Raw genomic sequence first — 72,089 nt, 5'->3', positions numbered from 1 at the left:
TCATGATGTCAGTTTGTGCACACGAGGAACATAATCAATTCTAGCCAATCTTGCAACTTTTTCTTGCAAGCAACTGACGGTTTTTTGAGCAGGTGAAAAAATGCTACTAATTGAAAATGGCTTTGAGTCATCAAAAACCAAGATAGGCCATTATAGAGGAGCCACACACGACCCCACATGATCAATCAAATCAACCATATGTGTCGTGGATTGGAAGAAATAGTCCATCAAATTTTGACAATTTTTTGGACTCAAGGCACTTGAGAGATCGCACCGGTAGGGTATGACTCTTGACGTTCTGGTACTTTGGGATGCATGATAGGGGCATTCCTAGCATAAACTTTCCCACCCAGACGTGCTCGCAATGTCATTTTGGGCACATGAGGAACAAAATTTGACCATTGCGAGTGTGAGGGTGCTCTCGCACCAAACACATTGTTGTTTAAATTCATATTGTCGATTTTTGTTGTTTATATTCATATTGTTAATTACATATGCAAATTCTCATTTAAATTTATAAAAGGGAAGCCACCAAATACAACAAATACACAATAATGAACTGAATACAAGGAGTTTTGTAAGGTTAATTCAACATTTTAGAAATTTTATCAAATCATATTCCACGATTGCAATGCTTTATATCATATATTTTTGTTGTTTATATTCATATTGTTGATTACATATGCAAATATTCATTTAAATTTATAAAAGGACAACCACAAAATACAACTAATACAAAATAATGAACTCATTACACAATTATTGGATCAAATATCGATATTTATATATATAAAAAAAGGCATGTCTGCCAAGTCAATACAAGTATTACAAAAATGTGGCATATGCCATGTCCAAATCGATATACAATAAAAATGTAGAATATATCTACATGTATTGGTCATTCTATGACCAAAACTAACACTATATGATCCTAAACTTCTGGTGGATCATCAAAATCAAGCCTCTTCGATGCAGTACGCAGCTCTATAGATGGCTGTAAAACCACAATTCAAAAGCCAAGTTATAATTCTTTTGTAGAAAATAGTTCACAATTAACATCATAACTATGCATTTAAATTTAATTCCTTTGCAATTGAAATGTAGATTACCTCATCGCCTAATCTAGGAGCTAATGTCTTCGCTCTCCTCTCCTTGTCACTCTTAGGAGTTTTCTTGAAGACATACTTAAATGGATCCACATTATGGCCATATCACAAACGAGTCTATTGTAGATTAAATGTACAATTAATATAATATACTAACATAAATATATCAAAAACACTTAAAAGCTATAATATAGAGAACAATGGTGTACCTATGCCTCAAATGCTTCTCCAATGGACTGAGGATGGCTCACCATCGATGTAGAAATGGTCACTATTACCTATACAAAAAATGTACAAACATTAAATACAATTAATATAACGATAAGTATTGAAGGTTGAAAACAATTAATTTTACATATCAAATGAAAGTGTACCAGATCCTGATATGCTTCTCTAGTGCAAGGAGGAGGGTTCGCCATTGACGAAATAGGTATGGATATTTCCTGTATGAAAAAAATATAAGATTATAATATATCACAAGTTCACATGTACGTGTGCATATAATCATGAAATCAATAAAATAAAGTAGAGATACATACCTCCGCCCTCTCTTGATTCGCGGGCAAATCAGGTGCATTCAACATATCCACAAAGCTCAATGGCCACTATACATGTAAAATAGACAAAAAACACTAATTAATCAACCAACCCCAACTAATACTTGATTTCAACATTTTCAAACAATTTTACAACTAAAAATGTGTTCAATTACCTTCTTCACACATTTTGGCGTCTTCGAGATATTCTTTTTCTTCGGACGAGCCCTAGACATGGAGGGGGTGCCCTAAAAATAGAAAATTAACATGAGATATTAGTACAGATAATAAATTAAACATAATTTTAAAAATCTAAAATGAAATGACTTGCATATTCCATCAAAACAATACATAAAAAGAGTTGTACAAAATATGATACCGTATAGCCTTGTAGGCCAAAATCGATCACCGACAGCATGATGTCATCAATCTGGGATATTTCGTCCCCTATCAACACCTACAAACCAGAAACTGGACCAAGCATTGAAGATAGTTAGTATATCTTGTATTTTTTTGAATTCAAAGTGTACTATTCTATTTTAACATGTTACAAAATTTATACCTCAAGCGTCGAAGTTGCAGCAGTGGTAACTAGGGGAGGTGTATGGGATACCGCTGCTACATCCTGAAATGCATATTATTTGTCTCATTTTAAATAGATGTATAAATGAAAATTCATTTATGTAATTACAAAATTAAAGTGTCTGATAAATAAAATGTTATGAATTCAAATCAACACATCTGTGTCTGTGGCTCATGGGCAAACACCATGTCCATCAACTCATCTGTCAGTGCGACATCCTCAGCCGTGTGAGCCTGACATCTACAACTGCAAATTGTGCATAGATGATATGAGTATCTATCTACACCAGCTACATCATCTATCCCCAAGCATATCCCTGAGCAACTGACACACATATGCTCGATGGGCTCTCTGTCGCCCTCTAATGGCTCATCATCCAATACAATAGGGTGTGCTAATGATGTCCCATGCTGGATGATGGCACCATTCAATGATGTGGCCGCCTGAAGAGTCTGTAGCTCCATCGACTCTTTTAGCTCTAATGGGATAGCCTGATGCACCTTGGGTTTGGGTGCTAGGGGGCGGCGACTCTCCGCGGCTAATCGCCTACGGGCTCCAGGTCTATCTTGGGCAGAGCCACCACCTCTACCATGAAACTCTCTCATGTCAAAATAATTTGGGCACACATTGAGCACAAACTCACAATATATTTTTCTCAAAAAATATAATGGCACCTCATAATTATTACAAGGTGGATCGTCAAAGACCATCCACCACCTCTGCCAAAAAAGATTCTTCATCTGCACATTGTAGGTCCTGGAGACAACTAAGAGGGGGGGGGGGGGGGTCAATCAGTTGTCTAATAAATTCAAACCAAAAACTTATTAACCAACTTAATGCTTAATACCGGTAAATCAGTTAAGTATGTCGGTAAATATGTTAACAAAAAATTGCTATACCGGTAAGAATTAATGCATGAAACATAAGCACAAAGTCATCCACAACACATGACACCAATATTTGTACATGGAAACCCTGTAAGAGGAAAAACCATGGTGGGAAACCTTACCCACAATCAGATGATACTACTGTAGATAGTAAGTGTACAAAAGGGGTCTGCACATGCAGAAAGGCCAACAGCCTAGAGCTCATTGCTCAATCACAAATGGGAGTCACACTGACTACAGATGGATGGTTAAATCCAATAAGAATGTACTGCACAAAATAGCATCTTCATATGCTGGATTCAGTACCGGTGTAATGCTGATATGCTTCTATAAAAACCTAACTTCACCTTCAAATGATGTCTTCATGTATTCCTCCGCTTAATCTCGCATATACCTTCACACAATTCTTTTTCGCATTCCACACTTGATCTTACATTTATACCATACCCTAAGACCAATTTTAGTAGATCGGCTCTACAAGATATTACAATAAAAATATTTTACAAATAATACAATATCGATGCAATAACTGATTGAACATGTTGGCTTAATGCATTTACAACAATAATAAATCATCTCCATAGCGTGCCATGTTGATCTGGAAAAGATAAACTTGCCGGTGAAACCCTAGATAACCTGGACCTATTTGCCGGTAAAAGCAAATATGCAAATAAGAATATACCAATGATTATTACTTCAAAATAAAGTGTCCACATGATGTCTTCGACATTACCAAGTGTCTTCCATGTCATTTCAGGTACCGGTGAACATTATATCCTGCCGGTGAATATTATATCCTGTCGGTGAACCATATACCGGTAACTGTTGCACAGTTTACTGTTTACCAGTGAATGTTGCTGGATCTCCAAAGTAGGTGTATTTAGTAGGTGTTGACATCAATGACAAAACCATACCAAAATACCAACAATCTCCCTCTTTGGCATTGATGGCAACACAAGATGGAAAAACCATCAAAGTGCCAAAACAAAAATGCGAAGTGTAAAACCAACAATCTCCATTTCTCCCCCTAGGAGTAACATGTGTTTATCCAAAGATTTATTTTCAATACCAATCTCTCAAACCAATCTCTCCTTAAATGTGTTTTTCAAAATCTCTTCCCAAAAAGATAATGTGTTTTTCCATAGATTTCTCTCCCCCTTTGACATCAAATGCCAAAGTCACAAAAAGTCAAGTTCATACAAAATACCAACCAATTCAATATACCAACTACTCCCCCTGAGAAGTAGCTTCCTCATTAAATACTGGAATAAAAGATTTGTCCATTTAATTCTGTCGGTTGATGACAATCATCAACTGTCTAAGTCTCTACCAGTGGAGGTATGACTCCGAGCTGATCTCTGAGATACTCAAAAGTTTCCTTAGGCAAAGGTTTTGTGAAAATATCTGCAAGCTGTTCTTTAGTATTCACATAAACCAGTTTTATCTCCTTTTCTTCAACTTTTTCCCTTAGAAAATTTAGTTTGATAGAAACATGTTTTGTTTTAGAATGTAATAATGTATTCTTAGATATATCAATTGCTGCAGTGTTATCACAATATATAGTAATAGGTTCCTTGCATTTTACCTTTATGTCTTTCAACATTTGCTTAAGCCAAAGTACCTGTGTACAGTTTGTTGCTGCTGCAACATATTTTGATTCTGCTGTTGATAAAGATGTACAACTCTATTTCTTATTTAACCAAGAGACTAATCTCTTTCCAAGAAAGAATGCTCCTCCATTGGTGCTTTTTCTATCATCCACATCTCCTGCCCAATTTGCATCTGTGTATGCATATAGATCAAAATCTTCATCTTTAGGATACCATAATCCAAGATTTGTTGTACCTTGTAAGTACCGGAAAATCCTTTTTACTGCTGATTCATGATTTTCCCTAGGATTACTCTGAAATCTAGAAACTATACATACTGCATTCATAATATCAGGTCTAGTTTGAGTCAAATATAGTAAACCTCCTATCATAGATTTGTATCTAGTTGGATTAACAGGTGTAGATTCATCCCTTTGAGATAATTTGTCATTTGTTGTCATAGGTGTGCTTACCGGTTTAGAGTTCTCCGTCCCAAATTTCTTAAGTAGTTCTTTCAAGTACTTAGATTGACTCAAAAATATGCCTTTATTAGTTTGTAAAATCTGCAATCCTAAAAGGAATTTTATTGCTCCTATCATAGACATTTCAAATTCATGCTGCATTCCAAGAGAAAATTCTTTGCATAATTCATCTTCTCCTCCAAAGATTATATCATCAACAAATACTTCCATAATCAAGATGTCATCATTAGTTACTTTGTAATATAAATTGCTATCTGCATTTCCTTTAGTAAAACCAATCTTTAAAAGATACTTATCCAATCTTGCGTACCAAGCTCTTAGAGCTTGTTTTAATCCATAGAGAGCTTTTCTTACTCTGCAAACCATATCATTGTCATCCATCAAGGAAAATCCATCAGGTTGTTCAATATAGACTTCCTCTTCAAGATCTCCATTCAAAAATGCACATTTGATATCTATTTGATAGACTTTGTAATCCTTGTGAGCTGCAAAGGCCAAGAAGAATCTAACTACCTCAATTATAGCTACCGGTGCAAAGGTTTCATTGTAATCAACTCCTTCTTTCTGAGAATATCCCTTACACACTAGTCTTGCTTTATTTTTGACAACCTTACCGTCTTCATTGAGTTTGTTTCTAAATACCCATTTGGTTCCAATTACATTTTTATTTTTAGGCTGGGGAACTAATGTCCAAGTATTATTTTTCTCAATTTGTCCTAATTCTTCTTCCATAGCTTTAATCCAAAATTTATCTTCACATGCCTCATTGACATATAATGGTTCAATTTGAGAAATAAGACATACCTCTTCATTTGCCAATCTTCCTCTTGTCATGACTCCTTTAAATTTGCTTCCAATTATCTGATCTTTAGAATGATTCAGTCTTACATACCGGGGTGTCTTAGTTTGTTGTTGTTCTTCATTTATTGCGGAATCTTCTGATGATACTGGAGTAACTGGATCATCATTCTGTACCGGTGGATTTATTGTAGGTTCATTTGTCATAATTTTTGTTACCGGTTCAGAGTCTATATACCTTGAAGTTCCTCTGAATTGTTCATCAATCTTTACATTTGTACTCTCAACAATTTTCTGTAATCTTTTATTAAAACATCTATATGCTTTACTCTTAGATGAATAACCAAGAAATATTCCTTCATCACTTCTAGGATCAAACTTGCTAATATACTCATCTCTTCTAATATAACATTTACTTCCAAAAATTTTGAAATACTTAAGAGTGGGAGTATTACCAAACCATAGTTCATGAGGGGTCTTACCAGTTTCACCTTTGATGTGAACTTTGTTGAATGTATAGACAACAATGCTTACTGCCTCTCTCTAGTACACATGTGGTAGATTTTCTTCTGATAACATACTTCTTGCTGCATCCAAAATAGTTCTATTTTTTCTTTCAACAACTCCATTCTATTGTGGTGTTCGAGGTGCTGATAACTATCTTTTGATTGCATTTACTTCACAGAATGTATTAAAATCTTTAGATGTGAATTCTCCCCCTTGATCTAAATCTTAAACATTTAATTTTCTTATTGCTTTCATTTTCAACCATTGCTTTGAATAGCTTGAATTTCCCAAGTGCTTCTGATTTTTCTTTGAGAAAAGTAACCCAACACATTCTAGAATAATCATCAATAATTAGCATGAAATATCTATCACCTTGTAAGCTTTTAGTTCTAGCTAGACCACATATATCAGTGTAAATTAAATCAAGGGCATTATTGGATTTTTCTGGAATACTTTTGAAACTAGCTCTAACTTGTTTTCTAAATTGACATTCCTTGCAAATTGTATTATGAGGTTTCATAGTTTTAGGTAGATCTCTAACTGCCTTAGAAGTACTAATTTTTACCATGCAATCAAAATTTACATGACATAGTCTTTTATGCCATAGCTAACTTTCATCTATATGTGCAATTAAGCATGCCTTTTCACTGTTATTCAAATAAAAGATATTACCTCTAGTCTGATTACCGATTGCAATTTCCAAACCAGTTCTATTCATGATTTTGCATTTTCCATTTTTAAATTGTAATTGAAAACCTTTCTCAACTAATTGACCAACACTTAAAAGATTATGTTTTAATCCTTCAACATAGTAGACATTTTTAGTGTTATGTTTACCATCAAGAGATATTGAACCCTTACCTTTGATTGAATAGGCTTTGTCATCTCCGAATCTTACTAAACCTCTATTGTATTCTTGAAAGTTCAAGAATTTACCTTTGTCTCCAGTCATGTGATGTGAGCATCCTAAGTCAATAATCTATCCATCCTTTGATTCAACTTTAGCTGCTAGGGCTTGTTCTACCGGTTGAGCAATAGGTACTGGTTGATCTTTTGTTATAGCAACAAACACCCATTCGTTGTCTGTTGGATCCTCATTAGAATCATCAGTCACACCTTCATCAACAATGTAACAAGATTTATCTTTATTTATTCTTAAATCTGTATCTCTGATATTCAGGATTAGGTTTGTATGTTCTTCTAGCTTCTTCTCTTAGTCTAGCATGTCTATCAGGGCATCTTGAACCCATATGACCAATCTTATTGCAGTTAAAACATTTAAAGGGTGCTTTACCTTCATACTTACTTCCAATTGGGCCTTTTGGCATTTTTCTTGCAAATAGTGCTTCAAGTTCTTCAAGCTCTTCATTCTCCTTCCTAGTTTCTTCAAGTTCTCTTGCATAAAAGGCTCTCCAATTTGATTTGTCAAAGGATGGAGCAGATGATGTTGATGCTTTGAAAGCCAAATCAGTTTTTATAGTAGCAATAGGACCAAATTCCTCAATTTCAAAAGCTAAAAGTTTTCCAATCAATGTATCCCTAGTTACTAATGTATTAGGCATTGTTCTCAACTCATTTATAGCAGTAACCTTCATTTTATATGCCGGTGGAAAACCTCTTAAGATTTTTGAAACAATCTCATCTTCACTCAAGGTTCCTCCACAACATTTGATACCCAAAACAATTTCATTTACTCTTTCCATAAAAGCAGAAATCCTTTCATCTTCTTCCATTTTCAAATGTTCATACCTGACTTGGAAGCTTTCAAGTTTTGCAATTTTGACTGTGGAATCCCCTTCATTCAGTGTTTCCAAATGATCCCAAATAGCTTTTGCAGTGGACCTATCTGATAATCCCATGATTTGTTGATCTGATAAAGCGCTCAAGAGTGCTTCTCTTGCTTTGCAATCATTTTCTTCATCTTTAGCTAAAGTAGTAGGAGCAGTCTGACCAGCTACAGCAACAGTATAACCATTCTTAGTAACTTCCAAAATGTCTTTACCAATGCAATTCAGATGTGTCTCCATTCTGATTTTCCATATCCCATAGTTGGTTCCATCAAGTTTAGGACTGTCCTTTCTAAAATAATTAGTAGACATTGGATCTCCTCAAGTTGTTAAACTTCTGCAAAAAAAGAGGACTAAGCTCTGATACCAATTGTAGGTCCCGGAGACAACTGAGAGGGTGGGGGTGAATCAGTTGTCTAATAAATTCAAACCAAAAAATTATTAACCAACTTAATGCTTAATACTGGTAAATCAGTTAAGTATGCCGGTAAACAGTGTTAACAGAAAATTGTTATACTGGTAAGAATTAATGCATGAAACATAAGCACAAAGTCATCCACAACACATGACACCAATATTTGTACATGGAAACCTTGTAAGGGGAAAAACCACAGTGGGAAACCTTACCCACAATCAGATGATACTAGTGTAGGTAGTAAGTGTACAAAAGGGGTCTGCACATACAGAAAGGCCAATAGCCTAGAGCTCACTGCTCAATCACAAATGGGAGTCACACTGACTACAGATGGATGGTTAAATCCAATAAGAATGTACTACACAAAATAGCATGTTCATATGTTGGATTCAATACCAGTGTAATGCTGATATACTTCTACAAAAACGTAACTTCACCTTCAAATGATGTCTTCGGGTATTCCTCTACTTAATCTCACATATACCTTCACACAATTCTTTTTCGCATTCCACACTTGATCTTACAAATAAGATCTTACATTTATACCATATCCTAAAACCAATTTTAGTAGGTCGGCTCTACAAGATATTACAATAATTTTTTTTTACAAATAATACAATATCGATGCAATAACTGATTGAACATGTCGGCTTAATGCATTTACAACAATAATAAATCATCTCCATAGTGTGCCATGCAAGATAAACCTGCCGGTGAAACCCTAGATAACCTGGACCTATTTGCCAGTAAAAGCAAATATGCAAATAAGAATATACCAATGATTATTACTTCAAAATAAAGTGTCCACATGATGTCTTCGACATTACCAAGTGTCTTCCATGTCATTTCAGGTACCGGTGAACATTATATCCTACCGGTGAACCATATACCGGTAATTGTTGCACAGTTTACTATTTACCAGTGAATGTTGCTGGATCTCCAAAGTAGGTGTATTTAGTAGGTGTTGAAATCAATGACAAAGCCATACCAAAATACCAACACACATTGGTACACCAATGTATGGGAAACCTCTTTGCATTAGGAGGTAATGACTGACCAGTTTTGGGGTCAACAAAAAGGGCACATATTTGTTGTTTAGAAATATTTTTGTTTTTAACTCCATTGTATGATAGCCCATTGGCATAGAATTGATGACACCTATCCCTAAAGCTTCCCCATTTGGTAATTTCTATGGAAACAACTATGGCACCACTAGCTAATGTTTCTAGGCTAGTGGCGAGGGATTGATGATGGTCAAGTTTAGAAGTTTTCAATTTTACAATTAGTCTATTGATTTTGGATGTATTTTGCCCTAATTGATTAATTAATTCTTCCCGTGTTTCGGCTATGCGGTCAAAAGGAGGAATTGGGGGTTGTTCTTGTGTGTTTTCAGGAGGTGCATTTGGTTGTTCTTGTGGGTTTTTAGGAGGTGCATTTGGTTGTTCTTGTTTTGGATTAGAAGAATCTAGTTTTTGAAATAAAAAATGAAAAAACCTAATCAAAATTAATGAAATTAAATTCAAAATGTAAAACAAATTGCATAAACCAGAAAGAAAGACAAAAATAAACAAAAAATAACCTTGACCCATAGCCTGGAGGACAAATTTCGCACCCCGTTCACGGTTTAGGTTAGAAAATGGGAAAAAAACATAGTAAAAAATGCGCTTTGCGGGTAAATGAGGACCCAGTTTTTTTTAAAAACTTTTTTCATCAGGCACCACGTACGCGGTTTTACTAGGATTATTAGCGCGTACGCGCTCATTTTCCTATAAGCAACGCATACACGCTAATTTTCCTAGGTGTAGCGCGTACGCGCTCAGTTTTCTAAACTCAACACGTACTCGCTACCTTTTCTAGGCTCGGGAAGAACAAACCTAAGTGCATATGCAGGAATTTTAAATTTTAAAACCGCGTACGCGCTGCCTATTTTTCCAAGTTTTTTTTGGGTGGTGTCCACTTTTCTAACCACCATCTTTGTGCACACGCCCATTAGAGTTTAAAAATGGTATGTGCAAAATCTATGGCAATAAAGGTGAATTGATTGCAATCGAGAAACAAACTAAAGGTAACTTGTTTCACCTTAATCCTAAAGTCAACAACTTTTTAATTGCAAAGATAGATGATAGCTGGTTTTGGCATAGGAGATTTTGTCATATAAACTTTGATAATATTGTTAAAGAGAGTAAGTCACAGAAAGTGAGAGGTTTTCCTTAGTTAGACAAACCAATTAATAATCTATGCAAAGAATGTCAGTTGGGAAAGATGACATCCTCAAATTTCAAGAGAAAATATTTTTTAGCGGAACATTTGTTAGATTTGGTTGATACAAATCTTTGTGGACCAATAAAAACAAAAAGTATTCAAGGTGATAGATATTTTATGATCTTCTCTGATGATTGCTCAAGGATGATGTGGGTCACATTCTTGAAAGATAAGATTGAAGCTTTTGGTAAGTTCAAGGCATTCAGGGCCTTAGCTGAGAAAGAGAGCGGTAAGAAGATAAAGTGTCTGAGGACAGATCAGGGCGGTGAATTTGCTTATGAGGAATTCACTAGATATTGTGAAGAAAATGGTATCAAATGATAGCTTCTGCACCAAGGACACCACAATAGAATGGTATCACATAGAGAAACAATTGGTTAGTTGTTGAAGTTGCTAGAACAATATTGATACAAGGAGGTGTACTGAAAACTCTCTGGAGAGAAGTTGTCAGCACAATTGTCTACACTATGAACCGAATTCTGGTAAAGAGAGGTAAGGACAAGACTCCTTATGAATATTAGTATGGTAGATCACCTGATGTTAGTTATTTTAGAATATTTGGAAGCAAATGTTTTATTAAGAGAGGTGATTATATTAGCAAATTTGGGGCTAAAAGTGATGAAGGTATATTTCTTGGCTATTCCACCAAGAGTAAGGCCTACAAGTGTTTTAACAACCAAACATAGAGAATTATTGAGAGTGCAGATGTTCAAGTGGATGAAGATCCTAAAGTCTCAGAGGAAACTAGTTTAGAGAAAAAGGATGAAGATCCTTGCATTTTGTTTTTGGAACCAAAAACTGTGAAATTTGAACCCGATAAAGAAAATATTAATGTACCAGTTCAACCAGAACAAATAAATTCATAAGATGATGATAATGAGGAAGCTAAACCTGAAGATAATGATCATGTTATTCCAAGATATGTGAGACTAAATCACAATCCTAAATAGATTATTGGGGATAAGGATGCTAGAGTACTAACCAGAAGAAGAATCAGAGAGAATTCTTGCATGATCTCCAGTATTGAACCAAGAACTTCTAAGGAAGAATTTGGTGATGATCATTGGGTTAAAGCTATGGAGGAGGAATTAGATCAAATTGAGAAGAACAACACATGGACCCTAGTACTCCGACCAGTAAATAAAAATGTGATAGGTACTAAGTGGGTATTTAGAAACAAGTTGAATGAAGATGGTGTTGTATTTCGCAACAAAGCTAGGTTGGTTTGCAAAGGTTATGTGCAAGAGGAAGGAGAAGACTACGGTGAGACTTTTGCACCAGTGGCAAGACTAGAAGGTGTGAGAAATTTACTTGCATTTGTAGCACACAAGAAATTCAACGTATAGCAGATGGATGTTAAGTTTGCATTTTTGAATGGGATACTAGAAAAAGTATACGTTGAGCAACCAAATGGTTATGATCTGACTGATAAGAAAGTCATGGTATGTAGATTTCATAAAGCTTTATATGGATTAAAGTAGGAAACAAGAGCATGGTATGAAAGGCTTCATACATATCTGATGAAGATAGTCTTTCTGAGAACCAGTGATGATAGTAACATTTATCTCAAATCTGAAGGAGATAAAATACTAGTCAATGAAGTATTTGTTGATGATATCATATTTGGAGGTAATAATGACATGAGCAACAATTTTGTAGATGAAATGAAAAATGAGTTTGAAATTCTTTAGTGGGAGAAATAAAAAAATTCATAGGCTTGCAAATATAGCAAATGAAGAATGGTATTTTCATCACATAGTCTAAGTATGTGAAAGAGGTCTTGAAGATATTTGGCATGAGTGACTATAAACCAATTGGGACACCTATGGTTACAAGTTGTAAGTTGTCTAAGGAAGATGAGTCCAAATCTATTGATGAGAAGGAATACAGGTCAATGATTGGGAATTTGCACTATGTTGTTAATAGAAGACCAGACATAGCTCGTGCAATTGGCATAGTTGCTAGATTCTAGAAGAATCCTAAGGAAACACATCTGATAGCAACCAAAAGAATTTTTAGATATCTAAAAGGTAATGTTGATTATGGGTTATGGTATCCATATGGAGGAAATTTTTACTTGAAGGTGTACACAGATGTAGATTGGGCAGGAAATGTTGATGACCAGAAAAGCACAACCGATGGAGCATTTTTTTTTGGAGGAAGACTTGTTTCATAGAGTAGTAAGAACCAAAGTTGTACTTCACAATCGATTGCTGAAGTTGAGTATGTTGCAACTTACATGAATTGTACATGGGCTATATGGATGAGGCACATTTTGGAAGGTTTTAAGATGAAGATTTCAGAACCTATAAAGATTTTATGTGATAATACAAGTGCCATAAATATTTCTAAGAACCTTGTTTTGCGCACAAACCAAGAATATTGAATTTAAGTATCATTTCTTGAGGGAAAAAGTACAGAGTAAAGATACGATCTTAGAGAATGTTTCTACCAAGGAGCAACCTACAGATATTTTTACTAAACATCTTCCTAAGACTACTTTTGAGTATCTTAGAAGTAAGTTAGGGGTTGTCCCTCTTCATGAAGTCAGTTAAGTATGATGTAGATTACACCAGTCTTGGATCTACTTGCAAAATTTTATAGAAGAATTGGTGTAGAAGTGGATTTATTCCATAGGGGGAGCATCAAGTTGCAGAATATTGATGATGCACAATGAAATTTAACATTACATGTTTTACTTTCAATTTGGCATTGTTGTCAAAGGGGGAGAAAAATTATGTGATTATGGGAAGGAGAACCATCGATAAACTGAAGACATGATGAGCATGGTGAATACTTGGTAACATAAACCATTGCATGAAGTATCCGGTACTGCTGATCATGCACTCCAACTATAATTAAGTCATTTTTTATTTTATTTTGATTGCATTTTGACATGACAATTTAAGACTTTGTGAAACTAGATCCTAATTTAAACAAGACAATACAACTTAACTTTTAAACTAACACAAAATGTTTCTATATTACTTTTGACACATTAAATAATAACCACTATAAAATAATTATATATTAAATTTAAAGCTATAACCTAACTTGCCCTTTACCACATTTCCTAGCACATCATCATCTCAAAACTAAGATATTATTCATATTCCTTTTAATTGGAACTCACCTGTCAGGAAAGAATACTCTGTTAACATACATGAGACCACATATCCAGCCACTGTGTAACTAATTAGTTTCCTCCGTGTGCTCTAATTTGTAAGGCAATGACAAGCATCATGAGCTTTCAGATATTTTTGTTCTGCTAAAGCAGATTCTAAAGCCTCTCTCATCTGTGAAATTTTGACATTGATAGGATCAAGGTTCTCATTTTAAGTAAGATCATCTTCACTATGAATGTGACCAATATGTATGTAAAAGAAATTATCTCTAAAATAGAATAGCTGTTATGAAAATGAAACTTGTATAGTCCACTCCTCGGGGCCCTAAATCAAATTTATCTCCAATTGATCCTTTCAACTGTTACACAAGATTCCCTAAAACTGTTGTTACCTTGAAATCTATATCTAGGCTTTCGTATCTCTAGAAGGTGTCATAATCAACCACTACAAAATTGTTGGATATCGTGTCTCCTTCATACTTTGCCTTTCCATACATGAACTCCTCTTCAAATAATGTATGTAAAATATCAATGAGCCTCTGAGCAATAAATCATTGTTTGAGAGATACTAAATCGCACCAACCCATGTAGGTTTGATCACACAATGCACTCACAAATCTCACTAAAATACTCTAGGCCCACTAATACAATCAATCCATGCAATATGAAGTACAATGTAGCATTGAGATCAATAGAATATATGAGTAGGTAAAATAAAGGCCGAGAAATGTGGTTCCTGCTGACTATAAAATTTTGTAGCTAATCCTGCAAAATAGATAAAAGATCTAAAGCAAAACTTGCTAAGAAAATCAGAACAAAGAACTCATCAATCATTATATTGATTATAATATGCTAAAGCATTATTTTATACAAATAATAAACCAATAGATCATGCAAAAATCGTTGGAGTGGATTGAATAGGTAGAGTGAGTTAAACTTGTAGTTCTTTGTTGTTAGCTTAAATGTAAAACATGCAATGTCTATTTGATTGAAGTGCAAACTATGATCTCACCCTAAATTATGGAGCAAACAGAAGTTATGTGCTAACACCCCCTCTTAAGTCTAACTAAGGAAAGATATGAGAGATATGGGTCCTGACAACATTGCCTGATTAGGAACCCAATTACAAAGAAGATAGGAGAAAACCCAATTGAAAAAAACTCCTAACCATTTATTGAAACTATAAAAGAAAGCTACAACAATCGACGAAGAACTACAAATGAATCCACATTGCAGCAGGATTGTATCAATGTCGTAGAAACCACTACATGAGTACCTCTGGAATACTGTGAAAAAGAAGTTGTACATATTTCACATTGCTCAAATGGATGAATGGATAGATACACGGTCTCTGAATATGGAAACTAATCATCTGAAGAAGATATGAATCTGCAGAAATGCGCTCCAAGTTGAAGAACTGCAAAGATGACCTCCAGTTGGAATGATGTCATTGTATATCCATTGCTCAATAATGTCCCACTAGAAAGAAACTCTAGAAGCACTTAGGGATGCGACTCTGGAATCTCATGTAGTCAAGAACCCTGCTAGAAAGATTCTCTAGGAGAAAATAAAGTTGCAGCATTGGAATCTCATGTAGACAAGAATTTAGAACAAAAGAACATATTTAGCTATCAATTGGAGGAAGAGTGCATAGAAACTTTAATCTTCTATTCATTCAGGAAACTTTTTCAAAGAAACCTATACTAAATGCATTAAGAAAAACCCACATAGAAACTTTCTAAAAGTTTTTTATTTTTTACAAAGCCCCAAATTTTCTAGATCTTTGTCATGCAATGCTTGCAAAGCACATACACGTTTTAAAAAATCAATATAGGAAAAAAAAAAAAAAAAGAACATGGAAAAATTAGGGAATGAATATGCATGCATCTAGAAACAGAGGTCTATGTCGGCTTCCATGATGATGGTAATCTTCATAATTTTGTCTGATGCTTCTTCTTTCTCGCAATCTAGCTCTGATACCATGTAAATTTTGTAGCTAATCCTGCAAAGTAGATAAAAGATCTAGGTCGAAAATAAAAGAAAAACTTGTTGAGAAAATCATAACAAAGAACTCATCAACCATTGTATTGATTATAATATGCCAAAGCATTATTTTATACAAAGAATAAACCAACGCATGAACATAGATCATGCAGAAATTGTTGGATGGAATAAGAAGAGTGAGTTAAACTCGTAGTTCTCCGTTGTTAGCTTATTTTTGCAATGTCTATTTGATTGCGGTGCAAATTGTGATCTCGCTATAAATTATGGAGCTGTAGACACCTAAAATTGTCATGTTTAATTAAATAAATATTTTATTTATTTAATTATCTAAGCCTAATTCTTCTATTAATTAAATAAATTTTTATTTATTTAATTAATTCATTTATCCTCTTCTAGCCTTGTTTCTCATTTAAATAAATACATTTATTTATTTAAATTATCCCTTTCCTAAATTAAATAAATATTTTATTTATTTAATTGTCCTACTTCTTCTATTAATTAAATAAATCTTTATTTATTTAATTAATTCATTATCTTTTTCTACACATGACACATGTCATTCATCTCTTAATTCCTACACTACCTACCTCTTTCATTATTTTACTATTTCTTTTACCTACCCTCTAATCCTAGCCGACCTCTCTTTTTACACCTCTCAATCTTAACCCTCCATTTCATATTGTGTCTTCTATTTAAGGAGACGCTTTCTTCATTGTCAAACCCTAACTACTTGATCAATTGACTACACTACAATTCCACTTGCAACCACATTCCGTTCTTTGTTGAGCTCTTGTGCATATAAAAATCCGAGAGCAAATATATCAAGCAAGATCAATGGAGATAGAAAGAATGGAGATCAAAACCCTATTGGACATGTGATGGTATAATCTTTGTGATTTTGAGTTATTTGCATTGTCTTAGGTTATCTTCATATGTTATGGTGGATCTTTGTTCATTGTTAGGCTAGGGTTTTGTGGTTGAATTCATTTAGCCTTTCAATATTGTTATCATTGTTATCCATTTTCACCATATACATTTTGGCACGCCCAGTGGGACTCTTGTCCCTTTGCATTTAATATTTTTGTTGCAGATTTTGCATTCTTGAAGTTGCAGATCAGACGATTTCGACGATATTTTAGGTTTTTTCCACGTCTGCGAGTGTTCGGATCGCGTTTTTGTATTTCAGAGGCGTCTTTGATATCTTGGATCGCGTCTGTGTTTCTGTCATTTTCTATTTTTGCAGGTTTCCGAAAGTCGCGTCTGTGATTCCGAATCGCGTCTGTGCATCATCTTATCGCGTCTGTAGCCAAAAGAAGCGTCTGTGTTCTGTGGCCGCGTCTGTGAATCACAGAACCGCGTCTGTGTCGGACAGACGCGTCTGTGTCTGGTATAACAGCGTCTGTGCTTTCTGATTTGCAAATTTTTCAAGTTTTTCGATTCGGGTTTTCGGATTTTGTACTTAGGGTTTCAGATCTGGTTTATTTTCGGCTAACCTTTGCAAATCTAGCTAACCTGGTTTGTGCAGCTTGCTTTGGAGACAAATACGTTTTTGTTGAAGGCCCCTTTTCACAAAGTCTTTTTGGGTTTTCTAAAAATTTACCTAACTTGTGTGCTTGCAGGAAGGGGTTATCATTTGAAACAATCCAAACTACTAACAATTTTGTTGCAGGGCCTTAGCTAGGGTTTTGTAATTTTTATTGTGTGCCTTGTTTTCATAGCTTAGCAAACACTTCAATTGGTGCACTAAAATTGAATCATTGTCTTTTGTGTCTTGAGCAATAGGCTCTTTTTGTTTACTCTTTAGAGGGCCTGTCTTCCCGTGTGGTCATTAGGACTACTAGTGAGAAGAGAACGACCCAAGTGGTAGCGAGGAAAACCCACCTCATCCAAACCACTATAATCAAATGTATTCATGGTGAAAACTATGAATAACGTGTGCTGATTAGTTCATACCGACACTATGTCTCCCCATAAACCCGTTTGATCAAATTTATTTGATCATTTGTAGGGTGTAACCCCTACCGGCTGGGAGCCTTCTGTATTTACAGAGCTGAAAGTGCCGCATGTATGGCCACACGAGTGGATGCCCTTACTAGCACCATTTTGTTTTAGAGGCCCAAATCCTTCTAGTTGTTGGGGCAGGAGGTCGGACCTCTGGTAGCGGCCCACACACATACGGTTCTTAGTAGAGATACAAAGTTCGCCATGGGGAGTTTTCATGGGGACTGATGCTTGGCTGACCCGAGAAGTGAGTGCCGAGGGTGGAGCCAGTGAGGTCAAGCATCTAAGTATCCGCTCTGAATAGCGTAGCCTCGGGGGTAAAACCCCATGTGGGATCAACAACTATTGTCTTGGCCAGCCATAAGAATTGTGCTTGACTTATGATAAACATTCAAACAATCAAGACCAAACAGCAAAACATTGTGTCTTTTGTGTCTTCAAGTGTATGCAAAAACTTTTTACATCAAACAACACACTTTCTTGGAGTCATTTTGGAGTCTAAACACTAGCAAACATTGAGTCATCAACACTGTGTCCTCTTGTCACGAAAAACAGTCGAACAATCAGATTTGGTCACAACAAAACAACTTCATAGATAGGAAAGATTGCACGAAGGTTACAGAAACGCGTCTGTGTCGGATAAACGTGTCTGTGAAGTACAGAATAGCGTTTGTGTTTTTATCAGCGTCTGTGTCGAACAGAGACACGTCTGTGTCTGGGAATCGCGTCCGTGAAGTATACAGGCGCGTCTGTGTCCACAATTGCAAAAACTGTTACAGTCCCAGCAAACATCAACAGGAAAATCTCAGAACCACGTCTGCATTAAACAGAGTAGCGTCTGTGTCTTAAAACTGCATCTGTGAAGTATACAGAGGCGTCTGTGTCAGGATTTGAAAATTTTAACAGTCAAACAAACAAAAGAAATCAGTTTCGGCATACTTGAGCTTCCTAGGTTGTTTCTTCAGGTTTCATCTAGCATTCAACCTGTCCTTGGGCCTCACATAGTCCATCATTGCTTCACATCTCATTTTACATTCACAATTGTCTAAACTTGAGTCAAAAGGTCACTTGCTTGTCCTCATCATACTTTGTCAACACACTACATACAACTACACTTTGCTAAGTGGTCCCTCATCAAGGTTTCTTACCTTTGGGTCTCATTTGGTCTTACTTAGAGTCAAGGTCAGCTTACCTCATCAAGAGAAACTATCCTCTCTTTGGAAGTCACACCTACTCTACTACTTACATACTTGGTCTTACGCTTTGGACATTGCAAGTACACCTCAGATTCATTTACACTCCATACAACTCTTGGTCTTCCATACTCTTTTCATTTTTCGTCTAGTCTCTCACATATTGCCAAACACCTAGTTCATGGTTGAAACCCGTCTTCAAAAATCTAGGAGAATAGCTAAAGAAGCTCAAGAATCCGCAAACATGAGTTCTTATGAGTATGACAATGATGTCTTCTACAATCCTGAGCACACTACATTACCAGACATGAATGTTTATAGACACAATCCAAATGTGGAAAGCGCAAACGCTATAAACAACAATACTACACACAATGACAATGTTGACAATTCTTCAATACTATCAGCAGACATACAAGAATCCATAATGGATCCTCAATTCAATAGATTGGTTGAAGAGATAATGAGGAGAGATCGTCAATACTTTTTAAACATGATGGCACAAAGTGGAGCTAAAATACCGCATGATTTTGACTTATCTCAACTTATGGAAAGTTGACCTTCACAACAAGCTCAACCCAACATGGATCAAAGGAGACCAAATAGTGGAGGAAATAGAGGACCAAATAATATGATGCCGGAGTCATCATCAGTTTTTCTTCAAAAACCAGCAATCCCACATACACAAGCTCAAATGTATGATACTTACACTCAAAGACCATCATGGAGGCCCTATGCTCAAACACATGCTCAAGATATGGGTCAACCAAGACAAATGGATACTCAAGGACTTCCTCAAAATTTTGACACAAGGAGACCTCATGCCAAAATTGGGGGCAACACAATGGAAAATGAAAGGCCTATTGAATATGGTTTATATACACCAAACAGATATGGGGTCCCTCAGCAAGAAATTATGCCAAGTGCTCCATACATGTCGCAACAATATAGACCTCCATATGGACATGTTTACGATCAGTATCATCCATACATGCAACAAGCTCCTCCTCAAATGGGTGTTTCAAACATGGGATATGCTACAAGAAATCCATCTCCTCCCAAAAATAATTTGGAGCAACAAATTAGAGATCTACAAAAGAAAGTGGAAGACATGGGCACATCAAAACCCACATATACTATGAGAGATATATGCCCTTATCCCTTTGATAAGAGCATTCCAATGCCTCCATTTCCTCCGCACTTTGTAACACCAAAATTTGACAAATATAGAGGGAGAGGAGACCCCAAGGCACATATAAGACAATTCTTCACAGCTTGCATTGAGGTAGCGGCAGAAGAAACATACTTGATGAGGTTGTTCCCACAGAGCTTAGGAGATCAAGCGATGGAATGGTTTTCTCAATTACCTCCCGGTATTAAGTCATGGGGCGACTTAGCAGAGGCATTCATTCAGCATTTCTCTTACAACATTGAAACAGATGTCTCAGTTACTACCTTGTGCAATACTAAACAAAAAGAAGGAGAATCTTTCGCGTCATTTTTACAAAGATGGAGAAACTTAGCTAGCAGATGCTCTTGTGAGATCCCGCAAAAACAAATGGTGGAGATGTTCACACAAAACGTTAACAAGGCTATTGGCTATGATCTCAGAAAAGCTTGTTTGTCTACATTCAAGGATGTCATTGAAAAGGGCCTAGCAATAGAAAAGGTCTTAATTGAACAAGGAGTTATCAAGCTATTCAAAGAAAACAAAGAGGACTTCAAAGGAAAGGACAAACCAAAATTTTGGAACAAGAACAAGAACACAGTTAATGATGGTGTTGTTGATGCCAACACAGTAAGACCAAAGTTCATCTTTTCTGGTTCAAGTTCTACCAACAATCAAGTGAACAATCAAACGGCTGCTAAACCACGAAGGAAGTACACTCCATTGGGAGAACCACTTGAATCAGTATTCAAAAAGCTTGTAGCAAACAAAGTGATCACGGTCCCAGATTTTCCTCCATATGAACCAAAGGTAAAACCGAATTGGTGGAATGATGATGAGTTTTGTGAGTTTCATAAGAGCAAGGGTCACAAGACAAGTAATTGCCATCGATTGAAAAACATTGTGCAAGATCTCATTGACAGAGGAGATATTGAGATTGAGGGACATTCATCTAATCAAGAACATGAGGTGTTTAAGGAACCATTCCCAAAACATGACAAAGGAAAAGGAAAAGTCACAGATGATCAAGCCAATTACACCAGAGCACCTTACAATTATGATTCTACCATCAATCACATCTCAATGGACAATCATATCTCTACCATTACTATCAAAAATAAAAATCCTGAGAATCCTCCTCAGCGACCTAAAATTGTCCTAAAGGGTGTGGGATCTTCATCCGAAGCTACCTCCGAATGTCATGTTACAACCCGTCGAGGTAAGATCACATTGCCAGGATGCTCCACTAAGAATACCAATTCTTTATCAACCAAGCCTGAGTACGACCTTGTAGAACAACTAGGGAAGACACCCGCACTCATCTCTATTCTTGAGCTCTTACGTATATCTCCTGCACATAAAGCTGTCCTTGACAAAACCTTGAGAGATACTGCTGTCCCTACTGATCTAAATGTGGACCAGTTTCAAGCCATGGTGGGATATTTATCCGTTCCACACTCCCTCACATTCACAGAAGCCGATGACGCCTCCATAAGTCAGCCTCATAATGCACCTCTACATATTGAAGCCTTCATACATAAACACCGAATAAAACGAGTCCTGATAGATGGAGGAGCAGGTCTTAATATTTGTACATTGAGCACCATCAGACAATTGGGATATTCTGACAAAGCTGTAAATTCTACAAACCAAATCACTATTAAGGCTTATGATGATGAAGAGCGTTCGTCCAAGGGCACGGTCATCTTACCACTAAGAATAGGGCCAGTCACAAAGGATGTGGTTTGTCAAGTCCTGGATCTAGACCTCACGTATAACATATTGCTAGGACGTCCGTGGATTCATGAAATGAGGGCAGTCCCATCAACATACCACCAATGCATTAAGTTTCCTCATAATGGAGTCGAGGTAACGGTCAATGGTGATCCAAATCCATTCATATATTGCAATAACTTGAGATCACATACTGAGACTATCATTCCCAGCAATCGTGAGGCTACTCCTTCTTCAGCATATATTGATCCTGAGTCATTAAAGCCCTCGACATCCAAACAAGGTGAACTTAGAGCCAAGTTTCAAGACAAAGGCATGGGAGAATACACTCTGAATCAAACAATGTTCTTACGACAAGTCATGACCTCTCCCAAGGAATATGGGAGGCCACATCCTAATAAGCAAATCTCCATCATGCTACTCAAATGGGATCCTACCATCTTTCAAAAATGGGGTGAACTAGAGGAAGAAAATTTATATAAAATGCTATATAAGGACGCTGAAGAGGATACACATGATCAAATTATAATACCCTGTGAGAACTATGGCAAAGGTTTCAAAATTCTACAAATATTTGGGTATGATGGAAAAAGCCCTCTCGGACTACACAAAGAAGGTGTCATGGAGCCTTTACAACCTGAGCTAACTACACGAAGGGAACGCTCCAAGGGGCTTGGTTTTCTAAATCCCAAGATTCACAATAAAAGAACAAAACAGATATGGTGAGTCAAAGTGGCTGAAGTTCAACAAGAAGATGACTATTCTACAGATTCCAACGAATGGGAATGGGGTTCAGACAAATCCTCCAGTGACTATGAGCTCAACGAGACATTTAGAGAGCCCGAGGAACCTACAGAGGAGGAGGAGTTTTACAAGAAATTCAGAGTTGGTCAAGAACCGACCCATAAGGATCCCGCACAAGCTTCGTTTCAAGGCCTTAGGTCAAGATCACATAGGATGAGGACACCTGTCCCTGAGGGTGCTACTAGTGATGATAATTTGGACTCACTCACGATCGAAACTGATGAGGAGAGTGCCATTGACAACCTCGATTACTATCTTGATATACCTGAATATAACCACATCTTCACTATTAGCCTTGCAAACTCTGAAAACACTAAAGACCTTCCCCTCGTTCACCCCCAACTCATTGACTGGGATCAGGATGGACCAGCACAGCTTGATACATTTCAAAATGACGAAGCTATTGTCGATTATCTTGGCATTCGCGATGATCTTCCTCTTGGAGACCATAAAGCAGGATACGCCATAGAGCTTAATAACATGGCATACTTTGGTGAGGGTGTCGAGCCTTCTAGTCGCAAAAATGTGAAAATAAAAACAAAACAAGGGTCTTATGGCGAAAACCACACTGTGGCGCTATCTGACTCTAAAAAAGTAAAAAGAAAGGACGTATCTGAGGGTGAAAACCTCTCTGAGGCGCCCGAAGATGGAAGGCTTGACATTCTCCCAGCATCATACGAGGAAAAATCATCCATGTTGGTAGAGGAGACTATAAAGACAAACATTGGTACAACAGAGGTTCCACATAACATATTTTTGGCTCAATCATTGACAGAGGCCGAGAAAGCAAGGTTCATAAGCTTCTTTAAGGAACGACAAGTCAACTTTGCATGGTCTTATGCTGATATGCCTGGACTAGACCCCGATTTAGTAATGCATCATTTAACAGTCAAACCGGGGGCAAAACCAGTAAAACAGAAATTGAGGAAAATGCATCCACAAGTGGCATTATTAGTCAAGGCAGAGCTGGAGAAATTATTGGATGTCGGATTCATACGCCCAATTGATTATCCTGAATGGATTTCCAACTTAGTACCTATTAGCAAACCAGATCGTAGCATCCGAATATGTACAGACTTCAGGGATATCAACAAGGGTTGTCCGAAGGACGATTTCCCATTACCAAACATTGATTTAATTGTTGATCTCACAGCAGGCCATGAGATGTTATCTTTAATGGACGGATTCTCTGGATATAATCAGATCAGGATTGCACCTGAAGATCAACATAAAACATCATTTACTTGTCCATGGGGAACCTTCTGCTGGAATGTCATGCCCTTTGGGCTGAAAAATGCAGGTGCCACGTATCAACGAGCTATGACTACTATCTTCCATGATCTCATGCATGTAACGGTGGAAGATTATGTTGACGACCTTTTGGTTAAATCAATAGACAGAAATACACACTTGGACATACTTTCAGTTGCTTTTGATAGGCTGGAAAAATACAAGGTAAGATTAAACTCAAAGAAATGTGTCTTTGAAGTAACCTCCGGGAAGCTCCTAGGATTCATTGTGTCTAAAAGAGGAATAGAAGCTGATCCAGCAAAATTCAAGGCTATCTTGGACATGCCGCCACCCAAAAATATCAGTCAACTTCGGTCTTTACAAGGGAGACTCCAGTCCATACGAAGATTCATAGCACAACTTGCAGATAAGTGCAATCCTTTCCAGCACCTGCTACACAAAAACATCAAGTTCAAATGGGATGAGAACTGTCAACAGGATTTTCAGGCACTCAAAGACTATCTTTTGAACCCGCCAGTTTTGATGCCACCAATTCCAGATCAACCATTGCTACTTTACATATCAGCTACTCCGACAGCACTGGGGGCACTCCTAGCACGGCAAATACCTGACGGCAAGGAAAAAGCAGTCTACTATATCAGTCGCACATTGGTGGGATATGAGATGAACTACACACCAATTGAGCGTGCATGTCTCGCTGTGGTCTTTGCTTCACAAAAATTACGACATTATATGCTCACTCACAAGACTAAGTTGATTGCCAGAATTGATCCACTAAAATATCTTCTCAACAAAGCTACACTTACTGGGCGACTGGCCAAGTGGGTAATGATTTTGAGTGAATTCGACATTGAATACGTGGACAGAAAGGCCATAAAAAGACAAGCCATCGCAGATCAACTGGCAGATGCTCCCATGATAGATGATGTTCCTCTACAGTCAGAATTTCCAGATGAGTCCATTCTAACAATATCACCTGCAAAGCCATGGCAACTATACTTTGATGGCTCATACACACAGCATGGAGCAGGAGCGGGTATACTCTTTATAACTCCCCAAGGCGATTCTATACCAAAGTCATACCGCTTATCATTTCCTTGCACCAACAATATAGCGGAATACGAGGCATTAACAACTGGGCTAAGAATTGCAGTTCAGTGGAAGATCCAAGAACTTCGTGTTTTTGGGGATTCTCAACTTGTCATCCGTCAAGCAACTGATGATTATCAAACAAAAGATGAAAAGCTAATGCCTTACAAACAACTGGTAGATGATCTGAAACAGCACTTTGCAAAGATAGAGTTTGAGCAGATACCAAGAGAACAGAATTGCGTTGCTGATGCCATGGCTACAATTGCTTCGCTCATTGATCTGCTGCAAAATGAGACTCGCTATGAGTTCCTGGTTGACAACCTGCTGATTCCGTCATATGAGATCACTCCTACGGAAATGATATGTGTTGTTGGTCCTGAATCCCAGTTATATGGTTCCATATTCACATACCTTCGCGACAATATCTTACCTCTCGATCTATCGAACAACCAACGCCACACTTTCATTCGCCAATCCTCCCGATACGTTATCCTAGCTAATATCCTATACCGACGAGGTCTAGATGGCACCCTTCTTAGATGTTTAGAGAGTGACGAAGCTCAGATTGCATTACGAGAAGTGCACGAAGGGATATGTGGTCCGCATACTAGTGGTCCTACCTTGGCCAAGAAACTCATCAGGACTGGATACTACTGGCCTACTATGGAAAAAGATGCATATCAGTTTGTCAAGAAGTGTAAGCAGTTTCAAATTCATGGAGACCTTATACATGCACCAGCACAAGAACTACAGCCACTTGCATCTCCTTGGCCTTTTTGTCAGTGGGGACTCGATCTCATAGGCAAGATTCACCCTCCTTCTTCCAATGGACATAAATTCATTATCACAGCCACAGAGTATTTCACAAAGTGGATTGAAGCCGTGCCTCTCACACAAGTTACTGGGAAACAAATCGCTACTTTCATCCTGAACTACATCATTTGCCGATACGGGATTCCTACTTCCATTATCACCGATAACGGGCGTCCTTTCAAGAACCAGGATGTTCGTGAACTCTGTGAGCGCTTCCATATCTCTCACCATTTCTCCACACCATACTACCCCCAAGGTAATGGCCAAGCTGAGGCGTCTAACAAAACAATTCTCAAAATCCTTAAAAAGACAGTCGACGACGCTAGCCGTAACTGGCATGTCCAACTCAATCCCGCACTTTGGGCCTATCGTACCAGTGTCCGCACAGCTACAGGAGCTACACCCTACTCACTTGTCTACGGCGCTGAAGCCATCTTGCCTATTGAGGTCGAGCTACCTTCTTTACGGGTCTCCTTGAGAAACATAATCAACGATGAAGACTATAGGGTCTCCCGCTTACAAGAACTAGAACTGCTGGAGGAACGACGACACACTGCTTTTAATCATCTCAAGGCTTACCAACAACGAATGAGTCGCAGTTACAATCACAAGGTCAAGCCTCGCACATTTGAGGTAGGTGACTTAGTCCTCAGAGAGAACCCCAAAAATCAGCAAGACAGAGATAAGAAGGGCAAGTTCGAACCAAACTGGCTTGGTCCTTACATCATCACAACAACATATGGATCTGGGGCATATCAGCTCTCTACTACAGAAGGTGAACCTTTGGAGGATCCTATCAACAACATGCACCTTCGCAGGTTCTACACATAAGCTCTTCGGAACATCCTAATTCAAAAATACAAAAAAATCAAAAAAATTCAAAAATACAAAAAAAAATTATAAAACAAAAAAAATCGTCACTTGGTGAAAACCTGGCAAACAGGCGCCTTGTGACACAAAAAAAAAAAAAAATTGAAAAATCGAAAAAAGTAAAGAGAAATAATTTCGTCCAACAGTGAAAACCACTTCGGTGGCGCCCTGGGCAAGTACCATGGTGAAAACTGGGTCACCAGCGCCATGCGTAGAGACTTTGCTCCTCCCTCCTTCAGGATTCTCTTTCATCTTTCACTTTGCACACACTCATGACCTATTCACTCACAATAAACTTACCCATTCCCATCATGGCTTGTTATTGATCTACCTAAGATTGGTTAGCCATTCATAATAACCCTCCCTTTTCACTCCCTTTTCCATCCATAATAAATCGGATCCTATCTGTGACTACGGCCAATTCCTACGTCTAGTAATGGGTGTGGAACTGAGAATATCACATGTTTCGAGGAGTACAGTTTCTTCCAGCTTCCTTCAAGTCTATCTACGCACAATCCGCAATAAAGCAGCATCTGCATCGAAGATCCACAATAAAGGTCCGTCTTCTCCGCAATAAAGTATCAGTTTCATGGATTCAGTCAGTTTCAGATGAGCCGCAGCAGCAACAATGAGCTTCAACAAAATCAAATCTTTCAACAGACTCAGACAACATATGGTTCAGTGTTAATCTATCCTTTTTGTGAAAGGGAACATTGTGACCACAATCAAAATTCGACTTATACAAGTGACAAGAGACACTAAACTTGAGGACTACAGTGGATGTTGGTGTCGAGTCTTGGTTTTCTTTTGATTTTATCTTTTTGGTGACATGTCTTTTAGCTTTTCCAGGATGTCTTTGACTAGAGATTCTATCTCCGGGATGTCTTTGACTAGAAAGGCGAGGATGGGGTATTGTCACCTATTTGCATTTGCTGTTTGTGGATTGTCTTTTAGTAATGCTATGACTTGTCCAAGGATATGAGGACACTGTGAGTCTAGTATGAACTGGGGAATTCCTTGTTTGTGACTGTCTTATCTCCATGCAAATGGGTACAATGACTTTCTGGGCCGAACAAATGCCTCGATTGTCATAACCTACTTGCCATAATAAAGCTCAATGATGATAATGCACAAGAAGCTCTTTCACGTTCATATCTTCTATCTTCCATCCCCCTTTCTTGATTGACTTCCATCGTCCTTCTCAAGTCCGTGTAGCCCACTATCACATGACTGAGTATAATGACACACCAAAAACATGTGCATTTCATATAGTTACACCTGCATCACCACATATAAGCATTCCATACATACATATAGATATCACAATTGCATCACATCCTGCATACAACACATGTTAGCACATCTCACATTTTTATTATGTAAATAATCATTTGCATTATCATATTCATTTGTATTACATACATTCACATTTGCATCATGCATTACATATACAACATAAAAGAACAAAAATATATTGCATTGCATCATATAAGCATCCATATCATAAAACATATATCACATAAGAACATTTCATCACATAAGGTACACATGCATATAGCTGCCGCAAAAAATGGATCATCTCTCATATATAATCAAAAAGTGTCATGATACAATGATGTCAAAAGAATCATATGGCTACAAAAGAATCACCCACAGGTGTCTACAATACAACAATGATACATATACTGATACAATGGGAGCCCACTATAGCTATGAGGAACTCCCTCCCTCAGAGCCGCCTCGCCTCGACGGAGTCTGAGCTATAGATGGACCCGCCCCGGGATCCCCCTGTCTCTCTGGTGGTGGTGGAGGCCCCATGACCCCACCGCTGGATGCCTGTCTCCTGCGGCTCCCTCCCGTAGCCATCGCTGTGCGCGACGATCTATGGAAGCTCCTCACCCACTGATCTGCTAGCACGGCTGCATAGTATAGATCCCTCCAGTAGGCGATCTCCTCTCCGGCTCGCAAAACATATGCGTAGCCTGCCCCTGCATCCTCTGCTACCCGCCTACCTGCCCTCAGAGCTGTCTCGGCCTCTGTGTATCTCTGGATGGCCTGATCCCTCTCCCGCTCTGTGTCTCGGACCCTGATCCTGAGGTGGTTCCTCTCCCGCACCAAATCCTCAATCTCATCTGTCTGGCCCTGGCAGATCTCCCGCAGCCTCAACACCTCATCCTCCTCAGAGTCTCCGCTCTCTGCCTCCACCTGTGGCTCCTCCCCTATAGGTGCCTGTCCCTCAACCTCTGCCTGCACCTGTCCCTGTGCCTGTATAAGTACCTGTGGCTGCACCTGTCTCTGTCCCTCTGCCTGTACCTGTCTCGGTCCCTGTCTAGGACCCTGTGCTGCTGGCACCTGTAGGGGTAGTCCACCCCGTCCTCTCACCACCGGAGCTACTCTCTCCTGTCCTCCCTCCCTCCGAGGTGCCACCCGCCTCTCTCCCACCACTCCCCTCCACCTCCGCCGGCCCCTACCTCCATCCCCTCCTCCATCATCATCATCTCCTCCACCCTCTCCATCTAGTGGCTCTGCTGGATCTGTCAATCTAGGAAATGGATGCTCTGCCCAATACGCAGAGTACTCTGCATCCATCCCTGCATCATCTACCTCGGGCCACATGTCCCATGGCATCGGCATCATCTCCGCTAGCTGTGTCACTGCCTGATCATATGATAGCAGTGGGCCAAACTGCACCTGATCTCTGACCGTACGGGCATACATGCCCGAGCCCCGTGGCATCCGCTGGATCCGCCCAAACTGCCTGCACACCCTATCAACAAGCTGCCTCTCTAGAATATAGGGCATCCGCCCAATCAGATACCTACTCCTGAACACATAGGGTAGCTCCAGCGCGTCATCCTCCCACTCCTCTCACCCCAGGTACGGCCTCCAGATGACCATGTCTATATCATCAATGACTCGCCTCCAATGCTCCAATCTCCCAATCCGAGGCTGGGATGTGATCATGTCATACAGGTGCACGAAACTCTGTCCCTGTCCTCTGCCTCTTAAATGAATGGGCCGTGTGATGGGAAGGTGCTCATAGGCCCACACCTGCAAGAGAGTCACGCCGCAGCCCAAACCCACTGATCCGTGGTACACAAACTGATGCAGCTCATAATACAAATGTGCCATGACACATGGCCCCCATGCATACCTAGTGTGCTCTGCCATCAGCGTCTCCAATGCCCCTCCCCAGCCCACTGCCAATCCTCGTGTGGCCCTGTCTGGACACAAATACCCACTGATGACTCCCCCAATAACTGCCGGCAATGCTAATCCTATGGCAGTCATGGTATCCCAGGCTACATGACCTGCTCGCATCTCCAAATCGGGATCCTGAAAAACCCGTCTCAATGCCTCCCTGTCACCGTCACGGTCATAGGGAATCAACTCTCCATCAATAGGGACATGTAGTATCCTGTATACATCCTCTAATGTCACTGTCATCTCACCCATCGGCAGGTGAAACGTGCACGTCTCCGAGTGCCATCTCTCAGCCAACGCAGTCAACAACCCCATGTTTGCCCGAAACTCGGGCACATAGAGCATATGTGTGAGACCCATCTCCTCAATGGAAATCATGTCCTGAATCAACAACTCTGGTCGCAGTCTCTGAGTCGACGGGAATCTCTCCCGTGACTCTAACATCGGTAAATACTCCTGCAGTCACACAATCAATCTTGTCAGTTATCGTGGCATTCACTGTTTATCACAAAATGCTACTTGCTACCTAAATGCATCTGGTTATCTATCCTAGTGACACTCACTGTTCATCACAAAGTGTTGCTATCTATCCTAGTAGTGCTCCCTGTTCATCACAAAGTACTACGTGTATGACATTCCCTGTTCATCACAAAGTGTCACTCACATTCGCACTCCCTGTTCATCACAAAGTGCTGCCTATCTTGGTGCTCCCTGTTCATCACAAAGTGCCTGGATCTATCCTAATCTTTCTAGAGGACCTGCTTGAGTGTATCCTCTCAGCAGCTTATCCAATCAACAGCATATGTTCATCACAGAACTGCCGATTTGACCTAAAAGACTAAAACCATGCATTTAAACACACAAACGCACTTTACAACACACATGCGCTTTTAACTCATAAACGCACTTATAGACTACACAAATGCGCTTCTGCAACACAGACGCATTTTATGAACACAAACGTGCCTATGCCAGACACAAACGCGACCAGGGAACACAGACGTCCCTACATTACATAAACGCTTTTATAAAGCACAGATGCTGCTACATTTCACAAACGCGTCCGCATTCAACACAAACACGGTTCCAGGCACAGACGCGCCTGGACCCGACACAGACGCGCCTGTTGGACACAGACGCGCCTGGCGCTGACACAGACGCGGTTGCGCGTTTTTGCATTTTTCAACTATCCTATTCCTAGTGCATTTATTGCTCCTAAACATGCATTTATGACAAACTCAAAATGCGTGAAAGTACGAGGAGGTTTTTGGGTACTTACCGGCTCTCCTGCATCTGCTGGCCTCTGGAATCGGCGGACACGGTCAAATCTATGAATGAATGCCATCGCTGCTGACTGCTGCTGCTCTTTTCTCGCTCTGCACTGTGATCTTCTAAGGGTGTGGATGACAATGAGGATGTCTTTTCCCCCGTGGTCTATCTTATAGCCTACCCTAGCCCTCGTCTTCATTTCCCGAGTCAGTCTTTCTCATCCCGTGACTTTGTCACTTCATTCGCTCAATCCATTCTAGCCTTTCTTTCTTATCGAGAGATTGTTTGCACTCTTTCCAGACTTTTTCATCCAATCTCTCGAGGGGGCATATTATTCCCATACTGGGGCAACTCTGTATCAGTTCATCTTATTTTCTTTGAAACAACGCGACAAGCCGCATTGTCTCAAAGAGGGGCAAAATGTAGACACCTAAAATTGTCATGTTTAATTAAATAAATATTTTATTTATTTAATTATCTAAGCCTAATTCTTCTATTAATTAAATAAATTTTTATTTATTTAATTAATTCATTTATCCTCTTCTAGCCTTGTTTCTCATTTAAATAAATACATTTATTTATTTAAATTATCCCTTTCCTAAATTAAATAAATATTTTATTTATTTAATTGTCCTACTTCTTCTATTAATTAAATAAATCTTTATTTATTTAATTAATTCATTATCTTTTTCTACACATGACACATGTCATTCATCTCTTAATTCCTACACTACCTACCTCTTTCATTATTTTACTATTTCTTTTACCTACCCTCTAATCCTAGCCGACCTCTCTTTTTACACCTCTCAATCTTAACCCTCCATTTCATATTGTGTCTTCTATTTAAGGAGATGCTTTCTTCATTGTCAAACCCTAACTACTTGATCAATTGACTACACTACAATTCCACTTGCAACCACATTCTGTTCTTTGTTGAGCTCTTGTGCATATAAAAATCTGAGAGCAAATATATCAAGCAAGATCAATGGAGATAGGAAGAATGGAGATCAAAACCCTATTGGACATGTGATGGTATAATCTTTGTGATTTTGAGTTATTTGCATTGTCTTAGGTTATCTTCATATGTTATGGTGGATCTTTGTTCATTGTTAGGCTAGGGTTTTGTGGTTGAATTCATTTAGCCTTTCAATATTGTTATCATTGTTATCCATTTTCACCATATACAGGAGCAAACAGAAGTTATGCGCTAACACTGACCAATGAGATTAGAGAGAAATGCCACCTCCAATTGTTGGTGTCAATAATTATTCATCATGGATATTATTACCCTTTACTTAAGTTAAGTTAGGATAATGCATCTCTTTGTGGTTTGGATATGAGACACTTAGGGAAGTGTTCACATAGGGATATAGCTTGTAGGAGAAATTCCACCTTTTGTGGTCTTATTTTGCTGTTACACTCCACATTCGGTGGGTCATCCACCTCTTGTGAAATATTATATTATTTCTCCTACCTACCCCTAGTATTTCTTACCTACCCTTGTTTCTCATTGAGCCATGTGTCATGATTGTGTGCTCGTATATCCATATGGCTTTCCCTATATAAGCAGGGTCATATTCATTGTATTGATGAATCCAGTTGATCATTTGCATATTGATGAGAATACGGTTTGTTCTTTTCATTCTTTTGTCTCTCTTTTATGCTTTTCATTGTGCCCTTGATCTTGGCAAAATCTCACATGGTATCAGAGCTATTGGGGCTTTATTGATTGGTTTTGCGTACTATGCATTTTGGAGGCATCCTAGATCGTTTTTGACCTCACCATTGCGTCCCGGAGGTCAACTCCATAAAAATCAAGTATAAACTCGACCTATTTTGGCGAAAGTCAAATTTTGGGTGTTGGAGAAATTTTTTGCCCAATTTGGGCGGTACGGTACGGAATTTTCGGATTTTTTCAAAAAAATATAAAAAAATTAAAAACTTTCTAAAAAATAATTTTCCAGTTGAAAATCTTTTGTTTTTTTTTTTGAAATTTTCTTTTCTTGGGTCCATACCTTCTCCCCAATCAGCAGCGCCCAGTCAACTTGGTCCAAAAGTGTGACAACCATTTTGACGGTCAAACGACCATCAAATTTAGCACATTTTTTTGCCAATGTCAGCATTTTTTGAAAATTTTAGACCACTCTTTGTTGAGCAGTTTGAATTTTTGTGTCAACTTTGGAGGCTCATAACTTGCTCAATTTTTCTCCTTTTTGGGTGCAATTTTTTTTATTTGGGATAAGTTTTTGTGCTCTTCGTAGTGGTGTGGTTATTTTCTGATTTTGGTGCACACTATGTATGTAATTTTTAGATTGTCTCAGTTGTACCTATCCAATCCTCAATTTTTCAAATTCAAAGGCTTCGTTTGAGCTCATACGACCTCCTTTTCAGGTGCCTCTTTTTTTGAAAGTGCATATTTTTTCGTCTACTTTCATAATCTATGATCAGTTTTTGGATATTTTGAATGGATATTGTACTTTCATATATTGGTCTTTTTTGGCCTACTTGGTACTTGTAATTTTCTTAGATCTTAGTTTAGATCTCTTGCATTATCAGTTTGAGTCTCATTTGGCCTCATTGAGGCAGTTGTAAATTTGAAATCAGAAGTCCACTTTGCCATTTTTTGCAGGTGGTCCATTGTACGTGCACTAAGTATAAAGTGCCAAATCATTCTTTTGGGGAGGGTTCTTTGATTGAGTGAATTTGGGGGGGTGTCTTGTGTGATTGTTCCTATCTTTCCTTGTGCTCTTTTATTTTTTGTTGCAATGAGTCCTCATAAATTTCCACCTTTAACTCCACATAATTATGCATCATAGAAAATTAAAGTATGGAGCAAATTAATGGAAAAAGGTCTCACGCATTACATAGATGGAACAATAGCAGCACCACCTAATCCTAAGGCTAATCCTAATGCTCAGTTAGAATTGCTCACTAAGAATTGCACGGCTCTTGGAACTTTACATAAGTATGTATCAGATGACCTCATTTTTCACATTGAGAAGTGTACTACAATCAAAGAGGCTTGGGATATGTTTCAGAAATTATATGGTCAAGTTGATGAAATCAGAGGTTACAAGATTGACAATGAGCTCACCAACTTGGATCCCAAGAATTTTGATACAATCCAAGATTATGTCACCAAAGAAAATGAGCTAAGAGAAAAGCTTAAAGATTGTGGAATTGACAAAAAGAATTCTCAGTTGATATTCAACTTGTTGGACAAGCTTGCACCAGAATATGCAACATTTGTTTCAAGCTTCCAAACTCATCGTTTGATAGTGGGGAGTTCCTACACTATGCCTTCATTTGATGCTTTCACAGAATTGTTGATATTGGAACAATCTAGGTTATTGAACATGGGGCTTCTCAAGTCTTCAAAGTCCAAGGCTTTGGTGGCTAATGAAAGGAGTCAAGGGAGTCAAGGCAAAGATTCCAACAATAAGAAGAAGCAAACTTAGTCAAAGCCACAACAGGAGAAAGGGCAATCATCCTCTCCATCACAAGGTGATTTTTCATCCTCTTCTAAGAAGGATAAACCAACTTGTGCTTATTGCAAGAAGTATGGTCATGATGAGCATCGATGCCACACCAAGCAAGTTGATGAGTTGATAAATCTTCTTAAGAAAAACAACATCAAATTGTCATCCGCCTACACAAAGAAGGATTCATCTCCTTCCTCTTCCTCATAGTCTAAGGGAAAAGGGCAAGCATTTTGACAACAATAGGTTCTTCATAGTAGTGGATACTTGACTTGGGTACCTCTTATCACATGGGTTCTACAAAGGAGCAGTTTTCTTCAATGGAGCCATCAAAGGTACCTCACATTTAAATAGGTGATGATACACAAGTTGAGGTGGAAGGGAAAGGTTCAGTTGACATGGAAGATGGAACATTTGAGAATATTCTTTATCTTCCTAACTTTTCTACCAACCTTCTCTCTATCTACCAAATCACTCACTATGGGAATGGGAAAAAGGTTGAGTTTACACTTGGTTCAGTTGTGGTAAAGGAACTTGATGATGATGCCTTGGTAGAAGTGGGACAAGTCAATGACAACTCAAGGCTTTATTCATTCTCCCACTTTGTGCCAAGTTCTCCTTCTAGGGCCTTGCTTACTCATTTAAATTCAGAGAGTAAGCTATGGCATGAGAGTTTTGGTCACCTCAACTACTGCTATCTTCAGCAGCTCAACACTAAAGACATGGTCACAGGTCTACCTTGAATAATTTTTTCAGAGGGTGTATGTTCAGGTTGTTCCATGGGCAAGCATCCTGAGGAGAAGTTTGATAAGGGGAAATCTTGGAGAGCTTTGGAAGTTCTTCAACTTGTTCACAATGATGTAGCAGGTCCATTTCCAGCACCTTCATTTAGTAAGGCCCACTATGTTCTCACCTTCATTGATGACTACTCTCGCTTCACTTGGGTCTACTTTCTTATTCATAAGAGTGAAGTATTTGACAGATTTTAGGACTGCAAGACTCATGTGGAGAAGCAATCCAGGAAAGTGGTCAAGATTCTTCGTACAGACAAAAGAAAGGGAATATGTGAATAAAAGACTTGAGGATTTTGATACATTTGAGGGGATTGATCTTCGACATTCTATTGCATACACTCCACAACAGAATGGAGTTGCAGAGAGCAAGAATAGAGCTCTCAAAGAAATAGCTAGTTGTATGATACTTGCACATTCTCTTTATCTTGCCTTTTGGACAGAGGCTATCAGTTGTGCCACACACATCCAAAATTGGGTTTCTCACAAAGCTTTGATAGGTATTACTACTTTTGTGGCTTGGGCTGGTAGGAAACCGATTGTGAGATATTTCAAAGTCTTTGGGTGTCTAGCATGGGCTCGTATACCTCCATAGAAACGCAAGGCATTGGAACCTCAGAGTAGGCCATGTATTTTTGTTGGATATCCTAAGGGTATTAAGGCATATGGATTGATGGATCCTGAGACACATGAGGTGTTCATTGAGAGGAGTGTTTATTTTGAGGAGAGCTCTCCTAGATTAGCTTCTCTACCTCCTCCACCTTTCTCCATTGTGGATAGTGATGCTAGTGATTCAGATGATGAGACTCCTTCAACTCTGACTCACAGGGTTACACCTCCATCGGGTCCACTTTCCATTGAGGAGACTCATTCTCCACCTCCACCAAGATGTTATTGGGCTCAAAAAACACCTGAGTCAGTGGGTTCTCTTGTTGGGGATCCTTAAGATACATAGAGGACTCGATCATAGCATCAGGATCTTCCACGTGCATTCATTGCTACCGCTTCCAATCCATAGACATTTCCGGAAGCATCAGGGGTTCCTGAGTGGGACCAAGCTATGGAGGAGGAGTATAGTTCCTTGATGAGGAAAAACGTGTGGGATTTAGTCACTCTCCCTAAGGGGAGAAAGATGGTTTGATGTAAGTGGATCTATCGGACCAAGTTTGTAGTGGATGGTAGTGTGGATAAGTATAAGGCTCGGCTTGTTGCGAAAGGTTTCTCTTAGGTTCCAAGTGTTGACTATACTGAAACCTTTGCACCCGCAACCAAGATGAACTCCATTTGCTTGACACTTACTATTGTTGTAACTCATGATTGGGTTGTACATCAAATAGATGTGAAGAGTGTTTTTCTTCATGGGGATCTTGATGAGGAGATTTATATGGAGAAGCCATAGGGTTTCATCCAGGATACTTCCTTGGCTTACAAACTAAAGAAATCTCTCTATGGCCTTAAGCAGGCCCCCAGGGCTTGAAATGCCAAGATGGATTCCTTTATTCTCTCAGCAAGGTTCACCAGGTGTCATTCTAATTCAAATATCTACATTTTGTGACAGAATGACTCTCACTGGATACTTGTGCTCAATGTTGATGATTTGATCATTACAGGGAGCACTGCATCCATCATTAGTAGGGTCAAATCTAATTTGCATGACAGATTTGCTATGACTATCTTGGGTCTTTTGCACTACTTTCTTTGGATAGAGATTTTATTGTCACCTTCCAGGATTACACTATCGTAGTCCAAGTATGCTCTTGATCTTCTTGCATGCTTTCATATGGTTGATTGTAAGCCCGCCTCGACTCCCTTTCTTTAGGAGTCAAGCTTGAGGCTCAGTGCTCTTCTCCACCAGTTGATGCTACATTGTATCGTCAACTTGTGGGTAGTCTCATCTACTTGACTCACATACACCCTGATATTTTATTTGCATTTGGCATGGTTTCCTGCTTCATGTAGGAACCACATGAGCTTCATTGGAAAGCCAGAAAATGCATCCTTCATTACATCTAGGGTACACATCATTATGGGATTCACTATGTAGCAAGCACATGACTTCGCTTGGTTGGTTACACAGACTCTGATTGGGCTGTCGATCTTGATGATCGTAAGTCTACTCTAGGTTACAGTTTTCACCTTGGTTCGGGCCCCATTTGTTGGCAGAGTAAGAAGCAACATACTATTTCTCTTTCTTCGATTGAGGCTGAGTATCGAGGAGTTGTTAACGCAATGACTGAGACCATTTGGCTTAACAGATTCTCATAGAGTTTGGGTTCACCACTCCATGGGTGACAATTCTACATTGTGACAATCAGAGTGCTATTACAATCTTGAAGAACCTGGTCTAAGATCAGTGGACCAAACACATCGAGATCCATATGCACTATATCTAAGAGCTGATTTAGGAGCAAGTCATTGATTCACAGTATTGTCCTACAGTGGAGCAGATTGCTGACATCTTTACCAAACCTTTCACCGAGAGTAAGTTCCAGCAGTTGCGAGCTCTCTTGGGGGTGCGAGATATCTCATTGGGGGGGGTCGGATGACTTCTCCTTCCTCTCTTATGGGGGGGACTTTTTCCTCTTTGAGGTTTTTTCCTTCTTCTTTGAGAGTCTTTTGTACATTCATCTCTCTTTTGGGGGGGAGTTTTTTCCCACAAGTTTTTCTCCCTTTCTCCATTTGTGAGAGATTGCATTGCATAATTTTGCTTGCATTTGCATATTGTACATGGGTACCTATCATGGCCTCGTAGCTGGGACCCATCTTTCATTGTTGACTTGAGTCTTCATTCCTCTAAGTTGCACTTAAGGGGGGGTGTTGGTGTAAATAATTATTCATCATGGATATTATTACACACTACTTAAGTTAACTTAGGATAATGCATCTCTTCGTAGTTTGGATATGAGACACTTAGGGAAGTGTGCACATAGGGATATAGGTTGTAGGATAAATTCCACCTTTTGTGGTCTTATTTTGCTGCTACACTCCACATTTTGTGGGTTATCCACCTCTTGTGTAATATTATATTATTTCTCCTACCTACCCCTAGTATTTCTTACCTACCTTTGTTTCTCATTGAGTCACATGTCATGATTGTGTGCTCGTATATCCATATGGCCTTGCCTATATAAGCAAGTTCATATTCATTGTATTGATGAATCTAGTTGATCATTTGCATATTGATGAGAATACAGTTTGTTCTTGTCATTCTTTTATCTCTCTTTTATGATTTTAATTGTACCCTTGATCTTGGCAAAATCTCACACCAATCAATTACAATAAATTAATCAATGGAATAGATCATTAATGGAGAACTGCACCAAAGAAAAACTATTTAGTATGCATAACTAGGCCTGGTAAAAGAATTGGTCACCCAAAGTATAAATCTCACGATCAAAGGAGAGTATAGTTGATTCGCAATGATGAATACCACTAAACACAAATCAAACTGCTGCCAAAAATGGATTTGTTGCTTGGTAATTTATGCCTTAATAGAATGAAATATGGACCAACACCACAAAGGTTGACATAGCCACCAAATTGCGGATCCTCCACACCAACTTTGTGGAGCACAAGATAAACCCTTATCATAATTTATAAGATAAACCCAATGATCATTGGTCTACTACTATCACACAAAAGCATCAAAAAAGAATATGTAGGCTTGCCAACACTTGATATGCTAATTCTTCTTGATGCAGGCTCACCACCAAAATGTTGTTTTTACCACATCGATGTAGGTAGTGTGAGGAAGGTGGACCTCATTTTGGGGCTCCCCACAACCACCAAAACGGAGTGCCTGGAGGTTCTATAATTCTTTGACTTAGAACCGTATTGTTTACAATTGATTGAGCATTGCTACATGCTTGCTTGGCCTATTTTGTGCTACCATTGATGAGTGGTGCTCTGTCCACACATCCTACACATACTCAAGATTATTTCCTAATATAGTGGCACATTATATGGCCTTTCATATCAATTATTACCAAAGACTAGGCATAGAATCGAATTCTCTCTAATACCATATAATAAATATGGGTGAGACAAAGAAGCTACAAATAATAAAAATAAAATAGTAGTTAGCTTCTTATTTTCTATTCAATACATATTACATATATATAGGATTCTCATGTTGTATTTTGTAGGAAACTCCATAAATAACTTTCCTAAATACATTGAGTTGTTTTAACAACTCAACATATTTGTACTACTAATCTAATAACCTATATAATAAAGTATGTCACTATTTCTTTTAGGGCAAAGCATGAACACATAATTTATATTTGTAATAAGAAATAAAACATACATAATAGAATATATTATCAAAAAAAGAGTTAGTTCATCTCGTAGCTTAGATTGGAGACTTCAACATAAACAACAAAGAAACTAACTTAGAGAGCATTGCTCAATTTGAGAAACTATTTGTAGACCCAAAACTGCAAAAGAATAGCTCAAATAGAATTTCTCAATTTGATAAACTATTTGCAGACCTAGAATATTCTAATTATAGACCTTGTACAAGCTACATTTCCGAAGCATATAACTAAAGGGAAAGCTATAGATAACAGAAAAAATATTTATCTTAGCAAGAAAAAGACAAAAATAAATTGCTCCATATAACAAATAGAGATAACATGGAGCACACTAAGTATCTAGCGAGTTCTCTCTCATTGCCTCATGCCCTACATTGTCTACCTAATGGGCATTATCTCCAAACTTGAAGCCCACAAAGTACCCTTTTGTTATCCCCACTACCCTTTCCAGAGGAGCCTTCTCAACCATCAATTGATGAGGTTGGTGAATAAGAAAATGGTTAACTAAGTAAAAAAGGTCTCAAAACTGATTTGCCTTTACCAAAGAAATTAGCTCGAAGAATAGCCCTTGCTCATTCTCTAAAATCTTACAATTATTATATTCAAGTCCTATTTTCATAGCATTATATATGCTCACATAATGGGGCATCTTCTTTAAAAATTCTTGGGAAAATCCTGGCCACCCATCCTTTGCCATTGAGCAGGTCATATTTTTCACTATCCTTTCAGTATCATCCACAAAAATGAAATGCTCTTTGACATAACTTGAACACAAATGCAAAAAAGACCCATAATTCTCAAATAAATCAAAAGAAATGGATAAGAACATGGATACAACCTACAAAGGATAGAGCCTATGAGATTCTTTAGGGATAAGCATCTCTTCTCCTACTACCGTGATAACTGCTCGTTGAATCTTCACACAATCCCACTTGAAATTTTTCTTTAGGTGATGAATAAATGATGAACAGTTAGTACCAAATCGGTACTGAGAGGGGGGGTGAATCAGTACACACAAAAAACACTTTCCTTGAACCGGTTTGATTGCAAACACTACACTTGACTAACAAGTAATAGCACCAGTCTAAATGAGATTACTACCAATAAAACATAGTGAGAATGTGAACGACATAAACCAGTAACCCTTATCTTTTCACACAATCTAATACCTCATTTCCACTTCACTCTTATGCATAAACAAGTAATCTATCATCAAAAATATAATGATTGCTAGTTCAACATGTTTTACCACTTTGACATAAAACAATAAACTATCACATGAAAGACATCACACATGACACACTGATATTTCACATGGAAACCCAACTGGGAAAAACCACAGTGGGGATGAATACCCACAAGCTGTTCTTGAACTCTTTTGAAGTCCGCTTTGTTACAAGCCTAGTCCGATTAGAGACTTTTACAATAGGTTCTGCTAGGAACTGATCCTGCTAGGGATCACCCGGTTAAGGGATGGCTAAATACCCGGTTAAAGGTTTAAAACCCTATTAAAGGTTACCTTGCAAGAGGATTTCAAGAACTCATTGAATTGAGTCACCCTATTAAAGGATTTACACAAATGCCTGTTAAAGCTACCCGGTTAAGGGATTTTCCAATTGCTGAAATGGTTAGAAGTCAATAGGTAATACACTAATCTGATAACAACACTCAATGCCAAGGCAGATCCACTTTAGCTCTTTTTCTTCTACAATGACACTCTGCAGGCATCAACACACTTCTCTAGTCTGGCAAGAATCAAGTATCTCTTCACTTGGATACACACATAACATTTGCCAATAACTTCAAAATGAAAAACATCATTGAATAGGAAATAGATAGGTTGGTAGCATAAACCCTAAACCCTAAACATTTAGGTTTTACATTTCAATTGGTTCAATCTTGACTGTTAATCATACTACATTGACTACAATAGTCTTGAACAGATCTCAAGACGTTCTCCAACGTTCATTCTTTTCCGCTTCAGGAAGTTGATAATGCATCACACGCTCTCCATCGTTTACAGAGACTTCACACATTCCTGAGGTAGATAGGATCAATCTCCATGCAAGATCCTCAAGGAAATCCTTCACGCACACAAGGCTGACGTGGCAACACTTATCTGGTCTTCATTACAAAGCTAACTCATCACAAGATGTCATCAGTTGAATCGCAAAATCTTGGAATGCATCAACTGGAAACCCTGAAGCTGAGACTACCAACCGGTAGTCATGCCAAATGAAACCCTGATACAAAACTTCCATATACCGGTTCTCATTCCAACATACTGGTTCACCATTTTCACAAATACCGGTTTACATCATGATACCGGTTCTCTTGCCAGTTTTCTTACTACAACATACCAGTTCATACCTCAACATATTGACATCAATGACAACATACAATATCATTATGTCACCATGCTCTTCACATATGCCAACATTGGGAGCTACATTGAGTAGGTCTTAGAGGTTGGTAACTCCCATCCTATGAATGCTATTGAAATTTGTTGATTAAGCAGCTTGTATTCCATCACTATGGGCATCGACGAGAAGAGAACATAGAGAAGAGAAGGATGAGATAAAATGAGTCTTTTCTCCCCTTAAATCCATCACGTGAAATATTTCACATAAATTTTGAGATACAATGAACTTAGAATAGTAATTGCCTCACACAAGGGAAGAATTTAATACATTTAAAAGGTATTATCAAGGTACTTCCTAGTCATCCCTAATGTTCACCTAAAATCACATCTGGAATAACCATTTCCATTAACAAAGAAGCTCTAAGATGGTGTCCATATATCTAGGTTGGATATCATTTATCAAGTATGTCATAAAGAAAATGTTAGAGGTAATGTCAATGTCTAATGTCAACCCTTTATCTTCCCTTGAAATCATTTCATATCCTACAATTGCACCAAAAATATGCCACCTCAAGAATGAAGATGACCATTTTTCCTACTTCTTATGATGCTTGTTAGGGACATTTGAACTACCTAATAATAGTATCATCCACTAATTGTTGATGATATGTAGGACGAAGGGAGGAAGTTGGATGTACCTTTTTATACTTATTTTGGACAATGAGTGTATTAATATTTCTCCCCAACACCTTAGTAGATATAATGAATAATCATGGAGATAAGTAGTCCCCGTCTCTTGAACCCCTTTTCACTATTGAGGAAACCCTTGAAAAAATCATTAATCAAAACTAATAATCTTGGAGTTATAACGCATTATTTAATAATATGTATGATGCTATCATTAAAACTAAACTTCCTAAGGGTAGCAAACAAGAAGCTCGAATATATTTCATCATATACTATAGAAACATCATGTTTGAGAACTAGATCCCCATTTTTGCGTCATTGTTTATAGAATGAAGAATTTCATGGGTATTAAGAAAAATATCAATATTTGTCTCCCTTGAACAAAACATTTTTTATTGATGAAAATGAGCCTTGGTAGAGTGGGCTTAAGACAATTAACAAACACTTTGGAAATAATATTATAGAAATAATTATTCAAACTAATAGGTTTGAAATTCATAAACTTCACCACCTATTCTTTTTTAGGAATACGTACAAGAAAGGTAGCATTGATCCTATTTAGGATTTTACCTTTCTTGAAGAAATCCCTATAGTCACCACCACATCATGTTGGAATCAAGGAAAAATGAGAGGGGGGGTGAATCGGTGCTCTACAATCTTTAACTTTATTAAACTATTGTTTCAACCAATTAATGCATATAAATAAAAGAAAGATATAAGAACATAAAGAAAATAACCACAACACCATAACACCAAGATTTTGTACGTGGAAACCCGGTAAAGGGAAAAACCACGGTGAGGATGAACCCACAATATAGGTATACTCTGTAGAAGTATAGAAATATTTCAATGGGGAATGCACAAGCATTCAGGCACACTACCTAGAGCTCACTACTCAAATAAAGAAGGCTTACTGCCTAATAATCTATTACGATATATTAATAAAGTATTTAAATTAAAGATTAGAATCTACAAATGTCTGATAATAGTTCCAGTTAAGTGCAATAAGCACACTTTACACACTTATCTCATTATGCTCTGCTTTACTATTCTATCACTAATTCATGTTAGATGCAATGACAGTCCCAAATACACTAAGAGGGGGTGGGGGCGAATCAATGTCTAACCGGTTAGTTAAATATTTAAACTTATTTATAACTTTGCAACCCAAATCAATGTACCGGTAAACAAGAAATAATGCAATAAACGGAAATAGCAGAGACAACATAATTGCACACCATAACACAAGATATTTTAATGAGGAAACCCGATGTGGGGAAAACCTCGGTGGGATTTGTGACCCATAATATTTACTCACTGGCCAATATGAATAAATATTACTTACAATAGGGGCCTGCACTTGCAAGGAGGCCAACAACCTAGAGCACACTTCTCAATGAAGAGTCTCACTAACTAAAATATGGATAATTAAATCCAATACAATCTACTGTTCAAAATAGCATCTCTAATGCCTGGTTCAGTACTGATTTAAGCTCAGTCATATACCTTAAGAAAAACCTTCGTTGTCCACTATATTACCTTATACAATAATTTCCTATTACATTCAACCATATATAAAATGACCTATAAGATCTCATACATATATGAGTCTTTACAATATACCAAGTCGGCTTTACAAAAGATAATTGTATTTACAATACAATTCGCATAAACAAAACTTGTCACATGTCGGCCTGGGTGTCGGTATACTTCATTTAACAATGTAATCTAGATGCCGATGAATATGCCTATCGGTGTCGGTGCTTGTTGATGACTGTGTCTGCGATGTCGGTGCATGTAGAATCCTAATACCGATTGGTTGCCATCAATGACAACATCAACCATATTCTCATTAGAGTGTAGAATGCCAATAATCTCCGCCTTTGGCATTGATGGCAACACTCATGAGAAAAATTAAAAAACTGTTATCCAAAAGTGAAGTCCAAAATCTGATCCCAAAAATGTGTGCTCCCCCTGAGCAAGTGATCTCCTATGTGCAATCATTTTTCTCCATACTACTACTCGCCCTTTGACATCAATGGCAAAGGATGTCAAAAAGAAAAGAATACAAAAATGCTACCTCATAGCTTGTAACCGGTTGCTTATAATTTAAAAAAATGTTAGCCAAAAGTAAATTCAAGCTCTGCATGAATTTTTTATTGTCAGAAAGGATAGTCTCTGTCTGTTGGATCATGTCGGTGAGATAGTGCATATGTTGCTCCAGTGATCATTCTCCTTGAATTGATGCCTTTGATAGCTCAGTCCGCTGAGTAATAAGACTGTCCAATCTTGGATCAAGTTTATTTTTGAGTTCCCAAGATTTTGACCTTATCCTTGCTTTCTATTTCTCAAGTTTCTCTAACTTTTCTTCAAAAACTACCATTTCCTACTAAAAATTTGAGATAAGTCTTGAAGAACCTATCATATTATCCGCAATATCATCAATCTCTTTTGTGTCCTTTTAATCTCCTCATTAATATCCTCTCTCAAACATTGAGGTTTACATGCTTCTCTATACAACTCCTTATACTCTAGAACTGTAGAATTAAGTGTAGGTAACAGTGAATCTAAGTGGTCTGTATAGTTTTTAATAGTGCTTACAAATAATTCACCCTCTCTTTATCAAGTCTCTCCTTAATAGTAGCCTCATTCACCTTATCTATAATTAGAATATTTTCAGCAATAAATTTGGACAATGTGTCCAATTTACCTAAAGAAACCTTAATGTGGTCTATCTTACAGGTTGGTGCAATCATCTTCAAGATAGGCAATGTCTCATCAATAGCCTTAAATTCTAAGGCATTGCAATTTGTTATCCTCTGAATGGAATCCAATAGAACCTTTGTTACATTAGTGGGTCTAAATTGACCTGTAGATGTGCTTGGTTCAGAAATAGCTTTCCTCTCAACAGATGCTTATCCAATTACCTTCACTATTTCTTCCTTATTTCCATCAACTGCTTCTTCTTTATTCACATTGTCTACCATTTTCTTTGTCTGTCTTATTTCCTTTGCTTCCTTTGGTTTTTCAGTTTGATTAAGCACCTCTGCAACTGTCAGTTTCTTAGACTCAACATGAACATCTGCCTCAAATTGTTTCTCAATATTAGTTCCTTTATCTTCTGTTGGTATCTCAGTCTCTGGTTGCTTAGCTTGTATCAGTTTCTTAGTGTTCTGAGAGTCAACAATTTGTGTCGATGACTCAAAGATCTCACTAATCTTAGCATCATCTTCCTTAACCTCTGTAGTTTCCTTGTCTACAACAATGTTAATATCTTGTTTATCAACGTTCACAAAAAAAAGAATCTCAGAATCAGGGTTAGTGTTATCAAGAGTAACATTTTCAGTTTCCATATCAGGTGGACTGACTGAATGTATTGGTGGGATATCCTAAGTTGGAGGTGGAAGATTATCTGTAATCTTTATTGAAGGAACACCACCAACTTTTCCTTTATCCTTTTGATATACCTTAAAGGTCTTGCCCATTTTCGGTTTGCTCCTTTCTTCTTGCTTTTCCTTTTCAACAAAGAATATATCCCATTTACCTACAGCCTCATCAGTAATCTCCTTAACTTTCCCATCCATTAGGCTCACTTGTCGGTGTCCACTGATAAATACTGACCGATTTGCTTCAGAGATTAATCCATCAATTTCCTCTTTTGAATTTACAGGATGTACCACCAACAATGCTTCAACTTTCAACTTCTTATCAAATTCCATCATTGATAATCGTTTAGCCTCAAGTCTCAGATAAATATCATTAGGTAAAACATTCACAACCTCAATCAAAACTTTCTTATATATTTCAAGATGTAAAATTATGCTCTCTTCTATTGTTTCCCTATCAGAATCCTTAAAAGAATTATACAATTTGTTCACATTCGACAAATTTCCTTCCTGTGTTATCTCTTTCAATAGTTCTTCTAGAGTAGGGGTAACTGGTGTGTTTCTTTTCAGTGTAAGATTCTTCTTAGGTTCCCTAACTACCTACTTCTTTTTCCTTAGTGTTCTTTCCTTCTTAGGAGAAGGAGAAGGTACCAGTGAGGGTTTTCTCTTCTTCCTCTCTACTCTCTTGAATTCAGTTGCTTTTCCATTGTCGGTATCAGAAGAAGTGACAACTGGTGAAACATGAGCTTCTGGTTTCAATCCTTCTAGATCACTGGTGGATATACCACTTATGTTCATCACATTTTCTTTGACCTCCTTGGCTATCTTGGATGCATCTCTTATAAATTTTTCTCTTCTTTTCCTTTGTTTTTGCATTGTAACAACACTCTCAATGGTCTTAGCATTTCCAAAAGTTCCTTCAGTTGGTTCTCTAGGTGCCTCAAGTAATATTTTTGCATATTTTTCAAGAATGTTTATATCCACTTCATAACCCATTTCAGTAACCCAAATAGTTCTAGGGCTAAATTCTTCCATCCATGTCTCATCACATTTAATAACAAAGAAAATTTGTTTTTCATACTTATCAACTATGCTCTATGGTAACCTCTCTCTTGCCTTCATTTTAGTTTGAAATGTTTTGAAGTAATCCGTTATGATCTTGTCATAGTCAGTGCCCATACCGTTGAAAGCTTCCTTGATTTGTTTTCCTATTGGGATGTCATATCCAAAATACTTATGACCAATGTCGGGTATCTCTTTGGTGAAGTAAAGCATTAGACACACAAGAAGGTTGCCAAAACGGAAAGTCCCCTTCTTGTCACCTTTAATCTTCTTCAAGTTATCAATCAATTCATCCTTAAGCCATTCACAAACATCAATTTTAGTGTCGTTCTTTACCATCTCATATGCATTGTGAATACAAAGGCTACAAACCGAATTCAATCTGTTTGCATGTGTTTCTCTATAGCCAAGTACCATACTCACATATCTAACATTAGGATCAGTAATGTCATTAACTCTAAGAGATCTGATGTCAGATGTTTCTCTAGTTAACTCCATAACTCCTTTGTTAGGTATCTTCTTGGTTTTGTCAGGCCTACTACCCATTGAGGGTAAACCAATAACTGCCTTAATTGCTTCCTTAGAGATTTTTAAAATAGAGTCAAGCTACATGAACTCTCCATGAACTCTACTCAGAACCAGATGAACTACCTCCTTAGGAAATTCAGGTATGTTCAGTATCTCAATGATTCCTAAGTCTTCAACTATCTTATGCTCTGATTTGAATAAACCTTGTTCATCAGTAATGACACCATTGTACATGTTCTCCAAATCATCAGTTCCTAGGTTTTCTATGTTGCAGTGAATGTAGATTCTAGGGTCTTTGACAAAAGCGACTCCCTTCAGAATTTTCAAAAATGCTCTGATAGAATCATCTTGCTTGACAATTTAAGGGATGATTGTAAACACAGGCCTAGGGCACTTAACGTTTTCTACCATAGTACGGTCTGCAATAAACTCAGGTGCAAAAGATGAAGATGCCATTTCGAAAGATAAATACCTCTTACTTGAAATTTGAATGCTTGAAAATCACTTCACTACTTCGCCTTAGAATTCCCTTGTTCAATTTCGCGCTCTTTGAATGTTTGAATGATTGGTGATTTGAAATGAGGGTTTTTTCGATGCTTTATAGCCAAAAAGTTCTTCAAAAATCACATTAAATGATTGTCGGTTAAGTGAAAACTTAACATATCTACGAGTAAAGAAGAAATGTATCTTATTCCCATCAACCGAGGGTAGAATGCATTATTTTCAATTTGCTGCAATACCCCCTAAGGATTATTCCTTAGTTAGATGAAGAATCCCTTGCCGGTGGAGAGTTACTCTATTCTACCGCTGCAAAGATAAATTCATCAACTTTCTGATCTCCTTTCTTAATCCATTGTTTTGAAAAGTCTTTCTTTATTTCGCTTACCTTTTCTTTTCCTTTCACACTAGATCCTTTATTGTTCATCAATATAGTCTTTCTTCTACAAAATTTTGCAATATGTCCAATCTTGTTACATGCATAACAAGTTACATTATTCCTCTGAATAGATTTTCCATATCCTTGACTAGTTTGTGTTCTTCATTGATTAGATAAATTCCCAAATCTACCACAAACATAGCATTTCACATTCATTATGCAATTTTCTGAATTGCGACCAACTTTATTGCATTTGGAACATTGACCGGTGAGTAAGTTTGTATTCTGATTATTTCTAAATTTGCTCCGATTTTCTCTATGACCAAACGTGTTGTAATTGAAACATTTCCCATTGAATTTATAAGCATTACGTTGTCTTACCAGTTTACTGTGATCTTGATTGTTTATAGTCCCAAAACTTTCTCCATGTTCAAATCCAAGTCTAGTTGTATCTCCATCAGGTTTTTGTGTTTTCAGCATGTTATCAAGTCTTTCTAAACTTTTCTTGAATTTGTCTTTCCATTCATTTGCAATGATCAACTCATTTTCAAGAATTCCAACTTTTCTCACAAGCTCATCTTTATCATGTTTCATGTGAATCGGATTTGTCTTTAGCATATCAATTTCATGACAAAGTCTCAGATTTTCATTACCTCCATCATTAAGTCTTCTAGTCAAGTCTTCTTCATTCTTCTTTATATCTTCAAGATCCTTACATAGCCTCACGGTTAAGTCTTGCATTTTATTTCTCATGTTAGTGTTCTCTTGCCTCAACTTGTCTGCAATATCACTAAGAGTTTCCTTTTCATCATCATGTTTCTGCATTTGCTCTCGAAGTTCTTTTCTTTTATTTTATGCTATAACCAGGTTCTCCTGAAGTCTTTTAATGAATTCCTTAGCAGTCCTCAGATCATCTTCAAGTTTGATATTCTTCAATTTTTTTGCATCAAAATATTCAAGATCTCCTTCCAACCGTTCTCTTAAATTCTCCATCTGTACCGGTTTCAAAATCGTCCTCAAGCTATTAGGCTTCTGCAAATATAGGACCAGGCTCTGATACCAATTGTTAGATGTAATGACAGTCCCAAAGAAACTAAGAGGGGGGGGGGGGGTGAATCAGTGTCTAACTGGTTAGTTAAATATTTAAACTTATTTATAACTTTGCAACCTAGATCAATGTATCAGTAAACAAGAAATAATGCAGTAAACAGAAATAGCATAGACAACATAAGTGCACACCATAACACAAGATATTTTAATGAGGAAACCCAATGTGGGAAAAACCTCGGTGGGATTTGTGACCCACAATATTTACTCACTAGCTAATATGAATAAATACTACTTATAATAGGGGCCTACACATGCGGGGAGGCCAACAACCTAGAGCACACTGCTCAATGAAGATTCTCACTAACTAGAAAATGGATAATTAATTCTAATACAATGTAATGCTCAAAATAGCATCTCTAATTCCTGGTTCAGTACTGGTTTAAGATCTGTCATATACCTTAACAAAAACCTCTGTTGTCCACTATATTACCTTGTACAATAATTTCCTATTACATTCCACCATATATAAAATTACCTATAAGATCTCATACATATATGAGCCTTTACAATATACCAAGTTGGCTTTACAAAAGATAATTATATTTACAATACAATTCTCATAAACAAAACTTGTCACATGTCGGCTTGGGTGTCGGTATACTTCATTTTCTGATGTAATCTGGATGCAGGTGAATATGCCTACTAGTGCTGGTCTCTTTCGGTGATTGTGTCTATGATGCTGGTGCATGTAGAGTCTTGATACTAGTTGGTTGCCATCAATGACAACATCAACCATATTCTCATTAGAGTGTATAATGCCAACAATTCGGAGCATAGATCTATGTCTTGCACACATGAAACTGCACACAATAAATCATACAATGCAATCCATTCTCAAAATAATCAATTACATCGATCTTATATATCTATAACATGAAATTATATCCAACACTAGTTGGGTCATCAAGACTTAACATTTCCCAAACGTGTACGTCCTTTCAGCAAAATATGACCTCAAATACTAATGCAGACCAAACTCATTGATCACACGTTACCACACATGTTGGCCAAATATTCATGATCACAAAAACAATCACTAAAAATTCTCCATCAAGTCTGTACAAAGATCAACAACACAAGTCAGCTATAGTACACTGTTCAACCCAAAAACCGGTACACCAGATCTTCTAAGTCACAAAACAATTGTCACTGGAGGCTAAGATTATGGAATAAGGTACTCTAGAAATCTATCAATATTCTCTTCGATCCAAAACACAAAATATTAACCCAAAAAAAAATACCAACCAAAATACCAAACTCTGTCAGATGCTCTATTCTAGGCTTGTCAAACTTAAACCAGTCTCCAATCTGACTTCCAGTATGAGAAAATTATTCACTATGGATGGGTATACTAAATTGGGTTGCCATAAATGATAACACCAGATGACTTGTGCAGTGTCTCTTGCCAACAAACTCCCCCTTTGGCATTGATGGCAACACTTGGTGAAAAATGACTAAGTGTCGGAATCAATACCAACATATGTATACACACTATATAACTCAAAATTCCAAAATCCAAAACTCCCCTTGAGATGAATAACATTTTTCACTACTCTACACTCCCCCTTTGACATCAATAGAAAATGTGGGGATCCGCATGCCAAAATTTATATCAAAACTCTATATATAGTAGCATACGTACACATAGACATCTCTAACTTACATGAACTTAAATACATCTAAAAAAAGTGTGTTTCAAAGAGCTCAAATGACCATCCCAACCTTTCTTGAGATGCTGCAAAACAAAGATTAGGTCACTGAAAAGATATACTTGCATCTTGGTCGACTGAAGATCTGAGGGATCATTTGTGGCTAAGGCATCTTGAGCTTCCTTCAAAACACTGAGAATTGTGTCCAACTTAGGAGTAATTAGGCTCCGAAGCTCACCAATTCTACCAATGATCTTCTCCTTATCATGGCTCAGATTCTTAATTTTGTCAAGAAAAGATATGACTTGAGCTTCTTGACTACTCACAGAAACTGTCAAAGGATCAAAAGACTGTGATATACCAGCCAATATCTTCTCATTTTCCTTATTTATTTTTCAATATCCTCAACAAATTTAAAAAATGATAGACAAGACTTGTAGACATTGCCACCTTCTGATAAGGCATCTTCGATACTTTTCACACATGAGTCTAACAAACTCCTATCATGAGAAATCATCCTTTTCAATTCACCTAATATTTTTGCATCAAACTCATTTCAGATCTTGAATTCAGCTAACTTCTCTAATGAATCAAAATGAGTACTTACTGAATTAATTAGTCTCTTTAGTTGTTCGGAGGGATAATCAAATGTCTCTTTGACATATGTAGGAATTACCTTATCTAGGACATCAGATGCAACACCTAGCAGATCAATGTCCTCCATATGTGACTTCAGAATCTCCTCTCTTGCCTTTGCATGTGCAAAAGATGCTAGATTTAGTTTCTAAATCGAAGAGAGAGTGGCCAAATTGATAGGCCCTTGAGACAGTGTTGAATCATAAAAAAATTGTTTATCTTTCTCAAGAAAGTTCTTTACATCTTCAACGGTGTCTCTTGCTTCAAAGACAACACCAATCATTTGATCATTTTTGACTTTTGGGTCATTTTCTGATTTAACCTCTTTCAGACCTTCAGTTTCAATCAGATCTTGAGTCTCCACAGATGGCATGTTGTCCATTGGCTGATCCGGAGAATTCTGAGTATCCTCAACTTTATTTCCTTTTCCTGTCTCCTCTTCACCCTTATCCATCACATGTTGATTTTCTTCTTTATCCACACCTTCCTCTTCCGGAATAAAGTAAACCTTCACCTCAGCTTGTTCAACTTTTGTTTGTTCTTTTTGCATTGCCATATAAGATTATACAACATCACATTGATTCTTTTCCAGATTTGGCTTCAAGATCTTCTCAGTATCTTTGATTACTTCATCTATTTGTCCAATCATGAGCTTATTTATTCGTGTTTTTCATTTAAAATGCTTTTGAGCTTATTTGAGTACTCTATTTACTTCCTCTACAACTATCACCGAACATAGATTGATAATTTGACTATCACATACTCTTTTAAATTATTCATCTTCTGTCTTTGCAGAACCTCTTCTCATCTCTAACTTGTTATACAAACTTTTTGGAATTTCGAACATGATCTCTACAAGATCCCTATTGAAAATGTTTAAATACTTAACTGTGGCTTCCTCAAGAATTCTCTTTCTGGCATCATCAAACTCATCATAAAATTTAGAGAGAGGATTTAGATTACCTTACACAGTTATGGCCTCTTCAACATATTAGAATAACATGCCAGACTTGTCAGAATCTACCTTCACTTTCTTGTTGGCTTTCTCTTTACTAGAGGGCATGACCTTAGAGACTTTTGATGTATTTTTTCCCTTGGTCTTTATTTCTTTCACCACTTCATCAAATTTTGTCTCCTCATCATCCTCTAGAATGACATATACTTTTGTGCTTTTATCTTTCTTCCTCTTTTCACCTTTTTTGGATGATTTAGCTTGTGATTTGGCTGGCTTGGTAGAACCAGAGGAGGGTGTAGAGCTTCTAGTCTACCTTGTCTTGGGAGTTGAGACTTTCAAACTAGTACATTCAAAATTCGTTGGCCTCTCATCTTGCTTGGTTCTTTTTCTTTCTTCTCGGACTGTTCTTTAGTAGTGTCAATGCTTTATGCATACTCCTCTATATACTTTCTTACCTTCTTTACTATTTACCACTTCTTAAACTGAGAATGTAGTTGTAGGTCCTTTTCTTCAAATGTCCCAAATATCTCTTTAGAGGTATCAATAGGCTTTCTCAAGAGATGTTGAGCATACAGTTCAAGTATTTGTTCATCAACTTCATACCCCATGGGCATGATCCAAATTGTTCTGGGTTCTATTGCTTCCATTAGGCATTAATCAATATCTACCATGAAGCATATTGTATCTTTATACTTTTCAATAATTGACTTAGGGATCCTCTCCCTATCCTACATCATACTCTCAAAATTATTGAAATATCTCCGTAGAATAGCTTTTCAAACCTTCCTATCTCCAATATTTTATAACTTATCTTTCATTTGAACTGCTATTGGTTTGTCATATGCCCATTGAACCCGACCAATTCCTAGAACCTCATTCATGAAGTAAAAGAATAAACAAAAGATCAAGGTACCATACTTGAATGTATTCTTCTTATCTTGCTTTATCTTTGTTGGATTCTTCATCAGCTCACTCCGGAGCAACTCACATAGGTCATATTTTTTATTTTCCTTGATCATTTCATATCATGCATAGATTACAACATTGGATACCAAATTTTCCTGACTAGAGTGGTAGATATTGTATCTAATTACCATTGAAGCAAATCTCACATCATGTTTTAGTATATCATTGTTTTTCATTGCCCTTTTATCAAATTTTGAACCAGTTATATCAATAACAAGTTGGTTCTTCATGGACTTCAATGTGGGTAGATCACTGGATGAGCACAAACCAATTATGGCCCTAATGAAATTATTGGTGGTCTTAAATGGCTTTCTTAACCACAAAAATTCATCATGCATTCAACTAGGCACATACCAAACCCATTCATTTCTTGGAACATCAGAAATTTGACAAACTGAGCAAAGCTCTTCTCTTTCAGCACCTTAAATTTTGGTTTGAGCTTGAAATTCTCATCTAACATTTGCTTGGAATAGAGATTTAGAAAATGCGAGCTCCCTAGATCCTCAAGGTTAGCATGAATATAAACCCTAATATCTTCAATATGAAGAACACTGTATGGAACCGATGAAAATGCACCTTGCGAGTCTACTTCAATAGATATAAATAGATTCTTTTTGAAATTTGGACGAGCTCTTTCAGTGATATCAACAGCAAGCAGTGTATCCATCTTCAAAAATATTGATTTGAAAATATTTGCAGATAAATACCTTTTTGTCAGATTAGGGTTTCACACGAAAATCTTCTTGCAACTTTGATCTCTCAAAAATATTCTTGCAGAGCGCTTTCAACTTATCTTTGTCGAATGCAAAGTGACAAATGAAGGGTTAAGTTGCCTTTTATCACTTGCATATCTAACTTTTAGGGTGCAATAAATCTATTTGCCCTAAACCTTTTGGATACCCTTCTTTCTCAGACAGCTCACAAAAATTCATTGGTGGATCTTCATTATTTTTCAAATTCTTCCAAAAAGAATCCCAAATCATCTACAATACCATAATGCAACTTTTGAGAACCTTCCAGATTCATGTATCAACTATTGTAGAGGGCACAAAGGATTTTATTGAAAACTCCCCTAGGCTAGAGGCCTTAAATCAATTCTCGAAGGAATTTCCAGCACCAGATTTAGGTGCAGACCCATTTCCTGCATTAGTCTCACTCTTCTTTACCCGTGTCTTCTTCACTTGATTCCTGATCTCATCCACTTTTTATTTTCCTTTATCATCTCCCTGCACATTATTGTTCTTGTCTATCGAACCCTTCCTAGTCACATTCTTGCTTCTACAAAATCTTGCAATGTGACCAGATATTTTGCCATTGTAACATACAACATTTCCTTGTCCAAACCTGTGATTCATTTGATTTCCTCTCTATTTGCACTAATTAGCAAAGTGTCCAAACCTATTGCATGTATAACATCTAATATTCCTTCTATTGAAAGATTTATTCATCATACTTTTGCATTCATTTAACTTATGTCCATATTTATTGCATTTGAAACACTAACCAAAGAAAGATGGACCATTTTGATTCATTCTATTTTTGCATTAAATAGATTTATGATCAAATTTATTATAAATAAATAAATTACCATTGAAGGATGGATATATTTGAGCATTAGTTTGTCTTACCTTGGACCTAGGTTTGTTCTTGTGATTTGTTGGCTTAGGATTTGTTTGACCAGATCTAAAGCTTTCACCTTTCTCAAATCCAAGACCTCACTTGTCCTCTGTATCCTTCCCGAATTCAAGAATCTCATCAAGCTTAGCTGAGCTAATCTTTAATTTCTCCTTGTACTCATTTGCAGTCACAAGTTCATCTCTAAGAATGACAATCTACCTTTCAAGCTCTTCCTCATGGTGTCTAGATTCTTGCAAGCCAAGCTTCAGTTGGCCAATCTCACAATCAAGTCTGCAACATTTATCAGATTTATCTTTTAAGGACTAAGAAAGATTCCCTTCACTCTTCTTTCTTTCTTCAATCTCCTTGGTTAACCCCATAACCATAGATTATGTCTCATGCTTTAGGGTTGCATTTTCTTTTGCAAGCTTCTCACATTCTTGTGTCTTCTCCTTCAAGGCTTGAGTCAGGTGACCATCTTCCATGCTTTTTTTTCTTCTGTTTTAGCTTCTCACATAATTTTTTTCTCTTTTCCATGGACTTGTTCAATTGATCTTTCAATGACTAAATGAAATTCTCAACATCCTTAAGACTTCCTTGAAATTTTGGACTTCAACTTTGGACTTATCAAGATCATCTATTGCAACTAGAAGTGGACTTCAACTTTGGACTTATCAAGATCATCTATTGCAACTAGAAGTTGATGTTGAAGACCACCAAAATGCATTGACTGGCCTTCTCAGATCCTCCTCAAGTTGTTAAACTTCCTTGCAGGAACTAGGTTCTTATACCAATTATTGGAATCAAAGAACACTGAGAGGGGGGTGAATCAATATTTAGCAATCTTTAAATTTATTAAACTATTCTTTCAACCACTTAATGCATATGAACAAAAGAAAGATATAATAATATAAAGCAAATAACCATAACACCAATATTTTATACATAGAAACCTAGAAAAGAAAAAAACCACAGTGGGGATGAACCCACAATATAGGTATACTCTATAGAAGTATAGAAATATTACAATGGAGAATTCACATGCATTCAAGCACACTACCTAGAGCTCACTATACAAATGAAGAAGACTTACTACCTATAACTCTATTACAATAGGTTATTGAAGTATTTGAACTAAAGAATAGCATCTACAAATGCTTGATAATAGTTCCCGTTAAGTACAATAAGCCTACTTTACACACTTATCTCATTCTGCTCTACTTTATTGTTCTGTCACAAATCAGGAGCATAGATTTATGTCTTGCGCACGTGAAAATATGCACAATTGATCATATAAAGCATTCCATACTCAAATTTATCAATTACATCAACCTTATATATCCACAACATGAAATCATATCCATCGCTAGTTGGCTCATCAAGACATAACACATTTCCCAAATGTGTATGCCCTATCAGCAAAATCTGACCTCAAATACTAATGCGGACAAAAATCATTTATCCCACATTACCACACATAGGGACAAAACATTCTTGATCACAAAAATAATCACCAAAACTTCTCCATCAATTCCCCACAATGGTCAACAACACAAGTTGGCCATATTGCACTATTGCAGCCAAAAACGCGTACACTGGATCTTCTAACTCACACAACAATTGTCACCAGACGATAATATTCTAGAATAAGGCACTCCATACATCTATCAATCTTTCCTTAGATCCACAACACAAAATATTAATCCGAAATAAAATACCAACCAAAATACCAAACTCTATCGAATGCTCTGTTGTAGGCTCATCAAACTTAAACCAATCTTCAATCTGACTTCTGGTATGATCAAATCATCCACTACAGATGGGTATATTGACTTGGTTTTCCATCAATGAAAACACCGGATGACCTATGCAGTGTCTCTTTCCAGCACATCATCCTTAACAATATCCCAATGCTCTTGGAAGAAGGCTAAAGGGAACCCATTAACCCTAGGGGCCTTATAGTTATTAAAGGAAAAACAACACTTCTAACCTCATCTTTTGAGATAGACCTCTTCATGTTGTTATTATCCTCATTACAAAGAAAATTATGGATGACTCTGAATAGCTCACCCTCTTGATCAATAGCTCCCTTCCAATCCTTGTAAATTTCCTGAGAATAGGAGATACAACTAAGACTAATCTATTCTTCATCCTCCCATGTATTTATATTGGCATTTGTAGTTTTCATTATTATTGTTCTTCTTCTATACTCTAGGTTGGATTGGTGAAATAATCTAGTGTTCCTATCACCCTCTTGGAGCCACTTACTTTCCAACTTTTTCTGCCAATGGATCTCTTCCTTTATTAGGATGCCATGTCAGTCCTCTCTAAACATTCTCTCAATTAAATTAGTTTCCATCTAAGTATACCCTAAAGCCATTAGTTCCTATACCTCTTTAATCTTTTTCAACAATTGGTTCTTTTTATAAAATATATTGCCAAAGGTGTATCTATTCCAATTTTTAACTTTAGATCTAATGATATATATCTTGAAGGCAACTATGAACATGGGTATGCCAGAGACATGGCTATTACACCAAAACTCAACTAGGTCCTTAAAGTTTGGATGAAGAATCTACATGATTTCAAATTGAAATTGGAAGGGGCCTCTCTTAGGGGCAAGATCACATTATAGTAGGAGTGGATTATAGTCTAAACTAGTTCTGGGAAGAGCTTGTAGAGTGAGATGTGGGAGAATGTTTCATCCATCAAATATGATAAATCTATCCAACTTCACTTGAGTTAGATTATCTCCAAGCCTTATGTTTGACCATGTGAAGAGAGTGGCTTTGAGGTCAAGATCCATTATTAGACCTATATTATTTAAAAGGTATTCTAATTCCAACATACTGTTAGAATAGTCCTCCAATGCTCCCAATTTTTTTAAAGGAAAAAGTGGGGCAATAATATCACCTCCCATCATCCAGTGACTATTCATATAAGAGTTAACCAGTGATGTTAAATTATCACAAAGATCCTTCCTAGTAGCTCAAGAATTACATGCATATGGGTATGAGAGATTCTATTGAACCTAGGCAAATATCAGGTTAAAAGTATTTATGTAAGACTATTCTTATAGTGATCAATCAAGTGTTCCACCAATAGTGGAAGGATTCCACTAGGAGAAACTTCAACCAATCTATAACTCTACTTAACATTATGCCAAATCTTATTAACAAATTCAATAAAGGCTTAATTTGAAATCTTAGTTTTTTGAAATATCAAAATATCAATTTTATTGTCTAAAATAAAATATTTCACTATGTATTGCTTGTCATAGCTATTTAACCATTTCATATTTAGAGATAAAATCTTCATTTCCTATATTTATTCACCCCCAAAACATTATCAAGGGTGCCTTATTTTCCCATAGCAATTTTCTTTACTTGTCTCTCCTTGTTTATTCTTGATATGTGAAGGTCTGCCCTATTTTTTTTTCATCCAATATCATGTCTTTCATATTCCCCACTTTTCTATACTGCTCTTGTCATTTTTTGTCCATTTACTATCTTGAGTGAGAGAGTATGAGGATTCTATGTTGTTTATGTCTAAAAGAACTTTCACCAAGATTTTTAATTTATTGGGGGTATGGCTCTCCCTCTAGTAATTCTGCAAGCTCTTAATAGGAATATCAATTGCCATGGTATTTGTGTAGTATACTAGAGTAGATTCTCTATAACTTTTTTAAGGTATTTACTAGTAGAACCATTAGGAAAGGGGGAGTATCAAGCTCTACAACATCATTTCTAAATGGATTTTGGCATAAATATCTTTAGATTTTGATCTACAAAAGATAATTCCTTTTGAGTCTCCTTAGAGGTGTCAACAGGCATATATGAAAAAAGAGTTTTGTTTGTGTTGATATATATATTTCCACCCTTCTTCAATTTTAAAAGATTTGAGTTCATGATCTCACCTTTCTCAACAATAACCTCTTCTGGAGTATGAGAAGTAGTAAGAATAGCTTGTGGAGTAGCCTCAAGCTAGGGGAGGGTTATCAAAAGAAAGAGAACACTCTTCACTAGCCATATGGTTAACATGGTCTAAGGAAACCTCTTTTCCTTTCTGAGCATATATTTTTGGTTCAAGGAATCTTGCATTTGTCAACTAGGTGCCCAAATCTAAATAAGTTTTTACAAAACAACATCGCATTTTCATAAACAATTTAATTGAGTCATGTTCCAATTGAAAAACTAAAATCCCTTACTCAACCCTCAATATATAGATTCATAAGGGTTCAAAATAAAACCATAAAATATTACCATAGATCAAAACAAGGTTTTAAGAAACCATGGTAAAAATCCATATGACCCCAACTTGTAAACACAATAAAATGCAATAAATGAATCACATGGCCTCCACATGTTCACCACTTATTTAATTAGAAAATTTTCATAAAGATTTTATATGTACCTATTCCTAACCCAAACATAGCACACAAAACAAAATAAAAACATGGGTGCCCCAATCTAGAAATAATGCAAGTGACATGTGTCAACATTCTTAGGCATGCAAGAGAAATATCACTAACTTCCAAAATAGGTGCCTAAGCTTGGGATTATTACAAGATGCATATTCAACTACCACTGACAAGTGTCCATGATTTTCGTTGACATTCCAAAGTGGGTTCTTTGATCAAGGATTCCTTCATTATGCCTTGTAACCTTCACCAACATGTGTCCAACTCACTTGTAAGATGCTACCTTAAGGATGGGAAAATATTTATAATTATTTAGGCCCAATACATTAAATTCATTTATAAAAATATTATTTTGAAAATTGCACAATAATTAAATAAAATATTTTTGGTTGATGTGAGATTTCTCTCATGTCGTAAGATGCTCCTGCATTAGACACCAATGGTAGAATTTTTTTTGTGAATATGGATTCACAAAATGGATTTGATTGGTCATACCACTTTCAAATTGAAAGCAATCCTCAAAAAACTCCATCACTGAAATTTGGTACTTCAAATTTATTCTTCTTTTGCCTCTTCCAGCACCTAGCCAAAATAGGCATCCTTCTCTAACAAATCTACCCTGAACTCAACTTGTTGAATATGGAATCAATTCCACCATTAACCAACCACCTCCTCCAAATTTAACTCAAATTTTCCTCCAATCTTGAGGGATTTAACCCACCATAGTTTTCCCACCTCCACCAAAATGCACTTGCACTAAACTATGCAAGAATATACAAACCCTTCTATGCAAACCAATCATCACTAGAATCTCAACCAACTCATCTAAAATAGGAAAATTATCACTATTATCATATTTAATAAACTATGAATAAATATTCTCTCGTACCATAGCCTCATTATCCTCATATCCATTATCATAATAACATTAAAAAAATATAAATTTTACGTCGGTTACCTTGATTGTTGCAACTTTAACCTTGTCTTCAACATGATATGGCTTTGCTTAAATTATACCATCATAAAGATACATTGATACAACAAATTGATCTTCTATGTATTAAAAAAAAAATTGATTAATAAATGCAAGATAGGCTCGTATCATTACATAACCACAAAGTGACACCAAGAGTGCATGAGGGATATCCAACCAACAAAAAGACTCCCCACCCAAACAAAGCAAAAACAAAGTAGGGCGAACAAAGAACCAATAGGTACACTTAAAAACCAATAGACAAATATAAACCAGGACCACAAAAACACAAAATAACTTCCCAACATAGACACAAAGTGATGGTCTACTACGTGGGGTTACCCTTGTCCTTCCAATTATGGCACAAAGTAAGAACTTTATCATAACATAAAAAGCAATATTAGTTTAGTAATCTAGTGAGATTTTTCATCCACATTCTATAACTAGGGAATCTTCATCTTCACTACATTCAAACAAAGAATAATTCAAAAAATCTTCCTTTACCTTCACATCATATTCCTTTATTTCACCTTTATCAAAAGTATTTATTGATGCAACAACCTTTTCTATTTCTACATTATTATCCTCATCAAAGAAAATATTTAAATTTGATTTTGTCTACAACTTTTTCTCCATCTACAATCAATTTTATTCCATTCCCTCAATAAAAATGAGGAAATTTTCCTTTTTAATCTCACATGTGTCCTTTAAAGAACTCTATTTTTCTACTTCAATATCTATAATATCATCCTCCATGTCTTCCAATAGGCATTCCTCAACTTCAGGTTCATCAACCTCTTTGTGTTCATTCTCTTCCTCTTCCTTAGTGTCACATGCATGACACTCTATTTCATCTTCTTTCTTTCCACCATTTAAAAAATCATTAGAAAGATAATACAAATTACCTTCAACTCTTCTCTTTACTATTTTTATCCTCTCAATATTTGCTTCTATTTATTTTATTTTTTGCTTCAATTTTATCATTTCAAATCCCTTATATTTTTGTTCTCTTTCTTCCATTGATGACATTAGCCAAATCCACCTTGCTTGGGAAGGATGATGTCCTCCACCCATATTACTCATAAATGTAAATATCAATGGGGAGGCCCCTCTAAGAAATTTAGGTATTTATATATTCCTTTTGTAGCCAACCCATGTCTTCAATAAATTTGGTTGTGGATCAAAGTGAAAATAGAGAACAAGCTAGGTAAATAAAATAAGAAATACCTATCTATGGCTGGCAAAATGAAGGTGTGTCAGAAGATTCTCTCTTCCTATAGTCTTTATTACACCACTATGTGGATGTTCAAAAATTACTCTCAGTCAATGTTATTCAAAAAGTTATCAGGAAGTTTTTATGGTCAGATGGTAAAGGTCATAGGAAGTGGCATTTGGTCAAACAGAAATGGTATTTCCTAAACAAGAAGATGGGTGGATTAGGTATCGTGGATCTTAAGATGCAAGTGGTTTCCTTAGCTATAAAATGGATATTTCATACTTTTGATGGTAATGAACCATGGCAGATCCTAATTTGAAATAACATTACGCTTGTTATTCCTAAAAAGACCAAAACTTGAAAGTTTCTCCCCTTTAGTGATCTCATTGCTGGTAATTGCCCCTTTTCCCTCACTAGCTCTATTTTTTTCAAGGTTATATGGAAGGCATGAGAGTGTATTAAAGAATAATTGACCTCTCATAATAGAATCATCAATGATAATAACACCTTATGTGGGGAGAGGTCAATTTGGTGGAACCTAACCCACAAAGTTAGACCTCTTGCCCTTATCCAAGGGTGCTCTTCTAAGAACTAAAATTTGAATGGTATTTTCTAGTTCAATGATATTATTATTAATTATTAATTAATTTATTGGAATGTTCTTAGTTAGAAATACCATATGCCTCCCTCAACCAGAGAACATACTCTATTTTGAGGGAAGCCTACCTTAGTCTCCAACTTCCCAAGCAATGTTTTTTGGAGGAAGGTAGATTTAGAATGTTCACATGGGTGGATGGTGCTCTGTTGAATAAGACAAAATACAAAGTGATTTATGATGCTTTATGCTATAATATTAACTTGATTTCTCATTGGGCTTAAAATGGCAAGTCGTGGAGGATTTAAGAAGGTGTGATTGGAGAGTGATTCATTAAATATAATAAATTGTTTGAATAAAAAATATCCTCCTAGCTAGATGATTAACCATTTAATGTAGGAGTGCTTTGAAATGATGACCAAATTTGAGGCTATTAAAATCTCACATGTTTTGAGGGAGGGTAATAGGTCAGCTGACCACGTGGCTAATATAGGTGTGGTTAGAGATGATGAAAAGTGGTGGTAGGAAGGGGATTCCTTCCCATTTCAGTTGTGTGAGTTTGTGAGGGAGGACGTTGAAAATATTTTATCGCTCGAACATTAATGATGAAAGATCTAATGTGTAGGGATTTTCATAGAAAGGAGTGAAGGCAAGTTTCCAAATCGTTCTTGTGGATTTGTTTGTTTTGCATCGACCTGAAGTCTGTGTTTGGTGTCGCCCAAAAAAATCGCAAAAGCAGTATCATAATAGGCAGAGACAAAAATAGAATGGAGTTGTCCTTGTGTGAGCTTTGGGAGAAGAATGAGGAGGTGTAGAGGGAAATTGTGGATGGGAGAATAGAGCCTTTTGTTTGGAAACTTCATGGAGATAATCATCAGCTCACAGACTTATTTTTGAGTACTTGGGATAATGGGGTGCTGCGTGTGTATGGGGCAGAGTTTGGAATCAACGAATATTTCATTGTCAAGATTTTTGGGCTCAGTATGGAGGGAAGAAATTTCTTCAAGGAAAGGAAGAACTCAGAAGAAGCCCTCTCAGTTTTCTACAATAAATAGAGTGAAATAAGTAGAATTAAGAAGAACCCGGATGGTGACTACAATTGGTTAGACCTTTAGAGTCTCTGGGAAGACATGGAGAAATTCATTATGAGGTACATTACCCTCGATGGTCGCTTTTCTAGAATTTTTATTACCATTTCACAATTCTTAACCATTTTAGGCATGACAAAAGAATTTCCATTGTGTTTTATCTATTATCTTCTCTGGAGTTATCTATTAGTAAGCATGCTAAGAATGAGGACAAATCGAATCTTCATGAGGGTTTAATCCTCATAATCATGGAGTATGTGAAGGCCCAAGATGTTAAACCCTCCCCTTCTCTGAAAAACCCTAAATCTTTAGCCAGCCAGGAGGTGCAAGATGTATCAGATACGAAGTTTGACGATGCAAAGGGCGGGAAGGCTATGGATTGGAATGATGTCTAGGTGTTGGGAGACTTGGATTATAAACCCTCAGAGGATGAGGGCCCCCTGAAAAAGACCACTCCTAGTACTAGCACCAACAGAGAAAACCCTCCTAGATGGGTTGCTAAAAAGAAAACCTCTATTTTGCAGGCCCACATTTTGGGCCCGCAAAATCTAAAAAAATAGAAGACTAGAAATAAGCTAGTGAATCTTGACAAGGAGGATAATGAAATTAAGCTTGACATCCCCCTCAATATGGTCCACAATGAGACCAAAGATAATGAAAAGGATGCTAAGATGCTCCTAGGGAAGTCATTGATGTATCAGGAAAAGTATTTCTAAAGGTTTTTTGGGGAAATCAATATTCTGAAACAGGGGATTAAAGATCTCATTTTCATTTTCACTGAGATTTTGTTCCAAATAAGACTGATGAACTCCTGAAGTTGTCACAGCAAATTGTGAAAGATATCAAGATCATGAAAACTAAACATGAGGCGAAAATCGATAGGCTGGAGAAAGAGATGAAAACTAAAGAGTAAACTAAAGGGTTTGGTGGAGGTTAGCAAGGAAGCCATGCACAAAAATACCGAGGGTCTCAAGAGAGTCAATGAGGAATTTTTTGTGTAGAAGGAGCAGATGACCAGAGCGGAGATATCCCCAGATATCAACTTAACTAAGATGAATTAGGAGGTGCAGGCATCCACGGGACCGTGTACCAGGACCACGAGAAAACATCACGTAATTGGTAGTTTGTGGTTCATTATGAAGGAAATCTGGGAGATTAATAATAAAAAGATCCAAAAAAATGTTGATCTTATGAAAGCCATTTCTTTTTTTTTTAATGTTGTTGTGTCCTATTTAGGTCTATTTTTTGTGATTTTTTGTTTTGGAGTAAATCCTCTGTTTATATAGTTGGTTAGCGGTTGGTTAGACTTTGGTTACTGTGTTTTATTTTTTGTTGGATTTGGGTTTTGGGTCCCTGTAAAACCCATTTATCTTAATCAAAAACTTGATTGCTCATATTAAATCTATGGGGAATTTGAACTATAGTAATGATGATAGGCATAAAGTTTTCACCTTTCTATGGGGCAGTAATATCACACCCAAAAATAAAGGTTTTAAGTGGTTGTTTAATATCCATAGATTACCTATTATAAATAAACAATAAGATATTGATGTTTGTAGTATTTGCAAAGTTGTTGAATCCACTAGATGCATATTTTCTTTGATTGCATCATGGCTAAAGAAATATGGAACAGTTTTGCAATTAATTTGTTTGACGAACTCTCTTATCATGATCTTCTGTTTGGATTCATTAATGATATTAAAAAGGATAGCAATCTATTATGGTCTTTTTTATCATGCAAAATACTTTAGATTATTTTGTCCACTAGGAATGAAGAGAAATTTCAAGGTAAGGGTAGGCAGATTTTTGAGTATTTAAGAAGATTCATTGCTTACATGTACCCATGAGACAATTTTGATAGGTATATTTTGGTTGTGCCATCCTTACCAAACTAGTTTTGAGGGGACCTAAAACCCCTTACAAGTGCATTTTATGGGATCCAAAACCCAAAAATAGAATGTTACATAGAGAAACATCAAAGACAAACAACAACCATCCAACAACCAAACATCAACCAATTACTAGAAATTATGAAACAAAGTACTATTTTAACCACACAAAGGCAAAATCCAACAAGCAAGAGATATTATAAAAACATAGGTAGAGGGTTTTGTAAGTCTCCCATAACTTGAAACATGGATTTTTATAAGGCTCCCATAACCTTAAGACCTAGAGAAATAAGAACATTACAAATAGAAAACATCTGGGTAAATATATTTTTAAAAATCTTCAACAACCTCTAAAATAATATTAGCAACATCTCCTCTAAATCATATGGGACCAAGAAGAAGAGAAGCAACATTTTTTTTGGATAGGCACCCCAAACCATCTTCAAAGGTTTTAAAATGCCTACCATAACCATAAGGAAAATAGTTGTAGAATCCCCCTTACAACAAGCCCCTTCCTCACCTGAAAAATCCATCTCCGTCTCTATAGAATATGTCTTCACCTCAATAGAAGGAGCCCCCACCACAAGAGGGTTAAAAAAGGAATAAACCATCAAAATAATAACATTCATAGCTCCAATGCAAGCAACCACCAAAAATAGGGCAGTAAAAACCCCCTCAACACAACTTACAACAACACCTGCATTGTCACCCTCCACCAAAATATGAGACCCATCCAGCTCAATAGGATCAGCAAGAGGGTATGGAAGAAGCCAAAAAAGCCAAATCCTAGTTATCCCCACTAGAAGAATTCCCACCTCAGTAGAAGAAAAATGGAGGATAGATAAGAAAAAAACATTAGGAGCCCATATAAGGAAGTTCGCCCACATGTCTCACTATTTCAAAAAAAAAAGAATTCTAGTTATTTTCTAGTTGCTGAATAATTCTTTAGACTTTGGTTCTCTAGTGGAGGATTCGTTATGAGGCTTGTTTAGCTCACTTCTTCTTCATTTAATTGTTTCTGATGATTAGGACCCTTCTCATGCTTTTTAAATAAAAAATATTATCAATTGATCTTTAACAATATCTTTTAATTCCTATTTTCTTATTTAAAAGGTTTCGAATTTAACTAAAAAGTTAAAAAAATGGAACATTTGAACTTATAGCTCAAAATTTAAAAATGTAATGATTTGAAGTTGTTATTAAAACCTGAAATGATTTAATATTATGAGTGGATTTAAAAAAAAAATTCTTGAACTTACAATTGAAAATGATGTTGAAAGAAATAATAACTCCATGAATTTGGCAACCTAGACAAAACACTATGGTAGCCTACATTGGTATAAAGTTGGTTATGAGGAAAAACTATGGAAAAATATGGATAGAAAGTAATTCCCTCAATATTATTAATTGCCTTTGTGGTCTACAAACCCCTAGTTAGACTATAAAGGCATTAAATGATGACACTTTAGGAATGCTAAGAACTTTTGATAACTTCATCATTTCTCATGTCTTTTGGGAAGGAAACATAGTTGTTGATGGCTTGGCCAAAATTTGAGTAAAGTAAAACAGTACTAAGTGGTGGGGGGGCCATGATATTATGCCCTTTGAAATAAAAAACCTTATTTATGATGATTATAAATCATGTTTATTTGGGGATTTTCCAATCTTTTATCATGATTTATATCTTGCATAAGTGGAAGGATGGTTTCAAATGTTTTGATTATTACACTATTGAAAAAGGAAAGGCTTGTTTTCTATCTAAGTCTAGAATCTTTGCATTTGTTTTGTGTTGTATCCAGGGGTCTAGTAGATTTTTGCAGGGTGTTTACAAATAAAATTGTAGGCCCATCATGGGTGGTGATTGAAATGGATTGGAGCCCACTTCATATGAAAAATGAAAAAACAAGACTAAGGTTTGGGATGAAGTTTCAAGGGGGTGAATTACACCCTACATTGAAAAAATTCATGGACACAACCCTAGGGCTACTTGGCTCTTCATCAAAAAATGGAATAATATCATCTTATGGCTTTATGGGGCTAAATTTGTGATGGATGAGAGTCTCATTGTTGAGGTTACTGAGATGATTATAAATGGGAGGAAATTTTACAGAGACGAGAAATTTATGGATGAAGCTCTTGAAATTTTCTTTCAAAAGAAAGAGAGGGCTAAAACCCACCACACCAAAGATGGAGGTTACAACCATGAGGAACTCAAATACCTGTGGGCGAATATTGCTGAGGTGATAATGAGGTACATAACCCTTGATGATCATTAGAAGAGCATTTTTACTTGTCATTTGACCATTTTGAATCATTTTAGGCATGATAGGTGTATATTAATTACTTTTTATTTGCTTTCTTTCTTATGCAATAGTGTAAATGCCCACCTAAAAAAATAGAGCTCCCATATTCTTCATCACGGGTTAATTATTCTAATTGTTGAGCATGTTAAATCCCTTGAGATTAACCGCACCCCTCAACCTCTAAAAATAACAATATCCACTATGCCCAGAATGTCCATTGGCACTAAATTGTTAAATCCATAAAGTCTAAATCTTCTAATGAAGATGCATTCCACTTGGGTACTCGCAAAAAAAAGACCTTATTAAGGGAAAGGCGTACAATTTTGATAAGGAAATATATAACAAGGGAGATTTGGATTATGTCCCTTCTCATGAGTTTGTCTTGGATTCCCTAAGCCTTGGCTTTGTCAAAAAGGGTAAGGACCTAAAGCAGTCACCGGCTAGGAGGGACCTCAAAGAGATCAGTCCAAGCCGGTCAACAAGAGTAAACACAACAAAAAAATAGGGAAATGATGGAAGAAATGTAAAACAGATTGAATTATATAATGAAAACTGATTACAACCAACCAAAAACAACTAGGCTAGAGAAACTAACTCATAGGCCTGCTAAAACATGCTCAAAATATAGAGTAGGTCACAACTAGGACCTCAAATATTAAGATCTATCTTCTATGCTTAGTCTAACTTCTTGACTACATTCTAATGCTCTATTATAATGATTTATACAATCCAAGGGGATCTAGTCAGTCCAAAAAGGCACCAAAGCTTGAAGAACAAGACCTAATGCACAAAACCAACAAGGTCGGCCTCCGCCAAAGAAATTCCTCTAGAAAATCTAAATGATGAAGTGTAGATCACGGGAAAAGGTCGGCCACATGCCAAGGAACATCGAAATCAATGCTCAGGGCTCCACAAGTTACATAAGGGATCCAGTAGATCACCCATTCAAATAGGTCCAGGCAACCAGTAACAAAAAATTGTCTCATAGATCGATAGTGATAACTTGCCGGAAAATGATCCAAATGCTCGATGGTTAGGGAATAAGGAACATGATGAAGTCTTCAAGAAAAATCCAACTCCACAGGTTTTGATGAACCAGATCTAGGACATACAAAAATAAATGTTGTAACCAGGTATGTGCAAGATCATGGGGGGCCAAAAAGTGGCAATGGAGAAAAAAATGTGTTTTCAACCTTTCCAAACACGCCAAAATCTTCTTTGACTTTTTGTTTGGGTTGGGCGAAATTTGAATTTGGTTTGGTAATACCAAACCAAATCAAATATCCAATAATATCGGATATCCGATATTATCAGATATCCAATTTGTGATGTCACCATTGTGATATCATACTTTTCAAATCGGATATCCGATTTTATCAACATAAAAAATATAGTTTAGTAAAATGAGCATAACTTTTGCGTTTCTTATCGAAATTTTGATTTTTTATAGGCATTGGAAAGGTAATTAATAGACCTATCAAATGGATGAGGTAGTTTGATGATATTATAGACCAAAAATTAATTATAATCATTTGAATTTAGTCCTTTAATTTTAAAACTTTAAATACTCACAAATTTTGCATACAAAGTCTCAATTTTTTTCCTACCCCCTCCTTTATCTATCACTTGTCTATCTATACTTATATAATATACTTTATATATCTCTTTCTTATCTACTTATGTCACTTATTTTCTCATTCCATGTAGATAAATAAATTCCCAAGTTACATGCATCTCTACATATATCTCCATCTTTCTATTCATTTCTCTCCCTCTCCCACTCCATCATTGTCACTCATTTCTATATTTCTCTCTAATAATCTCACTTCTCTCTATTTATCTCCCTCCTTTACCTTATCCTACCTATACTTATATATTACATGTCTCTATCACCTCCTTTCTCTCCCTATCTTGTCCCCTCTCTCTCTATATCCCTATAGATCTATCTTCATGTATATTTATATCTCATTATCTCTAAATCTCACTTATTCGCTCCATCTCTCCCTCCATTTGTGTTACTCTCTCTATCATGTTCTATCCATATCTATCTCTATCTCCATCTTCACACCTCCATCTCTTTCCCTATCAATCTCTCTTTTTATATGTTCCTCTATCTTTATATATATTCCTCTATACATGATTAATCTACTTCTCTATCTCTTCCTCTATCACCCTCTTGAAGTATCTTTCCCTTTCTCTACTTTTATCTCTTTATTTACCCCATATTTATATATCTTTTTCTCTCTCCCCACATCCTTCTCTATAGTTCTCTCTCTCTCTCTCTCTCTCTCTCTCTCTCTCTCTCTCTCTCTCTCTCTCTCTCTCTCTCTCTCTCTCTCTCTCTCTAATCTCTCTCTCTCTCTCTCTCTCTCTCTCTCTCTATCTCTCTATCTCTCTATCTCTTCCTTTTTTTATCTCTCTCTTTACCCCTCTCTATCCATTTTTCTCCATCTCTTCATATATTTATCTTTGTCTTTACCTCTCTCTTTCTCTATATCTATTCACCTCCCTCTCCCTTTATCTTCATTTTTTATCTCTATCTTCCTCTCTCCTTTTCAATATATAGATATGTCTACCTCTTTCTATCCATCCTTGTCCTTTAGTTTTTCTCCCTCTCACTTCATACTCCTTAATATCTATATCTTTATTTATGTCCTTGTCATTTAGTTCTTTTCTCTCTCTTTAGTTCTTCATCTCTCTTCACCCTTATATCTCTCCTTATTTGAAAATTAGTATATATGGTATCCTAAGGAGTTATATCATGTCCTAAGGGGTCATAGAACATCATATGACCCCTTAGGACACAATATGACCCCTAACAACACCATATGGTCTCCTAAGGGGTCATATGGTGTCATAAGGGGTCATAAAACACCATATGACCCCTTAAAACACAATAAGACCCCTAATGACACCATATGGTGTCCTAAGGGGTCATAAGACACCAAATGACCCCTTAGGACACCATACAACCCCTAATGACACAATGTGGCATCCTAAAGGATCATATGGTGTTTTAAGGGGTCATAGGACACCATATGATCCCTTAGGACACCATACGACCCATAGCACCATATAGTGTCCCAAGGGGTCATATGGTGTCTTAAGGGGTCAAAGAATGTCATATGACCAATTAGGACACAATACAACCCATGACGACACCTAAGGGGTTATATAGTGTCATAAGGGGTCATAGGACACCATATGACCCCTTATAATACCATACGATCCCTTATGACACCATATGGTGTCCTAAGGGGTCATATAACACCATATGACCCCTTATAATATAAGAAGACCCATAACAACACAATATGGCGTCCTTATGGGTCATATGGTGTCAGGAGACACCATATGACCCCTTAGGACACAGTATAACCCCTAATGATACCTAAGGGGTCATATGGTGTCCTAAGGGGTTATCTGATGTCCTAGGAACCTTTAGGACATAATATGACCGCTTAGCACACCATACAACCCCTACTGACACCATATGGTGTCCTAAGGGGTCGTCGGACACCATATGACCTGTTAGGACACAATATGACCCCTAACAACACCTAAGGGGTCATAGTGTGTCCTAAGGGGTCATAGGACACCATATGACCCCTAACGACACTATATGGTGTCTTCAGGGGTCATATTGTTTCCTAAGGGTTCATAGGAGACCATATGACCTGTAACAACACAAAATGACACCGAACAATA

General features: G+C 37.0%; 1 pseudogene; it reads right to left on the bottom strand.

Moving 5' to 3' along the window:
• Window positions 1–13,426: 13,426 nt before the first annotated feature.
• LOC131858365 (transmembrane emp24 domain-containing protein p24beta3-like) lies at window positions 13,427–46,464 on the bottom strand (annotated as a pseudogene).
• Window positions 46,465–72,089: the final 25,625 nt, after the last annotated feature.

Source organism: Cryptomeria japonica, chromosome 1, assembly GCF_030272615.1.
Source record: "Cryptomeria japonica chromosome 1, Sugi_1.0, whole genome shotgun sequence".
NCBI lineage: Eukaryota > Viridiplantae > Streptophyta > Pinopsida > Cupressales > Cupressaceae > Cryptomeria > Cryptomeria japonica.
Note: the sequence above shows the minus strand (reverse complement) of the source record. Positions and strands in the feature narration are given on the sequence as shown.